At 35.9% G+C, this 71141-nt stretch overlaps 6 protein-coding genes across 19 annotated transcripts in view; 5 read left to right on the forward strand and 1 right to left on the reverse strand.

Annotated features, from left to right (window-relative positions):
• The first annotated feature begins 5105 nt into the window (after nt 1–5105).
• Nucleotides 5106–20683, forward strand: gapdhs (glyceraldehyde-3-phosphate dehydrogenase, spermatogenic). The gene is made up of 11 exons (XM_081388272.1): nt 5106–5360; nt 15270–15329; nt 16001–16097; nt 17071–17177; nt 17650–17740; nt 17833–17951; nt 18092–18173; nt 19236–19387; nt 19465–19627; nt 19737–19834; nt 20277–20683. Exons 2-11 carry the CDS (start codon nt 15301–15303, stop codon nt 20344–20346), a joined length of 1008 nt encoding a protein of 335 aa, XP_081244398.1. The 5' UTR covers nt 5106–5360; nt 15270–15300; the 3' UTR covers nt 20347–20683.
• Nucleotides 20684–22342: 1659 nt separating this feature from the next.
• tmem147 (transmembrane protein 147) lies at nt 22343–29426 on the forward strand. The gene is made up of 8 exons (XM_081389195.1): nt 22343–22541; nt 22912–23012; nt 23383–23452; nt 23531–23596; nt 25151–25287; nt 25461–25545; nt 25734–25855; nt 28698–29426. Exons 2-8 carry the CDS (start codon nt 22936–22938, stop codon nt 28816–28818), a joined length of 678 nt encoding a protein of 225 aa, XP_081245321.1. The 5' UTR covers nt 22343–22541; nt 22912–22935; the 3' UTR covers nt 28819–29426.
• Nucleotides 29245–36998, forward strand: sult2st3 (sulfotransferase family 2, cytosolic sulfotransferase 3). 2 transcript variants are annotated; one of them, XM_081389194.1, is made up of 7 exons: nt 29245–29426; nt 33555–33629; nt 34092–34300; nt 34899–35025; nt 35419–35513; nt 35594–35774; nt 35898–36074. In XM_081389194.1, the coding sequence occupies exons 3-7, from the start codon at nt 34103–34105 to the stop codon at nt 36011–36013; spliced, it is 717 nt and encodes a 238-aa protein (XP_081245320.1). In that variant the 5' UTR covers nt 29245–29426; nt 33555–33629; nt 34092–34102; the 3' UTR covers nt 36014–36074. The 2 variants fall into 2 exon arrangements, with proteins under 2 accessions (XP_081245320.1, XP_081245319.1); XM_081389193.1 differs by having other exon boundaries at nt 29295–29426; nt 33417–33629; nt 35898–36998.
• Nucleotides 36999–49864: 12866 nt separating this feature from the next.
• On the forward strand, nt 49865–63343 carry ncam3 (neural cell adhesion molecule 3). Of its 5 annotated transcripts, XM_081389496.1 has the most exons (16): nt 49865–50067; nt 51155–51226; nt 51890–52087; nt 52183–52320; nt 53698–53841; nt 53933–54050; nt 54825–54979; nt 55702–55835; nt 56128–56245; nt 56515–56682; nt 56768–56887; nt 58553–58680; nt 58823–58988; nt 59076–59271; nt 60344–60469; nt 62205–63336. In XM_081389496.1, exons 1-16 carry the CDS (start codon nt 50016–50018, stop codon nt 62242–62244), a joined length of 2073 nt encoding a protein of 690 aa, XP_081245622.1. In that variant the 5' UTR covers nt 49865–50015; the 3' UTR covers nt 62245–63336. The 5 variants fall into 5 exon arrangements, with proteins under 5 accessions (XP_081245622.1, XP_081245624.1, XP_081245625.1 ...); XM_081389498.1 differs by lacking the exon at nt 56768–56887 and having other exon boundaries at nt 62205–63343; XM_081389499.1 differs by lacking the exon at nt 60344–60469 and having other exon boundaries at nt 62205–63332.
• cd22 (cd22 molecule) lies at nt 62320–67994 on the reverse strand. Its single transcript, XM_081389501.1, has 8 exons — nt 67390–67994; nt 66445–66813; nt 66006–66266; nt 64817–65086; nt 64474–64567; nt 64042–64081; nt 63628–63749; nt 62320–63434 (listed from the first exon to the last, which is right to left on the reverse strand). Exons 1-8 carry the CDS (start codon nt 67427–67429, stop codon nt 63374–63376), a joined length of 1257 nt encoding a protein of 418 aa, XP_081245627.1. The 5' UTR covers nt 67430–67994; the 3' UTR covers nt 62320–63373.
• Nucleotides 67995–68377: 383 nt separating this feature from the next.
• The window catches only part of rbm42 (RNA binding motif protein 42), an 8669-nt gene continuing 5905 nt past the window's right edge, over nt 68378–71141 (forward strand). Inside the window, exons 1-6 of one of the 9 annotated variants that reach the window (XM_081389511.1) lie at nt 69273–69464; nt 69706–69857; nt 69965–70032; nt 70153–70276; nt 70597–70663; nt 70751–70819. In XM_081389511.1, the coding sequence (XP_081245637.1) occupies nt 69786–69857; nt 69965–70032; nt 70153–70276; nt 70597–70663; nt 70751–70819 (400 nt within the window). In that variant the 5' untranslated portion in view covers nt 69273–69464; nt 69706–69785. Of the gene's footprint in view, nt 69858–69964; nt 70033–70152; nt 70277–70596; nt 70664–70750; nt 70820–71141 lie in introns of all 9 variants that reach the window. The other 8 variants (XM_081389514.1, XM_081389513.1, XM_081389510.1 and 5 more) reach the window with 8 other exon arrangements.

Here is a 71141-nt window from a genome sequence, read left to right on the forward strand (position 1 = left end):
TAAGCCTTGTCTTTTTCTATCAGTTTGATCGAGAAAAAAAAAGGCATAGATCCAGTTCATTTGTAGTACACTGACAACATAGTTTTATATAATTAGGTAATAATTAGGTTCATAAATATAAAAAGACCTTAAGATAAATACTTCTGGACTTACAAAATTTTGAGCTGCAAATGATAACTCATTTGAAATTGACCTATGTTGACCATATGTTGCAATGTTTTCAGACATAATGACTTGCTTTTATTAGGTATTGCATTTGGATATGTATTGGACATCATCAAAATCTTCTTTCTATTAGTAGAACAGTTTAGATTTATTTATTTTTTGTTTAAAATGTTGAATCTAGCTCAACTAACTGGGAAACAGTATCTAACTGATCCATTGATCTCATTCTCTCATCTCTTTGTGTGTGTGTGTGTGTGTGTGTGTGTGTGTGTGTGTGTGTGTGTGTGTGTGTGTGTGTGTGTGTGTGTGTGTGTGTGTGTGTGTGTGTGTGTGTGTGTGTGTGTGTGTGACTCTTCCCAAAGTATTTGGATCTTGTTTTCTTTGTAATGTCTTTCAGATCCAAATAAAAGTATTCAAATGTGTGTGTGTGTGTGTGTGTGTGTGTGTGTGTGTGTGTGTGTGTGTGTGTGTGTGTGTGTGTGTGTGTGTGTGTGTGTGTGTGTGTGTGTGTGTGTGTGTGTGTGTGTGTGTGTGTGTGTGTGTGTGACTCTTCCCAAAGTATTTGGATCTTGTTTTCTTTGTAATGTCTTTCAGATCCAAATAAAAGTATTCAAATGTGTGTGTGTGTGTGTGTGTGTGTGTGTGTTAGAGAGAGAGAGAGAGAGAGAGAGAGAGAGAGAGAGAGAGAGAGAGAGAGAGAGTGTCTATTTTACACTCTTGATAGTTCAGAGTTTAAGCCTTTCATTGCTGTGTGGTTTTGCCTGATCATTACAAGACCTATGTCATTGGTGACTTTCAAATGAGTGTGAAGTTATCATTTGCAGCTCAAAATTATGACATGAAATTAATCTAAATTTAAATGATCTCATGGATGTGGCTATTGTGGTTCATGGTCATAGTTGCACCAGCTCGCTACAGTAAATGTGGGATATTCAAATGTTTTTCACATAGTTACTTTAGATTTACCCGCTTAAAATGCACATTGCCCACCATGCACAGTTGTCCTAAAGCCACCGGGGTGGTGGTGGCACTGGGGCTTGGGCCTGTCATCGCTGCTTGCAGCTATATTTATTATCTTGGTTTTAGTTATTTTATTATTTTGGCCAGTTAATCTAGTTGTATAAACTTTTAAAAACAGATTTGAAGGTAGCAAAATCTAGTGGAAATGCTATAATGCACACCAATCACTGATGTTTAAAAACTCTGTGATATGTTTTGTGATTATTATTTTTTTACGGCCAGTTTAAATCAAATATTCAGTAATATATTTGGTTTCACATTTTATTCTTAGTTGTTCACTGTTAGAGTTGCTTTTGTGTTTTCTTATTGTGTTTATATTCTGACCTGTGGAGAACTTTGATTTGATTTTATGCATGTCATTTAAGAAAGGTTCTATATCAAGATTTGTAATATTATTGTAATTTACTTTCACAGACTCGGGATGCTAACACGTTTGGACACCAACCAATAGCAAGCAGAAACTCCAGAATGTCTCGCATCCTTAACCATGTCGGTGTTGCTATTGGCCTCCTCTTCTGGTTGATCGTTGTCATCTATGTCATTCTTGTTGTTGTCGCAGTTACAAACCTCCGTAACTATAGACCATAAGTGTAAGAAATATTATGGTAGGACAAAAGAAAGTTACAAACATGAACACATCATTTTTTGAATACACAGGCATTTGGTGGTCTGCTTTTAAATGTTAGTATTGCTCAAGTTATTGGTATGAGAGCTGTAAGACTCCAAATGTGTCAGGAGCTCCATCTATAGGGCCAGAGAGGAATGATTCATAGATTTCATGCAACTCATCTGCCTTATTATTATTTACATTATTAAAACACATGCTTTTTTAAAGTTTATTATTGTATTTTTAAAACAATGAAAGCTTTGACTGTAAATGTATCATCAGATATAACATTTGTTAACATTAACATCTTTATGTTATATCATAAAACTTTGGTAATCAATAATAAATGTAACATTATGAGTCTGATGTCGTATTTTATCAAACTTTAAAAAGTACAAAGATAATCAGTAAGTTTTCCACACTTACATGTCTTTAGTTCAGTTTTATATTCTTCTTCCACTTCTTGTTCTTATTACAATTATAACCTTTTTTAATCCAAGGGTGGCAGTCTTTACAATAAAAGTGCATCTGTCTGTCTCTCAGACTGTCTGTAAGTATAAAATACTTTAATATTAACCAAATATTTGTTCACAAAAAGCAGAATGCACAAGTTAAGGTACCAACATTTCAAACAATAGCTTTGGCCTACAAAGTCGGCTACGGTGTTAAATACAGCCACATGGGCTCAGGAGTACTTTGGAGTACGTTTACACTTAACACTGTCTGACGGTGACGCTGCATCAAAAAATGCAACTTGAATCTCTGTTACACAAGGAGAAAGCTATACATCTGTTCAACGCAGAGATGCTGCCAAGTTCTCTGGGCCCGAGCTCATCTTTCTTTTTTTTTGATTGGCTGATAAGTGGCAGGCTTGACTAAGAATTCCAGGGGAGGCGCGCTTGATTCCTGCCGAACAGTAAAAAAGTCCCAGCGGTTTTGAATGATAGGCTATACAAAAAAAATATGCTAATGTTCTTACCTTTGCCTCACTGATAGCTTGCAGTTGAATTGTATTGCACTGGAAGCCTCCTAAATCTCACTGAGGGTTATGACTGTTCATGTTTGTGTCCACCCTTAGTACTGTAGTTGTAAAAAAAGAAAAAAGGAATGTATACATTTATTAATATTGTTGAACTTTTTTTTATATAAAAATACAATTAAGCTGGTTGGTGAAAACATTGGAAATATTTTATTTGTTCTTTTGTCAGTTAAATAAAGGTTAAAGTGACAAATCGCAGATTCTTGATTTTATTTCGTCTTACAAAATGCACCAACTTTTCTGGAAATGGGGTTGTACATAATGTATAATTATTAACGTGTAGGCCTATATTTATTCATTCTTTTAAAAATTATGATTAGTTTAATTATTATAAACGCAAATAGCCAGTGTAAACCACATTAATATGTATTGTATTAATAAAACGTCTATGAAACAACAGCAAAGCTGGCATGGAGGTAAGGTTATGAAGGCTATAATTAGGCCTACAATGTAAACAATAATACAGCTATTACTTTTTTCTAAAGTAAGCTACAATTAGGGTAAAATAGCCTCTTTTTTTCTAACTTTGACAAAAATAGTGATTTAATGTATTTTATAATGTTAAAATATCACGAAATATTCATCACAAAAGCTGTTTTAGGAGCAGTTAGCCAATTCCAGAAAAATGAATGGATCTCTATGGACCTCTGCTGGACAGATATGGTAATTACACTTTTTCTAAAACTAGGTATTTTTTAAATTAAAATTAAAAAAGTTTTTAATTTAATATTTTAAATTAAAAACTCTCGTGGAGACAACAGCAAATAAACAGGCAAGGCATCAACAAAATGCAGATTTGACAATGAAAAAGATAAAAAAGGCATTGTTCTTAAATAAATAATAGGCTATGTGTTACAGGATCAAAAATATTTCATAGCTTCTACAGTTTGTTTAGAATTTTTTACAAGGTTCAAGGAGGATAATAACATACGAAATTCATTTTTTAAACAGTTTACATTTGGCAATTGTTTTTTTCCACTTATTTTTGTGAAAGTGGTATTTAAAGGGTAAAATAGCCTATGACGTTTTTTCTGCGACAGCTTCAGGCTAGCTCTCTGATGCACGGTGTAGGCTACTATTTGGTTCCCTCCATGCTGATAGTGCACTCAACTCATCCACCATGGATTAGTGAATGAGTGCGCGATTTCAGACACAACAACATAAAGTCATCATCCTTAAGTGATTCAAACCTGTAATAATCCATCCAACTGTATTTCCTTTTGTAACAAGTTCACATGTTCACCACACGAGGTCGCCATGACGTTCGTTCTAATTTGAAAAATAACGCAAATTGCGTTCTCTTTCAACCATAAAAAAGACCAAACGCGCAAGTAAGCAAATAAGGAGCACCATTTTTTGTTTAGTTTGTATGTTTAATTTGATATGTTTCAGTTGTATAGACACCCCGCCCATCGTCCCTCTCTCTGCAGCACGCGCCGACTCTCACGTATCTATCTGCATCATGATCTGCATCCGCTCGCCGCCATTGTCAAGGTCACGTGTTACTGCGTGGCGTGCGTGCGGAATTCCACACTTTCCTCATCCTGACGTTACATTCATGCAAGCTCATTTCTGATTTTTCATAGTGACTACGAACGTTCGCCATAATATCCAATAGGAGGCAATGAGGTTTATGTTAAACAAATTTATCCCAAATGCACGCCATGTGAGCACTTTTTTTTTTTTTTTCGTTTTTTTGATAATTAAATTAAAACAAACTGGATGTCTTTTTTGTCAACTTAGTCAAAGTATGTGATTTTTTCCTTGGCACGACTGTAAGCAGAGTGAAACAGAATTTCTATCTATCTATCTATCTATCTATCTATCTATCTATCTATCTATCTATCTATCTATCTATCTATCTATCTATCCTTCCTTAGTATCTAAAAGTTCAAGTTCACATTTATTTCTATAGCACATTTAAAACAACCTTGGTTGACCAAATTGCTGTAGGCCAGTCATATCATAAGATATGAAAATGATTTAACCAAACATAAACGTACATTTAATTTAGCAATGCTTTGAAAGTATGAATCAACAAGTTATTACACAAGTTGTTATTATTACTGAGCATAATGTAGCCTATGATCTTTAATACTGCGTCTGTTGTCCTTCCTTTTATTAAGCTTTCAGAATTCAGCTTTCAGAGGGGAAAACGTCAATTAAAGTAACATCGTCTGATGGTCAGATAATACAGTTCTGCACGGAGCGTATGCGTATGCATTTTTTAGTTTTATTTCGCATTTTGGAAGTCTATCAGATCTATACATCTCCGAATTGCGCATGTTTCAGGCATGCTATAAGTATCCGCTGTATGCCCTTGTATAGTATCGTCTTACCCAGTCTCCCATTAGCATTTCCATAGCATTCGTGATAGATGGCTCGTATACGGTTCTTTAAAATTATTATACGAACACGGCGTGACGTCAGGTTGCCATGGTAACCACCCCCGATGGCACGTGTCTGGTATAAAATGGTGCGGCATTACGCGGAAACTGAGCAGAAGCCGCAGCAGCATCACTGAAGGAGGTGAGTTCTTCCTCATAGGTCTACACCCTTATTAGGTCGAATTATTTGATTGTGAAATGTCTTAAACTTATTAAACTTTTTCAAGATGACGTTTAGATTTTCAGGATGTTGTTTACTGCGTTTGGGAAAGCGGTTACATAATCCTTCAGTTTCTGCGTGATGCACGGATATAGGGAGGCCTTAGGCGTGGTGCATTCATACATTTTATCCGACATTATGCACATATTCCAGAATTTTATTACAAAATATAAAAAATAAATGTCATTCATATGAAATTTTAGGATCTTTAGTAGCAAATAAATGTTGAGAAATGACGTACCTTGCGCTCGCGATGGTCTCATTGCGTCATATCTTTCCAGAATGTACCATCTGCTAAAGATGCTGCGAAATAGGGGGAGGAAATCATTTAATTCGTTTTTCTTCTTCTCGAAACGCGACTGTGTCGTTCGAGCGCATTTTTGCCATTGTATTGTCTTATTTGAGTCAAGAGTTAGTTATATTTATTCAACATACTGATATTAACAAATAATGAATGAAGATGGAAACGCACTCCCCCTTTTTTTGAACATAAAAGTAACTGTTTGCGCTCTAATGCATATAAAAGCAGATAAACAGAAATTATGTCCGACCCAAAGGACATCACTCGCATCATGAAGGTTACATGAGCCGTCAAGGTCAAATATGATATGACGCATGTCTTTCTCAAAACAGTGGCGTTGTGAATGCTTTACGAGAATATAAATATGCCAGGGCTTTTACCAGTATTTTAATGTAAATTTGCACAGGACACAGTTGGCACGGTGAGAATCATGGGAGATTGTCTCCCTCATGTACGTGACTGGAGTCGTGTTTCGATGCTGCAGTGGCGAACATGACTCAGATCTGAAAACCTATCATGAGTAAAACTGAACTTCACTATTGGCTTTTATAGTCATTTCCTGCACATGCTCTGATGAATAAAACACATAAAACCAGCCTCCGGTGGTTTGCTAGTTTTAGCTGGTTTAAGGTGGTTTCCCAGCTGTTAAACCAACCAATAGACCCATCTGAACAGGTTTAGGCTGGTTTAAGATGTGTTTCAGTAAGTTATGCATTTTATTCACTATTATGCTGTGATAATTTATCATAAATTATGTTACTCATAATGCTCGTGCTATTTGAAGATTGAGTCCTCCATCCCTCCTTATTGACCTTCTGCAGTCTGACTCTGCAGTTGCCATTGGCAACAAGAAGGGCCTTCAGCTGACAATTTATTTGTCACTTATAGTGGATGTTGCCTTATACCAGGCAAATTTGGGTGTTAATACTATGATGTGAAAAAGAAGCCTATATAAATTTAACTGGGCATTTGATGGCCCATTGCGTTGATTTATTCATCATGACATCTTAAGTGGCATTGATGTTCACTGGTTTGACACTTGTGTCTGCCTCATCAAAATTGTCCAGATGGCGCACAACTCAGACTAATGTACAATGAGCAATGATTTAACAATAAAATCTTGATTTGTGCATTGTCATACAATGAATAGTCTAAAATAGTTTTAGAAAATATTTAATATTACAGGAATGCGCTACAGTACACAGTCATGCAGACTGTGCATTGGTTGTTTTTTTCCTCGAGGGTTTTACAGGCTCTAATTAGCACTTTTGGAGTTTACTGTAAAAATACCATTCCCTTCTCAAACATGTCCTAAAACAGAGCCAAGAAGGGGAACAGTGGGTTGCAGTGTGGGATAATTTAATTTTCTTACATCATACCAATTGCTACTAAAGCCAAATGTGACAACTGGCACACAAATAATGGCCCTAATGTTAGACATTTATGTTCTAGACTAGTTAAAGTGCTTATCTGTTCTCTGAAAACATGTTTTCCTCTACTGCTATTGTCTGGCTGGAATGACACAGCACTTCCTCAGGATGCCTTATAGGCACACCACCAGTAATACAATACTTCTCTACTCAATATCTTAATATTGGTCATTTTAATAATAAAAACGAGGGTCTAAAACCCTTTTCTTTTGTCATTAGTTGTTTGCTATTTTTCCCGAAATGGCATTTTGAAGTTCCTGTTTCATTATGTGCCACACAGCATTAGAATTTTCAACTTAAATGACTGTATGTGTGTCCCAGAAAAACTGTCCTGGTTTACACTCGTCCCCGTGTCCTTGTTCTGTCACTCGGGGTGTTTTTGGTCAGAGAAAATGACAACATGCTGGGTCAGATTAAATGCTGTCCTCTTGTTTCTAAAAGAGAAGGTGTGGCAGTGTGGTTAGCCAAGACGTGCTTCATACTGCATCCGGAGATTGAGCAATCCTGTCAAATAGAGCAAAATTAATACAGAGAGAGACTAAAACAACATAATAAAAGACACTTATAAAAACGATACAGTCAATATTGTAATATAATCACAGTAATGACTATAAACAATTATTCAGTTAAATAAGGTAGTTTATTGTTGGCCTTTTATGGTAGGCAAGAGCATTATGGGTACTTTAGATCTACACCATGAATTCAGCAATTAAACACATTTTTAAACAAAAATGTTTTAACTGATTTACGGCTTCTACAAAAGCTAATGCCTTTGCTTAAAGTCGTAATGTTACAGAAGTAGGGACAGATCTTTTCCTCCATATTGTGACATTGAAACAAATTATTGAAAGAGAAAAAAATGTAGGGCGGGTTTGCAGTCGATTGCAAGAAAGGGGTGGGGTTTAAGTGGACTAAATGATTGGAGAAGTCCGGCATACATTACCAGAAAGTTTGTTTCACCGAAAGATCGAGTTGTGATATTTTGATTAAAAATGACAAAGTAATTTATTTTTTTTTTTAAACATGATAAATCATTCCCAATAAAGGTGCATTTACAGGGGGGCGTCGACGCTTGATGGAGGGCGTGTCTGAAGCGTGGTGCTGACGCAACTGTCATAGTGACAACAGCCAATGACATTACTTTTCCGGTGTTGCATGAACGCAATTGGCTAGCGTCTGCACTAAGGTATTTGCATAGGCGTTCTAATTGGCTGACGCCTGTGTTGACGCCAGTGATGCGACGCAACTGAATCCACAATTCAGTTTGGCCACTCACGACGTCGCCCGTTCAAAGTAAATAAGAAACGTTAAAGGGATACTCCACCGTCTTTTCATATTAAACTATGTTATTCCCTTAACTAAGACGAGTTGATACATACCTCTCTCGTCTCAGTGCGTGCACTCAATCGCTCTGGCGCGCGGCGAAACTTTGTTCACTCAGTTCATTCAATATGGGCCAAGCAGAGAAGCTACCAAACACCTCCACGTTTTCCCTATTTAAATACAGTTAGAAAATGTGGAGGTGTTTGGTAGCTTCTCTGCTTGGCCCATATTGAATGAACTGAGTGAACAAAGTTTCGCCGCGCGCAAGAGCAATTGAGTGCACGCACTGAGACGAGAGAGGTATGTATCAACTCGTCTTAGTTAAGGGAATAACATAGTTTAATATGAAAAGACGGTGGAGTGTTCCTTTAACGCAGATGCTCTGTGCGAATTCTCAGTTAGATCAATAACATCCATTTAGAAAAGAGATAGGGTGAATTTCCATTTCATGCCAACTTGTATCTCGAACTTATAGAAGGTCTGTCTAATTAGGCCTGTCACGATAACAAATTTTGCTGGACGATAAATAGTCCAAGAAATTATCGCGATAAACGATAATATTGTCGTTCTGAGACCATTTTCATTTCATATAATTATAATGGCATAATAATGCAGGTACACCTTTTCAACGATCTATAAACTTTTATTTCTAAAGAATATTAAACATTGAAAACGGAAAACATTTTAAATATCCCAAAAAATGAACAAAACAACCAAAAACAATGAAAGCAATGGACTCTTAGTGTCTGTTAACAAAATAAATGTCTGTTAATAAATAAAATGAAACAAAATTGCACTTCAAAAAATATTAAACATTAGGCTTTAGACATTATTAAATAGTGATACATTCCATAACAGGCAAAACTGACAGTTAGGACCTTTGTAAACAAATAAAAAAAAGCCTCAACAAGCCATATCGCACAATTTTGCACTGTTACTCCTGTTACTTTGTCCTCCTGTTACTTTGTCAAGTGATTGTGTACTGTCGGGAAGACGGAGACGCACTTTATTGCGTGCATGCTACGCACTGAAAATACTTGGTTAGGATTAGGGGTGAGGAGTGCGTGCGTATTACACGCCATAAAGAGCGTATCATATGCACGCAAAAACTATTTTTGGCGTATAAATGGCACGAGAAATAACATTCGTGGTATAGATACGCATTTTCATGTGATCGGGCTCGCTGTCGCAACTCACAACTAGCGTCTTCTCTCTCTCCCGGCAGTAGCCGCAAACACTCCCGCCGGCGCTTTCCCATACAAAGACCATGTGACTGACAAGCGCCGCGGCGCCGCCTTCTCACACAAAGACCATGCAACTGACAACAAGAGGGTTCACTCCTCCTATACGCTAAAGAACCGAGCGAGAGTGGTCATCCAGTCTCTTTGGTAGAGAGAGAGAGACGAGGAAAACAAACAAGCATGCAAATGGAATTATCGCGGCCGGAAAAATTATCGAGCTCATTTTTTTTTATCGTGCGATTAATCGACTTATCGACTATCGCGACAGGCCTATGTCTAATAGATTTATACATTTTTCAATGTTGAAAATGAATGGGATATTTACTTGACTGTTGCAGTCTGGTGATGATGTGTGATCACAGGTGTTTGCATAGGGTATTATTTATCCAATCATATTATGGAGCCAGAATGAATAATAATTAGAAAATTCGCATTTAATGTTTAGCGTCATGTTACACATGATATGCACGTGACGTGACAGCGTTGGTAAGACTGAGAGACTCTGAACAGAACAGTGGGGGAATTGAATTTAGGGTCAGTTCAGAGGTGGGTGTGTCATTTGATCCAGGTCTAATTGGAGACAGCAGGCTTTTGGCAGGAAACCAGTTTCCATCATTGACTCTGTTCCACTGTTCTTTTTGTCATTCAAGTTTTCTAAGAAGACAAAAGAGGGTTATACTCATCTATTGACAAAAATGCATAGTGACACAATTTGCTGTGAATCAAATGAATCACACAACCAATCACCAAAATCAATCACTAAAATCAAAAATCCAAAGAAAAGAAGTCAGAGAAGAGGAAGGGAAACCAAAGATGCCGACATGGACATTGTTTTCAGGCACTGAATGACCTTGTCAACGTCATGTGATCAGTCTCTGGAATTTCATCAGATCATTTGACTTTCATTCATTTATTGATGATTTATTTGCTTGACCTCCATGCATGGGTCTAAAAGATTCATTTCTAAAATAAGCAAAGGCCACTTTGTCAAATAGTATTTGCAAAAAGATAAATCATTACTGCACCAGCAGTACTTGCATACTAAATGCACCATTTTAACTTGAGGCTGAATCTGCTAGTCGGTCTGACGTTTTTAGTGCAGTGCATCCTGGGAGTCCTTAACCGCATTGAATAGGGGACTTGGATTAGGATTACTCAGGCCGGTCAGGTGCAGTACATAGTTCACACACACATGGGCAGATTAGGAGATTACAGGGATGTCTTCAGTTTCGCACAGCCAGATGCAAGGACGCTCTGTCTTTATGCATGCTATGATAGACTAACTGAGCTTCCTTCTTTCATCATCACTAACATCAGCACATTTCCTGAATATGTAACATTGCCATTGTATTGTAGCTAGTACTTTTCCTATTTGTATTGCTGTAGATGAAGTAGAGACTATAATACACTGAAAAATTAAATAAATGCTAAAATAGTTTGAAGAATAATTGTATATTTTTTAAAAAAAAAATTATGCAAGCTTTTAAGACTGACATTTACAAGGACATTGGCATCAAAATAAGTCACCCTATTTCTAGATAGACATCAGCCCTTGTCTCATTTCACAGTGCCCTTGAGTAGTTTGAGACAAATGACCTGATTTCATCCAGTCTGGTGATGTGGGGCGTTGGTTGTGGTGCATTAGCTCACATTTGAGTTTAGGGTCAGTGCTCATCTTGTACAGCCTGCATTACACAAACAAGTACAAATCAAAAAGCAACTGATTCCTAATTCAAAGGGTGTTTTACTCTAACTGAACTGAGTTTGATCCATCTGAGTGAGATGGTTTCAGGCAGTTGGCCAGATGTTCACTTTGGGTTGATCGATCAAGGTGTCACTTTGATTGGTTGCTATATTCTGAGCCTGAGGGGAATTTTTCAGTTTTCATGGAAAATGCCATTGCCGTTGGGAAATGAATTGCTACGTGCTCGATAGTGAATGACTTTCCCATGCACTTCTTCTCTATAAAAGCTGCTGCTGTAGTGTCCATCTCAAGCTCATAACCTCATAATCTCATGGACATTTGTCCCTTTGGATTTAGCAATGAAACTTTACATGCACGGAACAGCATTTGTATTATTTTTCCGCATTCATGCTATGAAAAAACGTAAATTTTCCAACTTATGCAATTTAGGAAGGATTGATTTTATATCCATTGCAAACCGTAACAGAGTTCATGTGAACCATATCCCAGACTGTATTTTCAAGCAGACCGTGAAGGTCATTTGTGGCCATTTCAATGGTGCACAGAGACAGAAATCAGAAGGGTAGATGAGGTCAAAATCAGTGGTGTCTATGGAAAACCTGTTCATTTGTCTCATTAATGACAGTGTGCATGGTTGTGCACTACTTGTCTTGATGAAAGTATAAACATGTGGACTCAAAACAAACCATAGCTCACTAAAACCCAACAGATCAGACATTTTACATCAGCTATCCACATCTATGGGCTTTTAGAGAGCTATATTTTGTCGTGAGTACTCGAATACAGTAGACATAAATCTTAAAATGTCAAACAAAGTGTAATACCAAATGCATTTCTTTGGAGTTATTTTGTAAACAGGCATATAGTGTTTAAAATACAGCAATAAAGTAAGTCATTAAGGTGTTACTTTACGTCTAGCTGTAAAAACAGTGACGGCAGAAATCAACTTATTCTAAACATTTCTAAAGTAAAGACGTTAAAGATTTAGATTTCCAGTTTGTGTGAAAACGCACAACTAAATAAACTGAAAGTCACTTATTTTTTTTCTGCATTTCAATTTGTTAACTTTTTTCTTTTTCATTGTATTTTAAATGAGTGAGTCACATCAAATGCAAATATATCCATTCCCTGTTGCGTTTAACTCCTCCTCATCCCTTTTTGCTTAACAGTCATTATCCATATATGGCATGATGTAAAAATATTTGGTTCTGGTCCAGTTGTCAGGCTCAGATTACATAAGATCTGTCCTCACACACCATGCCATGCTTTTCACTCTAATAATAGAGAAAACTGCAAAGGATGTCAGGCATGTGACAACTTGCTGCATTTTGAAACCCACAGTGAAGATTGTTTGGCAATGCATGTGCATTCCCCCTTCCACCGCACTGCCAATATCAGCAGATTTCTGAACTTCCTGTGTGCATATGAGGAAGTTTAAAGGATAACTGTTGCCAAAATGCAACCTAGGGTCTTTTTGTTAATCTACCTGAGGCAAACTTTCGTTTAAAAGCATAATTAGAATGGAAATGCCAATTTTAAGTTTGACCATATTTTCGTTTTCGGTCAAATTGCCTTTTGAATGGGAATGCACAGGCTTGGGAGGGTTACTTTAAAACTGTATTCCGTTACAGTTACAAATTACATCATAAAAAAAGTATTCAGTAACGTAATCCAAGTACTATAATATGAAAGTAATGTAACTGATTACTTTTGGATTACTTCAAGGTCACGTATATAAATTAAGTCAAGCAAGAAGGAATATTATTAAAAAAATAAAAATATATTTTTTTATTTATTAAGAATTTGGTGCAGTGTACAATATTTGCAAAATATACACACAGGCCTGAATATATATTTATGTAAAGGGATATACAGACATATAGTGGCTAATGTATGGTATTACAGATTATTTTGTTTTATTTTTAACTAATTTTTAACTAAAAAATAAAAACACAACATTTAAATTTTTTACACAATCTACATATTAGTTTATTTTAAAATAGGCCTACATGTTGACTAAAGTCGTGATCTTTCTTAATTTGCCTGACTGAACTTGGGGCGTTGGCAGTGGGAGTTCCCCTATGTTACAGCGAACATCCCGTTACACGAGAAAAGACATTTTGGGTACTAAAAAATATACTCTCCTAATTTCTACAAAATAGCAGCGGGATTTCCATGAATTAAAAGCGATTTTACCCGCAGGCAGCATCCGTTTCTACTAGCAGCAGTGATTCAATCTGCGTCTGAGGAGATTGTTGAAAGCTGTTATTTGCGCATGCACCAGCGTGTGGCACACGTGAGTCATCACTGGCAACAGAACCAGGAACTACTGTATAATCAAGCAGCGCTTAATATAGTGTTATTATGCCAAAATACTTATTTAGTTAGTTTTAAATGAAACCATTGTAATCCTGAAAGTATTCCCCCTTTTTTCAAAATGTAACTATAATCTGATTACTACGTTTTTTGACGTAACTGTAACGGATTACAGTTACTGGATTTTTGTATCCTGATTACATAACGCCGTTACATGTATTCCGTTACTCCCCAACCTTGGAAATGCATGGGGCACTTCTATGATAGCATCAAAAATCGCTATTTTTAAAACACTAAGAAGGCTCGACACAACATGAAACTTTGCTCGAAGTAACACCAGGGGCTCTACACGTGAACTCGAGCATTGAGAATATTTTTTGTGTACACAGAGTTTACTGAAAAGAAAGATTTTTAAACAACTCACTGTAGCTGTGTCCGCCGGCATTTTGACAGTCAAAAATAGTCGATCTCCGAATGTGAATGAACTGACTCTGAATTTTAGTATTGCTTCTTATATGAGCATCCTTTTTCAAATACAAGGTCAATATTGATTTTCACTAACGACAAAACAACAAATTATCCGTTAATTTATATGGAACTAAGCTTTAGGAGCTTTCCATTTTTACTCTCCTCCCTGTTTCGTTGCATTTGGAGATCGACTATTTTTGACTGTCAAAATGCCGGCATTTCCATTACATTCTAATTATGCTTTTAAACCAAAGTTTGCCTCGGGTAGATTAACAAAAAGACCCTAGGTTGCATTTTGGCAACAGTTATCCTTTAAGGACAAATTGTAGAGTGCATGACTTGCCACCCCTTGTTCTGCATGGAAAAAGGAGAATAAAAGACATGTCAAAACACAATGGACCTTCTGCTCCAGCGGGCTAATAAAGTATGCAGGTCCAGTGAGCACGAGGTTTGGAAATTTCCCAGACAGAATGCCAATGGACCCGAAAACAATACAAACTTGAGAACAGTTCAAGCCTCCACCCACCATCCAGAACACCACACTGGCTCAGAGAAAGTTCGTGAATCCCACAAGCGTGTTTAGACAGACCACTAAGCTGCTAGTAAGGGTGGGCGGTACACTCCTAAAATGAAGATACAATATGCAAACAGTTTGTCACTGGGACAGTACCCTAAAAAGGTCATCTTTGTACCTTTTTTCCCCTACTACTTTTAAGGCACTAATATGCATATTTTAGTCATAAGGTACAAAGTTTTACAATAGATGATTAAAATCTTTTATTAAGGAAATAAAATAAAAATTCCAAGTAAATCAAAATCAGAGTAATGCTATAAATCATGAAATAGTTAAATTAGTTCAAGTTATTATTTTATTAAAATACTGTATTTACAAATTAAATTTATCTGTGGAAGTTGATGGGCACAAATCACAAGATGAGACTATTCAAAACGAATGTCAATTCAGTACCAAAACAGCCTGACAGATAAGTGCAAAGTTGATGCTGTTGTTCTAAAAGCCTCCTTTGTTTTTGTCTTCTCTTATTTCAGGTTCAAAACCACAATCCACACTCTTGCAATAATGTCTGAGCTTTGCGTTGGAATCAATGGGTAAGTTCACTGATCTGATCTGTCGTGACATTTGAAGGCTTTAACATATGACATTCAACATGACAAAATATTAAGCAATAAATGCAAAATTTTGATTGCATTATAATAAAAATACTTGGAATTTTCTTAATACAATAAAGTATTCATAAAAGTCATACTATTGGGAATTTTTCTGTTGTATGAAAAAACTACTTTCACAACTTTTACGAACCTCATTGGCACTTCACTTGGGACACTGCTTTAAGGCCGGAGACAGCGAGGAAGCTCACTAGGTTTTGGAACAGAGCAAATCATTTCATAAACAGAGATTGAAAAAATGCACAGAGAGAGCGAGAGCAAATGGCCTGATTCAGAATGATTACAAGGACAGGATTACCCAGGATGAGCTTAAAGTCTCCATCCACTCAAGCGCACACACACACACACATCTGCTGTATAGTCATGCTGGCAACTGACAAACATGAATTATTCCTCTTACCTTTCATATGTTTATATATTTAAATAAAGCCATGTAGATATTCCCTTGTTTCTTCTAATGAATTGCACAGTGGAATGTTCCATCATGTTTCCTGCGGACAGACAGATGCAGAAGAATCTGTGAAAAAAACAGATACAAGACAGATTGTGTGATTATGAAACATCGTAAATAACTCTGCTCTCTGTTTGTGTAGATTTGGCCGCATTGGCCGTCTGGTCCTCAGGGCCTGTCTGCAGAAGGGAATTAAAGTCACCGCCATCAACGACCCCTTCATTGACCTGCAGTACATGGTGAGATTCGCTGAAGCACAAAAGAAAAGGCATTGTGTAAAGCATCAGCCAAGTTAAACGAACATCTAAACCTGCATGTAGTGTTTTTAGAGTGAGATTTTAGATGCTTTCAAACATGTAGCTTTTGCTGTAAATTTAATGGGATTTTTCAGCATCTATTCTTAAAGCTACCATGAAATTGGACTTGGGTCAATTTTTTGAAGAATATACCTGGTCTTATTGTGCACATTCTATTGGTGCACAACACTTCAAAGAAAAAATATGTAATGTATAAAAATATCATAATTGATCAAATAATTTCTACCTCTGAAATGACTTTCGGAAGATGTCACAAACCCCTCTTATTTTTTTACCCATTTTCATGATCCAGTCAATTCCCAGTAGACAAAATTAATTCCCAAAATGCATTTTTCCTGTTGTATATCCGGTTAAACATGGAAATACTACAGATTACAATGTACACCATTCAAATGTTTGGGGTCAGTAAGATTATCTTTTAAGAATTTCATACTTTTATTCAGCAAGGATGCATTAAATTGATCAAAAGTGACAATAGAGACATTTATAATGTTGCAAAAGATTTATATTTAAAATTAATGCTGTTCTTTTTAACTTTCTGTTCATCAAAGAATCCTGAAAAATAAAAATAAAAATCATGGTTTCTATAAATATTAACCAGCAACTGTTTTCAACACTGATAATAATAATAAGAAATGTTTCTTGAACAGCAAATCATCACATAAGAATGATTTCTGAAGGATCATGTGACACTGAAGACTGGAGTAATGATGCTGAAAGCACTAGAGTGTATTAGCAAAAATATGTAAATAATAATGTAAAAAAGTGAATACACATTTTAGGTTATGCTTAGCTCAAAAATAAATTTGAATGAAATGAATCATAGTATATTATACGACTATAATATCTTCAACGACTTCAAAAGTCAAGAAAATGAATAAATCTTTCCCTACAGGTCTACATGTTCAAGTATGACTCCACTCACGGCCGTTACAAGGGAGAAGTGCACCATGAGGATGGAAAACTGATCGTTGATGGTCACTCCATCTCTGTGTTCCAGTGGTAAGTTTTATTAGTCTTATATATATCATAGTCGCCCTTCAGGAATGTAAGGATATAACTACAACCTTGACACATAGACAGCAAATATGTTGAAGTTCAGAGTAAATACTGTCATATTAGGAAACTTAGGCAATGTACATCATCCTGCCCACAGTATATACTGCATACTGGATACTATTAAAAAAATATTATTAACCAATAAAAGTTTCAAATATTGCATGTTTAATTCATTGCAATTATTTTGCATTTTTAATCCAATTTTAAACAAAATTTGCAGTAAATATGGTATTCACACTGGAAGTAGTGCATTGTGGGATATAGTACTGTTTTGGCAACTCGGAACTCGTGCTTATTTTATGCATACAAAAAAAATGTTATCCATACTGCAGAAATAGTACAAGGAGCATGATAGTATGCTATTTCTAGCATATCCTGTAGTGTTGTGCTAATTCTCTGTCTTATTTGCACTTAGCATGAAGCCTGCTGAGATCCCATGGGGTGATGCTGGTGCCCTGTATGTAGTTGAGTCTACCGGAGTCTTCCTCAGCATTGAGAAGGCCTCAGTAAGTCTGCCTTTCTGCAAGATCTGGAATGATAATATGTAGCATCAAATGTTATTATAATACTGATATTTTCTGAAATTCGTTCCCCATAGCTTCACATCCAGGGCGGCGCCAAACGCGTGGTTGTGTCCGCCCCATCACCTGATGCTCCCATGTTTGTGATGGGAGTCAACCAAGACAAGTATGACCCCTCCAGTATGACCATTGTCAGGTGAGCAAACTAAGTACTATGCATGTAAATGAGTTATTTAATGCATGAATGTTTAAGTTAATGACCTCATTTCTGTTTTGATGCAACATTAGCAAATAACAAAAGTAACAAGTGTGTTTTTCTCGTTGAAAACATCACAGCAATGCATCCTGCACCACTAACTGCTTGGCTCCCCTGGCTAAAGTTATTAATGACAACTTTGGTATTGAGGAGGCCCTCATGGTAAGTTGATGCCTGGCATGACACGAGTCCTTATTTGAGTTGACATGAAACAGAAGTTGTGATAGTCTTTTCTTCCCTTTTGTGACTTCTATAATCGAGTGAAACGCCATTTTGAATTTGATCTTGATTTTGTCCATCTGGAATGGATGGATCATTGGATGGTTGTGGTTTGCTATTGGTTGATCTCATGTGAGTGACAGGTTGTCCCTGAGAAGAGATGTCGCTGCAAGAGGGAGGGGAATTTATTCTGATTAAAGATTATGAGGGGATATGAATACAACCAAATAAAAATGTGCATGGACAAAACATTTATAATAAATAAATACTGCAATATTCCATAAAAAAAAAATAGGCTGCATGAAAAATTGGCAAAAACTAATTTTGCATCTATTATGACACTGATTTCTATTATGACACTTTAGTGCTGCTTAGAAATTAAGTCAAGATATCAGTGCTTACGGACAACATAATGTGTAAAATTCACATTTTGACTTGAAGCCCTGCCTATTCACTTTAAATGTACTTAAAACTTAGCCATTTGTGGTTTAATAATCGCACTAGGACATATCAGGATTTTATTTTGCTTAGTTGTTCAGCGTTAGTGTATTTACTCATTATTTCCATTCAGAAGTTTGGGATCAGTGTTTTTGTTTTTGCATTAAATTGATCAAAAATGACAGTAAAGGCACTTATAATGTTACAAAAGATTTCGATTTTCAGCACAACTGCTTTTAACATTAATAATAATAGGAAATGTTTCTTGACCAGCAAATCATCATATCAGAATGATTTCTGAAGGACACTGAAGACTGGAGTAATGATGCTGAAAATTCAGCTTTGCCTTCACAGGAATAATTTACATTTTAAAATATATTAGAATAGAAAACATTTATTTTAAATTGTAATGATATTTTACAATATTACTGTTTTTACTGTGTTTTTAATCAAATAAATGCAGCCTTGTTGAGCATAAGAAGAAAAATCTCACTGACCCCAAACTTTTGAGTAGTAGTGTAAGTGTATGCGTCTTTCTCATTGTTTCTTTTCTTTACCTCTTCACAGACCACAGTCCATGCCTACACCGCCACACAGAAGACTGTGGATGGGCCCTCTGCCAAGGCCTGGCGCGATGGACGTGGTGCCCACCAGAACATCATCCCTGCTTCTACTGGCGCTGCCAAGGCTGTGGGCAAAGTCATTCCTGAGCTTAACGGGTCAGTAGTTCAAGAAAGATCAATTGATTGAGTTTGATATCGATTGGAGAAGTTTACCTTCTCTCTTTATTTTGTAGCAAACTGACCGGTATGGCGTTCCGTGTGCCAGTCGCCGATGTGTCCGTTGTTGACCTCACCTGCCGCCTCACAAGGCCCGCCAGCTACGCTGCCATCAAGGAGTCTGTCAAGAAGGCCGCTCATGGACCAATGAAGGGAATTCTGGGATACACAGAGGATTCAGTAAGTGTTAACAGAAAAAATATTTTAGAATCCCACAACTCGCATGCATATTTTCACATATAATGGACAGAAATGGGTGTTTTGTTCATTCATTTTTGTTTTCTTTTAGGTTGTCTCTGCCGACTTCGTTGGTGACACTCACTCTTCAATCTTTGATGCTGGTGCCGGCATCTCCCTCAATGACAACTTTGTCAAACTTATCTCCTGGTAAGCCCAAAAACAATATAGCTTAAAATAGATGTAGCTAGGGTTGGGCATAAGCTATATATTGTAAAATACTTTTACAGTGTTTTTTTATAGATACATTAAAGTAAAAAAGAATTACCTTTTATTCATTAATTTTATGCATTCTGTGAAAAACATGCCTTGACCTTGACTATTTTACAGTATTTAATTTTTACAATGACTGCTAGGTCTAAATTATCATTATTATTTTTATTATTATTATTATTTGAAGTTGTTTCAGAGAAAACACAGTATAAAAATACTGAGGTAAATTTATTGTCAAATGGCAGAAACATAATGAGATTTTTTTAAGATTGCTATTCAAAGCTATTTTTATGAAGTTATAACTTAAGTGTAGCTGTGTTATATTCCAGTCAGCAGAAAAAGCAGTGCTCTAATATTCTTTTGTCTTTCTTTCTTGCAGGTATGACAATGAATATGGCTACAGCCACCGTGTTGCTGACCTGTTAGTGTACATGCACTCCAAAGAGTAACTCGCCATGTTTTGCGACAGCAGAAAGGCCCTACCATTCCTTCTTCTCAACACACTCGATTCATAGCTGAAGCCATAGTTGACACGCCTTTGCATTCCTGTTCCCACCTACGAGACTTTTCGTCTCTGTAGACGTCTGTGTGTGCGTGTTAGTTTCTTTTGACAGTATTTGTGTCAGTGTCGCTCCACAGGCATTGCTGTAGTTGTTGCCATTTTGGGTGTAATCACGTTGTGTTGGTGTAAAGAGAATAACTGATAAAAATGTTACATGAGGCTACTGTAATGCAGTTTAAAAAGAAACTAATTAAACTGTTTGAAAAAACAAATATGTTCCAGTCATTTTGTCTCTTATATGGTGTACTTATTTCCATCAGGGTAATAGTTTGCTGTATCATAATTGATGCATGAATGCCTCTAATTTATCAACATGTTGAAAACCTGTTGCGCACAATCTTCTACATCTGATTGATAGTTCATACTTTTTAGCAAGTAAAAGTCCTTTTTGTATAATTCTAAAAACGTCACCCTCCAGGATGTGGTACGTGTTATTTTGCTGTGAAATCTTACTATTAATTAAATGTAACAATAACTTTTATATTGTTAGTAATATGCCAAGATGAACACTTACTGGACTGAAACAAATTAGCAGTACTTTATTATCCATTTATATATATATATATATATATATATATATATATAATCAAGTCAAATATGATACAGCATGCTTTTGATTAACGTTTATTTGTTCATCTCTCAATCATCATTGTATTTTATTGAATTATATGCTTTGCCTTCCACAATAAACACGACAGAGCTTTTATCATAAAACATTTAAATATCAACTTAATTAGACATTATTGGGGAGATTTGTAATGTAAATCAATGAGATATAGTATACTGTAAGACTACTTAAAATGCAGTGTATATATCACTTGTATACAGGGCTTGACATTAACTTTTTTTGCTCACTAGCCTAATGTCAAGCCCTGTATACAAATGATATACAGTGCATTTTAAGTTGTCTATACTATATCTCATTGATTTACATTACTATATGAATTTCTTATTGTTTTGCCATATAGCAACTGTGCCAAATTGCATATTTGTTTGGGGTTCTAAATGAAAGTGGTGTCCCTCGATTATGAGCTCCATATTCTCACTATATCATACTATATGAGCCTTAAAAACCTGATACATATTATATAAAGCATAAAACACTTTTTTACGCAATTCTTTTAAAATATTTAAAATACTAATAGCCTATTTTAAAAATAAAAACGCTATAACTGTTTTCTGTGAAATCGTCCTCCAGGGGCCGCGTGCATGACGCCTCAGAGAGATGAATCTCTGTAGACTACAAATGTAACTAAACAACATATGGAATAAAGGAATAAAGCCTAAAATATAAAACATGCAATAAAGCCTAACATATACAATTAAATAGGCAGACACTAACACGTTCCCTTTTACTCCTCCACAAATATATATATATATATATATATATATATATATATATATATATATATATATATATATATATATATATATATATATATATATATATATATATTAGCTGATTTGGGGGAATCAAAACAACAATTGACTAAATAAATTGTGAATTTTAGTTATTTAATCGTTTGGTGTTCAGTCATGTTAACATAATTCGTAATTATATCCCGTCCTTTTTCTCCTCTTGTGAACGAGATTGTTTCACGATCTGAAGAACGCATGGGAAATATATCTGAATGAACACTGTTCGTGTTCGTTGTAGTGATGGACGATTTCAAAACACTGCTTCATCAAGCTTCAAAACCTTTACGAATCTTTTGTTTTGGTGAAACCTCCAAAACATTTTGTATCTCCAGAGAAAGTCTTGTTGGTAACTTATCTCTCGAAAGCCCTGGGTGTGCTACAGGATATCCAGACTTTAAACTGTATGGTGTCAGAGAAATTCACTAAAATATAATGTCCAGTACAGTGGACAAATGTCTATTCCTGTGTCCCAGGAGGATATTGAATGAAACCTAGCCATTTTAATAGTTCTGTGTCACGCAAGTTGCTATTTTGTTTAATTTGCTGTAGAATGAGTAGCGGAACTACAGTAAGATAGAGAGCGCATCCACTCGGACTTTTAACAGTGATGCACAGGAGGATTATTTGACCTGCGCCTGTCATTCTAAAATTGCGATTTTGTTGGTAAGAAAATCTAATAATCTTTTTACTGATTAATGGCAGAATTATTAAATCAGCTCTAGAAACAAATACTTTTATAAAAAGTTTTACTGTAATTATATTTCGAGTATTTTCTCACGATATGTGCACGCTGTCTGATGACGATACATAGTAACGTTAGATGTGGAGCTTTAACATGTTGACGTTTTAATACACCATTTAATCGATGTAATATATCTATAACTTTATATATATATATACTGTAATTTGTGTAGATACAATTATTAACTTGTTACACCAGGAATATTCGCCTTATTAACACATTTCATAAACGTTTATTTAACTTAGTCCTGATTTGGAATAAATCTGATGTTTTTTTTCCCCATGTTAACAGGAACTGAGGAGGAAAATCTCTACCATGACGCTCTTTCATTTCGGAAACTGTTTTTCCTTGGCCTATTTTCCATATTTCATTACTTACAAATGCAGTGGATTGTAAGTATTTAAACGTTTTGTTTTTTTTCGTTTGTGGAGTAAAATATATATATATGTTGATGGAATTGTATAGAAATTATCGCCTCAATATTGGTGCTACAGTATGTATTATTTAAGACGTGATGTTTGTTTTATATGCTGAAGTAAGTGTACAGTGTAATCTTCTTATGTCATGTGCCATATGCCAAACTAATGTGTTCAATATGAGACTTCCTTGTTCCTTCCACATGTTTGTAAATGTAACATTGTGATTCTTCTTACTGTACAATCATCCAACTGTTTTCAGCTGTTGATGATGGATGCTTCAAAGATCAAAACATTTCTTTCTAGATGTGATCACTGTTCTAATCTTCACACTTTTTTTTGGCAGATCGGAATATAATGCATTTTGGAGATGTGTCCAAGCAGGTGCTACTTACCTCTTCGTGCAGCTGTGCAAGGTGATTGAGTCTATTGGTCCTCACAAAGATGATTCGTAAAAGTGAATGTCATCTGTAAATCTGTGATATCGCTTTCAGATGATGTTTCTTGCCACATTTTTCCCAACCTGGGAGGGAGGAGCTGGCGTGTATGATTTTGTTGGGGTAAGCTGTCTCTGAGCTGAATTTCACACTCTTCATTCATTTTGAAGATTTTCATTATGCATTTTTCTACAGACAATTATTAGTATAAACAGAGGGCTTTGAATCGAAATATCCCAAATTCTAGAGATAGTTCATTTAAACAAAAAAATAAGATTATTTTTAAGAAATAATCGATCACTGTCAGTCCATATAATGCAACTGAATGGCTGCCGCTTAGTTGGCGCTTGAAAAACCACACACAGCGATAGTGACGGTAATTAATACGACCCTAGTGGGTAGATCAATGTTGTGAAACGATAGGTGTGTGCAAGAAAATTACTCATTACATACATTACTTTAGGTCTACTGTCGTACACTCTTCATGAACACTCTTCATGAGAAGGATTTTGTGACGTGAAGTACGAGCGAGAAGTTACGCAGAAGCACAGAGGACCTAGACCGGAAGCAATGATTTATAGTTAAAAAAATAATAGTATTTTCACATCTATTGTTTCCCTTCTCAAGCATTTGATTCATCCACTGGGGTCGTATGGATTACCGCCACGATCGCTGTGTGTGTTTTTTTTTAAGTGTCATCCGAGTGGCAGCCATTCAGTGGCATTAGGTATATGGATACATAGAGATTGATTTTTTTCCTAAAAATGTTCGTTTGTCTTTATCTGAAGAAAGAAAGCCATATGCATCAGGAATGACAATAGCTATGTTTCCATCCACCTATTTTTATGCACATTTTGGGAAATCGCATAAAAAAATGCTGGATGGAAACACTAAGATGTGCTTAAATTCTTAAAATGCACATTTATGCACTCATTTGAGTCGGATACATTTTTATATCCGATAAGAAAACATGGGCATAATCTACGATGGAAACACATTTACCGAATAAATTCAAAAAAGACATGTATAACTGGACCAACCAGCAGACCGATCTCTTGCACAGCGTCTGAAATGCTGATTTGGTCATTCTGAAATGCCTGAGCAAATTGGTTCGGTATAATAACTGGCTTATACTTATAGAAAGCATGTTAACGTTAACTATATACAGTGGCTTCTCCTACTGCATCAACGTATCGCCAGTTTATTAGGAACTGATGATTTTGTTCTCTTCGACTCTTATTCGCAAATGTTTTGTGCAATATGCCAATTTTGGCATAGGTTAAATTCGCAACTTTGGATGGAAACCTAGCTATTGAGGTTGAGTAAATGAGAAAATGTTAATTTTTGGGTGAACTATCCCTGTAAGGCAGAGGTCTTCAACCCTTCTCCTAGGGACCCGCTGTCGTGCAAAGTTTAGCTCCAACCCTGATCAAAAACTCCTGAACTAGCAAATCAAGCTTTTCAGGATCGCTTGGAAATTATGTAGCAGGTTGGAAATAAACCTTGCAGGACAGTGGTTCTCCAGGAACAGTGTTAAAGACCTCTGCTTTAAGGCTTTGCTTTCGCGATTTGTTCATGTGTTGTTGTTTCAGCCCTGCTGACAGTACAAATAATCCATGTTTATCATATAGTCATCAGACTTCTTTAACTCCATTCATTTTGTGCTGTTAACCCCAGGAGTTCATGAAGGCCACAGTGGACATGGCCGATCTTCTAGGTCTTCATCTGGTTATGTCTAAGAATGCTGGGAAGGGCGAGTATAAGATCATGGTGGCAGCTATGGGCTGGGCCACAGCGGAGCTCATCATGTCAAGGTATTCTGATCATCCTGACAGAGATCTTGACCATTTTTCACCTGCACAAACCAATAGAAATTCATGTAAATGTTTTAGTTGTGCATTTTTGTTTAGTTATAATACATGAGATTGTAGTCCCAGGTTATAGAAATGATCAGTACTGTAAAGAACTGTCTGGCTGTTCTAAACAGATGTATACCGTTATGGGTGGGAGCTCGTGGTATTGAGTTTGACTGGAAATACATCCAGATGAGCTTTGATTCAAACATCAGTCTGGTAAGATATGTGCTTGCTTTGTTTTTGTTTGCTTGCATCACAAAGTCTGCATCGCACTTTTTTTTTATTGTAACAGATTCTCTTCTTATTGTTCTGTAATATTGTAACATTAAATGTGATTTTTGTCAGTTTTACTCGATCATGTTTCTTTATCCTATCCCTGAACTTGTTTGTTTTAATCATATCAGGTACATTATATTGCCATGGCGGCAGTAGTATGGATGTTCACTCGATACGACCTTCCCAAAAGCTTCCGTCTCCCTGTCACCGTCCTGCTGGGATTGTGTGTTTATAAGGGATTTCTAATGGAGTGAGTATCGCAGTCATACATTTATTTTTGGCACAGTTTCTAAACTAAGGTATTATAACAGAGCTGTCATACATCAGCATTTCATCAGTACTTCTTAGTTTTTGTACGGAGTATTTTTAATGTGGCAAGTTTCTAGTAAACAGGGTTTAGATAAATATTTTAAGTGGATAATATTAGTGCTTATTTTTCCAAATTTAATCAGTGTGCTGTACATTAAAATTTTACAATACTTAATTTCATAATGAATAGTTCCAAGCAATACAGATTCACAATATCAGTTATAAAATCCATTTTTGGTCATAACGTATAAAGTGATTCTCAGTAATTTTCAAAAGTTAGTCTTTTTTAAAATTAGGGATTTGCGCTAACGAACACAATGCAAAATCTGAGGAAAAATTAAATGATTTTGTTTTCCACTCCAGATATAAACATTTCAAAATAATATATTCATTTTAAAATGTAACATTAACATGACTGTAATTTAAACGTAGCTTTTGTAAATATATAGAGCAAAACATTAAATGCGCCAAAATAAATAATCAGATAGTCTCGCAAATCCCTATTTAAAACTTACATTAATCTACAAAGATCAAAGCTGAGTCAAATTGATATTATTTAATAATAGTTTTTTATTTTGTGTTTGTATTTGATGTTAATTTATCTTAAAAGGTGCTTATTTTATGTTAGAGTTTCTGATGCATTTGTTTGTTCTTCCTCCAGATGGCACTGTTGGCATAATTTTGATTTAATTTGCTGTAGTTACTGGCTGTTTGGAATTAAATACTAGCTTTCTACTTACTGAATACTGCACAGTATGCCATGTACACTGCCTACTGTTTTCTAAAAATAGTGTCTGAAACAGAACACATTGCAGAGCAAAACAATAGTAGCCTATGCTGTATTATTGTAATATGACTTTCTCATTTTGCATGTGAGCATCATGCAGTTATTTCACATTTTCAATTTTGTTTGAAAATATAAAAGTAGTTATGTTTATGACATTAAAAATGTCAAGTAGAGTGATCTGCATTTTGGGATACAGTATTAGTGTAGTACCGGTATTTTCATATTACCTTTTTGGAAAATATTTTTTTCGTTATATGTCATGTAGTGTGTAATATAGCTGTTTGTGAATGTAAAAGGTCTGAAAAATAGTGCCTGATAATGAGTTATTGTCTCCCAAAAGAAAGAACCGATTCTGAATTGCCTGAAACGTGTCGTCAGTGACTTCAGTCTCACTTCCTGCACAAACCTACGTAGGTTTGTAACAAATTTGCATAATGCCAGCCTATGGTCTTCATTGGCTACTCGCGAACAACATCTACTTTGACCCATCCTCAAACACTGTAGTTGTAGCTGAGACTGGAAGAGTTTTGTTCATGTTGTCGAAACGTTGAGAAGACGTTGTTTTCTGTGCTGAGAAAGCAAATCCACTTTACTTGCACTTCAAAAAAAAGTGAAGACTTGGCCTCAAACTGATATGGTAAAACCAACACCGTTGTTACTGTTTGTATCACTGTGTATCAAGTGCTGAGGAAGACTCCAGAGCTGAAATTCAGATATGGTTATAGGTGTTCAATTTCAGACATGGGCTGTAAACACTAGACCATGCAAAACAGACTGGGCCATCTGACCAATCAGAGCAGAGTAGGCTCTCCTAAAGGAGGGGTTTAGCGAGACCGAATCCTTCATTGAACCGTTTCAGACACTGTGAGAAAAGAGGTGATTTGCAATGTATATTTTAAAAAAAATTAAAGTGTTTTTAACCCCGGATGCATGTAAACATATTGTAGGAGACCTCTAAAACAACATGAGGAACTTTTAAAATGGCATCATAGGGACACTTAAAGGGGTCATATAATGCCATTTTTGTACAAGCTAATATGATTATTTAGGGTATAAATTAAAAGTTTGTAATATACTTTAATTAAAAATTCCCATTAGTATTGTAAGAAAACACTCATTTTACCTGGTCAAAAACAGCTCTGTTTTCAGCACGCCATTTAAGTGCATGTGTCTTTAAATGATAATGAGCTTTGCTCACCCCGCCCCTCTGTGTTTTGTGCTAAACCGTTTCTAACACAATAACGCATTGTTCATTATAAACATGGGATTATGAATTATATTGAGAACGTCGTACATAGAAAACATGTCATAATGTACCTGAGTGTAAAAATAGCCGCATTCAGATTAATATAAATATTAATATAAAGGTTAATAAAACGTTACACTCACTTCTTCTGGAGGTGCAGCAGGAACACGAATAGTTGGTACCGATCCTATTTTCAGGAACAGCTTCTTAGCAAAACCAGCTTTACTGACCCTCGTTTGTAAAGCAGTCTGGTGTGTGAAATGATTCGCAAACATGAAAGCATGGAGTTGATCGTGGGGAATCCCCGCGAGGGAATCCCCGCATCAATGCTTTGGGAATATTCCACCAAAACATCAAAATGACTGCTGTGTTCCTTATTACACCCAAGAACAGAACGCCACAATCGCTTAGATGCCATTCTTCTCCAGCATATCAATGCACTATTATGATGGACAGCTCGCTCACGAGGGCGAGGGCGGGTCTGTCAATCACAATCGTGGGAGGGGCGTCGATTTTGTGACGTCACAAAATCGAACGGCTTGATTTCAGAGAGGGTAAAACATACAAGGAGATTAAAAAAAAAACACTGGATGGATTTTTATCATTTTATGATGGTTGTGTACAGGCACTGCCAACACACATTTCAGTACAATCAGCTTGAAAAAGTGCATGTCCCATTATATGACCCCTTTAAAAATCTTGTTATACTCTGTTGTGAGGCTTTACTCCACGTTTGTGTCTCTCCTCCAGGCTGTTCGTGCATGTCTTCCTCCTGGGCAGCTGGACGGCTCTCCTCGTGAAGGCCTTGCTCACCGGTGCCATCTCCCTCTGTTCACTCTTCCTGTTCGTCACACTCGTTCACAGCAACTGATCGCTTTGTGTACTGTACAGTGCCACCACACACACGGGGCATTTCAAGTATTTAAAGAGCAACTCCACATTCCTACATTGAACTTTTGTATCTGCCTCAAAGAGACTGTGATAGTATAACTTTTATTAGTGAACATGTTTTTACATAACTCAATTAACTAAATAAACATATGCTTTCAATACGAAGGAATGCTTGGACGATTTTGGGAAAGAAACCTGTTATGGTGAAACTTACCTTCTTAATCACAAACTAATTTATAAATAAAGACCAGATGGGACAAAAATACATTGCCGTTTTTGTATGATTGAATTTAGTTATCATAAAATATCAAGTATGAAATATTCTCTGAGCAAACCAAACCCAGCATTGATAAAGAACTAAATATGTTAAAGGTGCTGTATGTAGGATTCAGCGACCTCTTGCGGTGATGTTTCAGATTGCAACCAATAAGTTTACAAGCGCGTGCTCTTGCCATTGCGCGTGTTGACCGTGCTCGAATTTATGAGCGAGCACTGTGCATAGACAGTATATAAACGGCACTGTGGGTACCTTCCAGACTGAGACGCAACACACCGGAGAAAGCATCACACAACATGCTGGAAACTCAGGTAAACTCCCACTGCAACGTTACAATAATAGGCTACTTTTATCAGCTTGACGTTGAACTAATGCTCCATGCTCGTACCATATGTATGGAACCCTATCAACCGTGCCGAATTCTGTCACTGCAAGCACCACTTCACATTTTCTTCTGGAAATGTACATTCTAGGTTTGTAGATAAGGTTTCTCCATGATTCAAATGCCTTGCCGATGTTGATCCGTGTTTTTTACCCGAAGTTCATCCGATTCACGTCTGGCCTTACGAGCTTCAGCAGAAATTTTTTTTTTGTTTGTTTTTTATCAATATGTGGAGTTTGTGTTGGAGTCTGTGTTGTGCTGTGTCGTTCTTCGTACGTTGCTTATTACATCCGAGATCAAATGACACATCCAAGATGATATCATCGTGCGAATCATGATCTGGCTAACTCGGTTCTTCGAACCCACTTGCCGGATATGATTAGTATCGCTGGATTGAGTTATCTGAGATAATTGCGCGTTCATGCGCTGGTTAAAAGGGGATATGTATCGATAGTAGAAACATTGATCAGCAACGCTGCTCAGCGTGGCCAAAGAGCGCGCACAGTTTTACTCAGCAGAGCAAGAACTAATAGTCGAAGTTTATTCGGAATTTTAATGTTTAATCAAAACGCCAGGAACACCTCAAAGTCTGCAAAAGCCAGGAGAGAGGGCTGGCAAAAAGTAGCAGACAATTTAAATCCGTTAGAAGTGGCCATGTTAGATGTTTTTATCACTTATTAGTCTATATTTTTGTATTTTAATAATTGCATAATTACTTTGTTCATTGTAATGTCAGTCACCACAACATGGGAACAAATAAAAGTGAAGTACAAAAATATTCTACATAATGGTAATTTTTGGTTATATTATCGTCTCTTTTATAAAAGGCACTGTTAAAATGGTGTTCTGTTTATAAAAGCAACCAAGAAAAAGGCTGAGAAAAAAATAGAAAAGATCTTAGTAGCCTACACTGTAAAATAATTTTTGCTGCATTAAATTAAGGCTATATAGTCATTTCAACTGTTAAATCTTGAGTAATGATGAATTGCTTTGACTTGTGAAAGTGAAAACTGATAAACTTATGTTAATGTAAAAATATTTTGCCATGAGTTATTGATCACATTTTCCCCAGTGTAGTTCATTGTAATGACATTGTGTTTTCCTCTTTTGTGCACTTTTACACAATACACCAACACTTGTATCTGTTCCCAAGAAAGTGGTGGCTGAAATATGTGCAGTAAGTGGACATTTTCTAACTTTCCAAAGGAAAGAAAGTATAAGACTTTGTAATGTCCATTTGTTTCCATTGCACTGGACAGTGAATAAAGCCTCTCAGATAACTGTCATATGGAGGAACTAGCCTAACCTGCAAGTGCATAAATAACTTTACTTCATTTTATACTTGTATGCTTTATGGCTTCAATATAAGTTGCAGGATTCCACATCTACAGAAAGGCCTGCAGAAGAGTCTGCACAGACAGAGGAGACATAGGCCTACAGGTGGGCAGTGTGTAGCCAACTTTTCCTTTTTATTTGTTGCATGAGGCATGTGTCTAATATCTCTTGTTGCAGGCACTTGACCACTGGCTTTTCCTTACAAAGAACAATTGAAATAAAACTCAAGGAACTAAGCATATTTGTCTTTTATTAAACATTTAATGAAAAGTGTTTTTTTTTTTTTTGGGCAATGTTGTGTAATATGGCACATGCAACAATGTCACAGGCCCTGTCAGGTGTGCAACCCCTCAGACTTTTCAGACACTGAAATCTTCCCTTTAGTTAGCCAAAGTTCATTTCATTGTGTGCCCTTGTTCTGGCAAGAGCTGCATTGTAACTGGTTTGGGTCAGGGACACCTGTCTGCAAGCAGGAACATGTCATAATCACCTATGAAAAAATACAGTTCTGTTAGGATCAGCATAAGTGTATGTAATACAGTGAGCTTGATATTTAATTGTGGAATTTTCCTTACCACTTTCAAATAATGTGGATAAATGTGAATCTCTGAAAATTCTCAAGTCATGCACAGATCCTGGCCATTTTGCTTTCACATTTGTGATATGGAAGATTTTAGTCAACTGCCTTTTTTTATTTGATATAATAAGAGGCTCGGTCGGGAGCGCGCGTGCAGGTGACGTGACGTCACTTGATTTTGCGGTAAATCCGACCCGGCACCTTCACATAAAAATAAGAATACTTGCTTTCCGAGGTAATCGCAAAACCTGCAAAGTGGATCATTTTAATGTGAGATTACAACCCCTTCACACACATGCAATAAAAAAAGGATTCATTTTAGTAGAAAAGTTACATACAGCACCTTTAAAGCATTGACTACAAAAATGTTAATTGGTACATTTGACAATGAAGTATGATTTAACTTTAAATAACTACAATGAACAATACTTCTACAGCATTTATTATTAGTTTTCGTCAATCTCAACATTTCCTAATACATTGGGTTTAACTATGGGTTTTGATGAATCATAAAAAAAATCATAATCATAATGTACAGGGGAGTGGCTTAGTACACAGTTTTTGATTTATCTCTGCTGAAAAATCCTACTGATGATGTTCATAGCCATAGATAGAACTGACTTCTTGACCAGTATAAGGTGTATTTTGGACACGTGCATGTTGGTTTTAGGTTGTAACACATAGATACCGTCAGGATTTTATATACTAGTCTGCTATACTTATTTACCATAATTACACATTCAGTTCTATTGGGGAAATGAAGTGAAATATCCAATAGATTTGTTAAGTTTTTGTATTTTTCAATCTCCAGAACTGCCTGCTAATTGATTAAAAATCCTTTAAAAGGATTATAGTGATACATGATACAAAAGACTATAGTGGATACATGCAATCAAGTGCATTTAAACCTGTGCATTCTCTTCATTTTGTCGTCATAGAAAGTGTATTATGGTAACTTGAACTTGTTGTCCCCCATAGGTGGGCGGAGCCTTCTTATCGACTATCTAGCAAGTTAGTCTACCTGCAACAATAACAGTCACATACCAACAAACCAGTTCTGTCGGTTTAAAATCAAGGAGCAGTTTTTTTTTTTCTCCATAAGCACACCTGAGTGCGATTTGTGAAAAGAATTGAATAAACGGGTCTTGGATTACGGGTCACTGTCTCACATGTATTACATTACCGGTACAGTAGAGACTCTTTATCAGACTGATGACTCAATGCTGCTGATAAACAATCAAACTCTCTCTAGTCTCACATGCATTCATCTAGCAGGGCAGGTTTTCAGCTTTCTTCTAAATCTTCGTATGATCTTTCTTTCAAACAATGTTTATATTGAACTTTTTTCAAACTGCCTTTTAAAGTTTTCGCCCTTCAAACTCTTTGAAACATTCTTTGATTCTTTTGATTTTAAAGAGCCATTCAAACACTTTTGATTTGTCCTTCAACGATTTGTTACATAAAGGTTTTCCCTCTTCCTTTTGAACTCTTTTGGACTCTTTCATTTTTTCTTTTGAACTTTATTTCTCAAATTTTCTTTCTTACTCTCTTCTAATGTTTTATACTTTCTACATTTAAAAATAAAATAAAAATCTTACGGTGTTTTATAATATTTTTTTAAAATGCAGTGTATTTTCCTGAAGTAGCCTTCACAAATACCTATGCATAGGAATCATAAAGTGTATATAAATAACGATTTGATTGCATGTACCATGGTTTGTTTGTTTGCTTGTTATTTCTGTCCTTATAAAAGACTTCGCAGCTATCTTTTATCCCTTCAGTTTTGTGCACAATAAAATCCTCCTTTGTATGTGTACTTGGACCCAAGTAACCTTTCCCCCAAACGCTCCTGTGAATTTCAGCAGCAAATATACGGCTCCCTGTTGAGTTAATGAATGCTCTCACCGTCAAACTCTCTCTCGCTCTCTCTCTCTCTCTCTCTCTCTTTCTCTCTCACACACTCTCTCTCACTCTCTCTCTTGTTCACTCTCTCTCCTCCCTTCCAAGCACAAGTGAATTTGAATTCACAGAGAACACGGTGAACAAAACATCCTTGTTTTCCAAAGTCCGGTCAGCAGAGGATGGCGGACAGCGATTTGTATCGGCTTTACCATGGTCTCATGCTGCCTACGATTGCTCACACAGATGAAAGTCTCAACTACCTCCAGAATTTTCAAGTTAAAGATGACGATGTCTTTGCTGTAACCTATCCAAAATCTGGTAAGTTCAACTCTGTTTTCAATGCATAATGTTTATTTCTCCTCTTATGCATTCAGCAACACGTCTTAATCTACTTGCACAGTTGGCTAAACAAATCAACATCTTAAAATTGTGCAGCAGTTAAACCATGCAGAAACCACAAAGAGCAATCATGAGTTTGATTCCTTGTGAACTGATAAAATGTTTCCTTTGAATGCAATGCAATTTGCTTTGGATGACAGTGTCTGCATTGTGATCCTCCTCAGACTGCAAATCACTCCACTAACTCTATTATAAGCATTCAGATTTAAATACTGAACATCAGGCTAATGCATTCTCTTGTGCAAATGTTATGGAGAGATATTTTGAGAAATTCAGCGTAATGCGTGATGATGATGTGTTTCCTAAATCAAATGCAAGTATAAATGTAACATGCATGAAGGCGATCAGTGCATCCTCATTAACCCCTGCCTGTTTTTTCAGGTACCACATGGATGCAGGAAATTCTTCCCCCGCTCCTGAATGGAGGAGACCTGACCTCAGTGCAAACCATCCCCAACTGGGAGAGGGTTCCATGGCTGGAGGAAAACCGAGCTCCACTGGTCCTCGATAAATTCCCTTCACCGCGAGCCATCGTTTCCCACATGCCTTGTCATTTGATGCCTCCCTCCTTTTTCAACTCCAAGGCCAAGGTATAGAATATAAATAAATAATAAATATTTTTTTAGCTTTCTGATGATACTAGTCTTTTTGTTTTTGTAACCATTTGTGAATTTTGAGATGAAAATAAAAGGTAATATCTGTGCATGCATGGATGTGATATTTAGCATTCACCAAACATGATCACTACACTGCTCATCACAATAGTGTTTATAAACATCATATATTATTTCTGTGCTATAATGTGCATTGTTCTCCCATATAGTCTAAACTAAAAATTATCAGACCTAAGAGTCAACCCCAAAACTTATCTTATAAACCTAATCAATCCCCATAATTGTGATTAGAAATGAATAACACAACAGTTAAACTTATTATCAAATCTATTATCACAGAGTGTTTTATTATTGTTATCCTTGACAGCAATTGCGTGTGTTATGACGCAAAATGACCTTGTCTGCATTGGTTTCACTGTATAATTCTCAGTACATTATGGCATCATAAGGAATCAGTGGCAATATCCTTGCATTTTTGCACAGTGTGTGTTTTGGGTGATTTCATCTCCAGAAACATGTCCGGCCAGTCAGTCAGTTGCATGTGTCTAATTGTGATATCTGTCTTTCCTCTTAGGTAATCTACGTTGCTCGGAATCCTAAAGATGTTCTAGTCTCATCTTTCCACTTTCATAAAATGGCAACTTTCCTTGAAGACCCTGGAACATTTGAAGAATTCACAGACAAATTCCTGTCAGGAAAAGGTGAGAGATTCAAATATACTCAATATACATATTTGAGCTCGTTAATAAAAAAAAAAAAAAAAAAAAAAAAAAAAATGTCATTTATTCCTGTGATGCCAAGCTGAATTTTCAGCATCATTACTCCAGTCTTCAGTGTCACATGATCTAAAATGCTGATTTGCTGCACAAGAAACATTTCTGATTATTTCAATGTTGAAAACAGTTCTATCCTGATTATTATTGACTAGTTCTTGAACTTTGGTGTGTTTTGATATATTGATGTTGCCGCTTTAAAATCACTATTGAAGCATATTTATTGCAGTATTTTACAGTACAGTATCACACATCAGACAGTATGAATGAATGGAGTGTGTCATAAATATTGCAATGATTGATTTGCAATTGCTTGCACAGTTCTTTTCGGGAAGTGGACTGACCATGTGAAAAGTTGGCGAAACCCTGAGCTTGGGGACAGAATTCTGTACATCACCTATGAAGAAATGCTTCAGGTAAAGTGAAGGGAAAGTAATACTCGTTCAGGTATCAGAGAGAATGAGTGACTTGCAGTTCTTTCTTTTTGTAATTAAAGGACCTCCGTGAAATCGTGGAGCGGATTTTAAAGTTCCTCGGTCGGGAGCTCAGCGCAGACGCTCTGGATCGTGTGGTCAATAACGGCACTTTCAAAAATATGAAAACAAACAACATGTCAAACTACTCTCTGGTGCCAGATGTCGTTTTGGACAAGAAGAAGTCAAACTTCCTCAGAAAAGGTGCAAGCATTTAAACAGTACTGACACATTTTAAAACACTGTACAGTTTTAATAATAAACATACATGCTCAGTTGGTTCATCCCATTTATGTTTTTGACTGAAACCATTCTGCTTATTTAAAGGTATCGCTGGAGACTGGAAGAATCACTTCAGCCCTGAACTTGATGCCAAATTCACAGCTGTAATTCAGGAGGAAATGAAAGGAAGTAACATCAGATTCCCATGGGATGAGAATTGAGCGAATCTTTTGTAATAGCATCTCAGTGCACATCAAAATAAACAGTCATAGTTGCAATGTGTGATGGTTTACTTGACTTGGTTTCTAAGTTGTTTATTCGAGTTTAAGGTTTCATTCCCCATCAGGCAGCACAGCGTGAAAGAGTTATTGCTGCAACGTCCTCTGGTGTCCTGAAGATCTGTTGGGATTGCTTAAGATGATAAGATGGTAAAGTCTATGACAGTTAAACCAGTGTTGGTTTTTACAACATAACGGCGGCGAGGATGCAACATCCTGACGTCTGTTTGCATTGCTTTGTGTCACTGGGTGAAGTTGCAAGCACTAACACAGTGAAATGTAGTCAATTGCATTTACATTTAATTCATGTATTGCTGCAAAATAATGAGATTTATCTTTGAGAAGGACTGTTTTTTTTACAGTGAAATATCACTTGATAATCAGAGTATCCCAAAATCTATTTCCTGTTGGATTTGCACCAAGCATAAGAAATGTTTCCATATACTTTCATATAATTATTCACAATCAAAAAGTATATATATACACTACCATTAATTTTATTTCAATTGGTAAGATTTTTAAAGTTTTTAAAATAAGTCTCTTCTGCTCACTAAGGCTGCAGTTATTTGAGCCAAAAAACAGTAATGTGCGGGGGAAAATACAGTTTAAAATTTGAATATTTTTTTTAAATGTAATTCATTGCTGTGATAAATTAGCAGGCAGTTCAGTGTCACATGAACCTTCAGAAATCATTCTAATATGCTGATTTTCTTATTATTATTATTATCAATGTTGAAAACAGTTGTGCTGCTTAATATTTGTGGGGGGATAGGCTATATATATATATTCAGGATTCTTTGATGAACAAAGTTAAAAAGAACAGCATTTATTTGAAATAGAAATCTTTTGTAACATTATAAATGTCTTTACTGTCGCTTTTGATCGAATTGAATTGATCCTTTCTGAATAATAAATTATAAAATTCTTTAAAATTTATCTTCCTGACCCCAAACATAAAAAGTGTACATTGTAATCTGACATATTTACATGTTTATATACAACAGGAAAACTGCATTTTGGGACTTAATTCTGTCATGGGAAAAAAAAAATTATAAAGAGGGGTTTGTGACATCTTTCAGAAGCAGAAATTATTTTATCAATATATTAGAATTTTTATAAATTCATGATATATATATATATATATATATATATATATATATATATATATATATATATATATATATATATATATATATATATATTATTTATTTTTTTTACCAATAAATTGTGCTTGATAAGACCAGGAATATTCTTAAAAAAAATAAAAAAGTCCAATTTCATGGTAGATGCTGAAAAATCCCATTAAATTCACAGCAAAAGCTGCGTGTTTGAAAGCATCTAAAATCTCACTCTAAAAACACTACATGCAGGTTTATTTGTTTGTTTAACTTGGCTGATGCTTTACACAATGCCGATCATTTGTGCTTCAGCAAATCTCACCATGTACTGCAGGTCAATGAAGGGGTCGTTGATGGCGGTGACAATGTTGAAAATGCTGAAAACAGTCCAAAAAATTATTTGATGAATCGAAAGTTCAAAAGAACAGCATTTATCTGAAATAGACAGCTTTTATAACATTATACACTACCATTCAAAAGTTTGGGGTCAGTAAGAATTGTTTTAATTTTTCAGCAAGGATGCATTAAATTGATCAAAGTGACAGTAAAGACTTAAATATATAATTTTATAAATGTATAATGTTACAAAACTTTCTTTTGAAGCTTGCTATCTTTGAGAAGGACTGTATTTATCACTTGAGTTTATCAGTGTCCCAACATCTGTTTCCTGCTGGTTTTGTTTCAATATACCTTCATATAATCATTCCCAATAAAAATAGCTTAAATGATCTAAGTTTATATGCAGTTTAATGCATATAAAAACAAAAGTGGCACAATTAACCTCTTGACTTGTCAATGTATTTCTGTTAATAAGGTTTCTTTGGCTTCCTTGGAAGTCAGTGGGGTACATCAACTGTTAATGTGTAAAAATATATTCTTTTGTGTTCCAACAGAAGAAAGAAATCCATACAGGTTTGAAACAACTTGAGAGTGAGTAAATGATGACAGAATTTTCATTTTGAAATGAACTAATCCTTTAAATATCTGCATTTACCCGAAGGACAGAAAAAAATCTGTTACCAGTGTTTCTCTTGGACAGCAGTGAAATTAAACGGAAAGAAAATGGAGGATATTTTTCAGCGCAACTGACAACTGTAATAAAACAATTATCCACTCAAGGCCGTGTTTACCAGTTATCATTTTATTGCAACCTGGCTTATTGCTTTATTCTTCAATCACCACCTCCAGAGATTGAGCTGCTTTATGCTTGAATAGTTTTACTTTCAACAAAATGGACTCATTGTAAACAAACACATTCATTTAATTCAGTTCCAGAATATTCAAATGAAGCTTGTGACGTACTGTGATTGGTTGTCAGATTCGGCGCACGTAAACTGGCATTGACATTAATGTGAAAGCGCTCAGATTGCACTTGCGTTGTTGTGTACGTGCTGACTAGTGTATGTGATGTGAAACCAGTAAAGCGTAGGCCTAGTTCTTCTCCTCTGAGGGCATTTCACCCCAGGGCCTGTGCCGTACGTGACTGCGCTGGGGTCCGCTGCAGACTCCCTCTTTACCGATAACGCTAATGAACTTCCTGTGATTTCCTGTAATTGGGGCACTTTGGGCGGGACACACGTGTGAGCGTAGGCATCGTCCAGGCGTGTCGAGGGCATTTTTCAGGCATATAGGCAATCACGGTGACATTGTTGCTTCCTGATTGGGCAGAGGAACCATATATCCTCACGTATTGTCTGCGCTAGACAGCTGGCGTATTGACGGTCGCCGCAGTGCGCATGTGCATCGAACACAGATAAACGATCAGCTGACATCATTAGGACAGGATGGACACTGGAACAGACGGATATCAAAGTGTCTCCTCTCAGATTGTCCCTGGAAAGCCCTACATTGGCATGGTGGGTGTCCATGGGCGTGGATGACAGCGACTCTCTCGACTCTCTCAAGAACAAAGGGTCAGCTTTTATTTGGACTAGTGTCCACACTCCAGGGATGTAGAGAGATAAAGAAAGGCAGGGCTGTCTGACATAAGCAGTGCTCTTTAAATCTTTAAGTCTCGCAAAGGAATTTATTTCCTTTGATTCTGTCATTCTGTTCTCATCCATGGCTGAATATTTACTTGAAACAGTCTCCTTTAGAACATTTACATCCAGTCCTGTTTTTTCTTACCCATTATTATTGCTATTTCCCACATTTTAGATTAAGAGTGAAGTCATAAAAACTGTCAAATAACACAAATGGAAGAATGGAAATTATATAGTGGCCAGAAATATATTCAGTGGTGGAAAGAGTAAATTGTACTTAAGTAAACGTTTTGCTACTTAAGTAATAATTTACTTGAGTAGGCTACAAGTAGAAGTAGGCCTACTGAAAAATAATATGACTCAAGTAAGAGTAAATAAGTAGTTTGCTTAATTATTTTTCTATTTTTACCCAAAATGGGGAGATGATAGCGATATGGAGCGCTAAACACTCTCATATCTGTTTCATTCATACTGGAAGCCCAGTACGGGTTCATCCCCCGCGCACAAAGTCCACAAGTGAGATTCATAGAAGTATTAAACTTATGACATTTCAGGAAATGCCTCATATATGGATATAATAACATGCAAATAAGAGACGTTTTGACCGATGAAACATGAAGACAAACAGATGATAGCGATAATATATCTGTGTTCATCAATCTATCACAGGTATTTTCATAAGAATGATGTATGTCTTTATAGGGATAGTTCACCCAAAAATAAAAATTAGCTCTTGATTTACTCACCCTCAAGTCATCCTAGGTGTCTATGACATTCTTCTTTCAGACGAATTCAATCAGAGTTATATATATAAAAAAATGGGTAACACTTTAGAATAATGGTCCGTCATTAATAAGTAATTATGCAGGAAGTAATGCAGGACTAATGAGTAGCACTACATTAACACTTCAGCTACTATATGGAAACACGCTTAACTAATCAGTAAGTAATTTTAGGAGATAGTTCATTATTATGTAATCAATAATTACTTAATGAGGTAAGCCTCATTAATAACTATTAACAAACTGACTAATTATTAAGAATATTATATAGTGTGTCTGAGATGTAATCAGTCATCATTTTTACTCTGAATGTAGTCATAAAATGCATCACTAATTACTCAAGTGTTACTCTGCAGGAACTACTAGTGATCTGGACCATTATTTTAAAGTAAAAAAGATGTTTTTCACCTTAAAATAATGGTCCAGATCACTAGTAGTTCCTGCATAGTGACACTAACGTCTCAGACACGTTAATGTTGTGATTAATAGTTAATTAGTTATTCTTTATAATTTGTCATAATTACCTATTAATTCTTAATGATGCCAATATCCTAATAAGGAACTATCTTAGTCCTAAATTCGATATTACTTACTGATTAGTTTGTTTCCATATTAGTTAATAGTAGTAGCTGAAGTGTTAATGTAGTGCTACTCATTAGTCCTGCATAGTTACTTATTAATGACGGACCATTATTCTAAAGTGTTACCAAAAAATGTCCTGGTTCTTCCAAGCTTTATAATAGCAGTGAATGGCTGGAGAAAATTTGAAACCCAAAAAAGTGCATCCATCCATGATAAAAGTGCTCCACTTTTACTCCAGGAGGTTAATAAAGGCCTTCCATGCGTTTGTGTAAGGAAAATACCTATATTTAAAACTTTATAATCACTAGCTTCCGCCTGATGGCCGTATGCATTGATTTAGGGTGGAAGACTAACCCCTGACCCGACGCACAACGTAATATGACGAACGTGGAAGCTCAGAGGAAAGAGCTAAAACCCTGGTCGCGAATTAGCAATTTTGAAGAGAAATGTCGGAGGATTTCTGTATAATAAAAGAGGAGCTTCAGTTTGTTTAGGTGTCTAAGCTTACGATACTCCTACATCCTACGTCACACATGCGCCACGGGTTACTCTTGTGGCGCAAGTCGAATTCTAATATTCTTCTTCTTTTGTCTTCTTTTTATTATTATCACTTATTAAAACTTAGCTTTTTTTATTATTTATAATTTTATAGGTAAGTACAATTTGTCTACTAGTGAAATTGTTTTACTCGTGCATGCATCAAAGGGTAAACCAAAACCAATCCTTTTTTAGGCTTAACAAACCTACACAAACTTTTAGGGCTTTTTTATTTTTGGAAATAATAATAATGATAACAAAAACATGCTGCAGTTATACATTTGAAAACAAAGCACAGAGAGATTGGCCGAGTGTTATTTCTGCGTTGTTGTTTGTGTGTTGTTATCTGGGTCAGCATGTGTCATAGTGCTGTATTTCCTGATCAAGCCATTTAAGTTTATTTTTCTTTGCTATTCCGAGATCTTTCTGCCTGGACATGTGGGTGGCCTTTTTAAGAAACCAATACATTGCATTGTGGGTATGTAATTAGCCCTTGTTTTTTCCATTATGCTCGTCCTTTAAATAAATGCTTATGCGAGTCCACAGTATACCAGCACAGAGGACTCACCATGCAGGTCTCAGGTATTTGCCAGTATTTACAGTAAGCCATTTTAGCTCCAGACTTTTAACTTTTAACTGCAGAGGCACAATAAGTTGGTGCTTTGTGCAATTATTCACTTCGACTGACAACGCAAAATGTCTCGGTCTCTGACAATTTAGGGATAAGTGGGCGCTGCTCTGTGCTATCAGTAATGATGCAGATGTATTGCATTTGGTTTATTAGAAGGTTGCATCATCATGCAGTGAATTCAGATTGACTTCTGGGAAGGGCAAAAACATCACAGACTATTGCAGACCAACACAGACCTCGTGATCAATAGCCAGTCCCCTCAGTGACAGCAGTCTCTTATGTAAAAGACAGCTGTGAAGGTCATGTTTATAAAGTTGAGGAAACATCCTCTCATAGCCAAGTGACATGGCATTCAAACTCAATATTTCACAACTCAGCACATTTCATGATGTTATACGTGTACTCCCTGAGGTCAAATGTTTAGTTAGCTAAGAAACTTTATTTCAGCTGTTATTTATAGACTTTCAGTGGGTCAAAGGTTTACATACACTTGTCATCCATCCATCATCTCATCATCATCCATCCATCTATCTCATCATCCATCCATATATATAGGATGGATGAAAAATTTACATGCCAGTAAATTTTTGACCCAATTCTAGTAAAGTGAATTAAATCTGCCTCTAACTATTGTTTAAAGATGATTTCTGATGTGAACAATTTAGATTCCCTATACTTACCAAAATAAATGTTTGGGAACATAGAGTGTGTGAAAAGACACAGTTTGAATATATTTTGCCCTCAACTGGTAGGTATATTTTGATTCGATGGGAGATTTATTTAAAAAATGTATTGCGTTACAAATGACTAAAATTTGTTATTTACAGGAATCTATTGTTATATTATTAAAGTAATGTAGTGAGATTACCCTTAGTTTTTTGGATGACCTCATGTTCGTCATGTATGCAAGTGACCAAAAGAGAAAGCCAGAAGTAAAAAAAAAATCTATATACTGTATGTTTTTTGCCAATAAAACCAACAAAATCACAGTTTATAGTAGAAAGATAAAACAACGGGTTTTTTTCCACACAGTTGAGTTCTTTTCTAAGAACTGGCAACCGAGACATTTTTGACACTTTTGACATTCCCCCCTCAGAAAATATTCTATTTAAGAACTGCATTAAATTTCTGCCAGCAAACCATTAATAATAAAGGCGCTGAACTATTATTAGCAACATCACAACCAGTCTGCCACATCTTATTGTTAGCTCTGTATTTACACTTCTGCAGCAATCATTTGGCCTGTTTATTTACTGGTGCTGAAATGCTGTTGGCTTCCTGCTATTGTCTGAATGATTATCTTCACCTGAGTGATAAGATGAGTCTTTACATTAAATCACATGCTCTGTGTGGACACCCCACCTTTGTTTTGACTACACACACAGTACACACTAATGCTCATACAGTATTGCAGGAGCAGCTTCAGTGACACTGACGTCAGAGGAACAATAGCTTTATTCTAAAAACTTAAAGGGTTAGTTCACCCAAAAATGAAAATGAGCCCATGATTTACTCACCCTGAAGCCATCCTAGGTGTATTTGACATTCTTTCAGAAGAATACAATCGGAGTTATATAAAAAAAATGTCCTGGCTCTTCCAAGCTTGATAATGGGAGTGAATGTCTTTGGAAGTCCATCAAAGCGCATCTATTCATGATTAAAGTGCCCCACACTGCTCTGGGGGTTAATAAAGGCCTTCTGAAGTGAAGCGATGAGTTCGTGTAAGAAAAATATCCATATTTAATACTTTATCGACTAAAATAACTAGCTTCCGGCAGACGGCCGTACGCATCGACTTACGCCAAGAGTAACCCGGCCTTGAACTTGACGCACAATGAAATGACGAACATGGCCGTCTGCCAGAAGCTAGTTATTTTAGTCGATAAAGTGTTAAATGTGGATATTTTTCTTACACGAACTTCACTTTGTGTAAGTTCACTTCAGAAGGCCTCAAAACTATTTTTATCATAGTGCAAGTTAAAGTTTACAGTGAACTTTTGTGCTCCCAGCTTCAAGCCAGATATTTTGTCCTTGACTGTCTGCTGTATGTCAGTAGTACACTGTTGTAAAAGAGAGGACACCTTCCTTCCTCTAATACACAAATGGCACGTACTAGGAATCTATATATAGCTGCCTTGTCTATTTTCAATTACAAAGTGTATTCTTGTATTCAATTGTATTCAAACAAATGGAGTACTGTGCATATGTTTGAATCTTTAGGATACTATTAATGTCATTTAATAATGCCATTTAATAATGCCGTTACTTTTTGCCATCATTTACTCAACCCTCATGTCAAGGAGAAAATTTGAAGAATGTCAAAGCTGCTCTCATTGAGTATTGAAGAAATGACTTTTAGGAGCTGATGGATGGATGGATAGATTTGTAAATTTGTACATAATATTTTGGACTTTAGTTTATTTAATATTTTAAAATGTTGATCAGATAAAATAATAAAGCCTACATTTCTGAACTACGGTTTCCCGTAGAAACCTATGGGATTTCTAGAAAATGATTGTCTATAAGAAACCTGCAAGTTCAGTCAGTTGGAAATGATATAATACACTAAGGTAGAACAGCTTGACAGGTTGAGGATGAATTACATTTAGAAAATTTGATTTCAAGTCAGGGATGTTGTCAATCCAACATAATTAAATAATCAATACCATCCCTTTTATGACATCTACCCACTGTCTTTATGGAATCAGCATGTCTGCACGTGTAACTTTGTCCAGATATCGCAGGAGTTTGCCTGACATCTGTCCGCTCTTCCTGAAGCATCTGTTCACGCCCAGCAAAGCTGTCTCAGACAATAACCTGAGCGCCTTGCGTGCGTGTTTGCATGTTGCTTGCTCTTACTAGCGTGTTTTTATTATATGTCAGCACTACGCTACTGGCTCCAGACTAACACCCCATTGTCTCTGCAACTATTGTTTGTTTACTAGGCTGAGAGAAGGACAAAGACGGGAACAGATGCTGGTCTACACTTCTGGGAGCTGGCGTCGTGTGGCATCCCTAAACCGGTGGGTGTTGGCTCATTGTTTTGAGGTTCTTAAAAGGGAAGCTCCTTTACTCTGGAGATTTGGCAAACGCTTAGGACATGTTCTGAACATCTTCCGAGCTTCAATGGGATCCTGTTCTGATCGAAGAGACATTATAAAGACCTAAAATGCACAAGAGAAGGATTGAAAAAAAGACGGCCAACAACTCCTTTTCATCTCCCAGTGCCCAGCTTCGAAAGCACATGCTCCCTCATAATGAAAGAAAATGAGTGGGGCCGATTATCACGCTGATATGAGGTCCTAAATGGGTGGACTACGTTCCCAGAGGCCCAGAGGACCTTTGCATGAGACCATGCATTGCCTCTGATTGACCTGCTATCAAGCATCGAAGTGCTGGGAAGCCGTGCTTGCCAGTTGCCCTCATTGCTGATAAGGTCAGAGGTGTGGAGGTCTCTCAGAGAGAACAGGAGTGGCACAGATCTCGCAGTTGGTGGCAAACCAGATTACATTGGGGCTGAGAGATTACATTTGTTGCTGCTGAGAGTATTAGGAATGGGTTTTCAAGGAATAGATCAGCCAAAAATGAAAACGTTTTATGTTAAGCATAATGTCCCAGCTGCTTTTTATATTGCTGAGTTTCAAAAAGAGCAAATAAAGCACCATAAAAGTAGTTCATATGACTTGTGCACTATATTCAATTCAATTCAGTTCATTTGTATAGCGCTTTTCACAATACGTATAGTTTCAAAGCAGCTTTACAGGAAATGCTTGTTTCAATGATTCAACGATTTAGGCACTATTCTGTTACTATTCAGAGATGAATGTGTGAAAGTTGTCCATATTTTGTATCAAATGTTTCAAAATCATAAGGATAAAAAATACAATAAAAGGAAAATATCTGATAGTTTTGTATGTCGATCCTCCATATTCCAAGTCCTAGAATAATACAATATAAGTAGGCCTATAATATTTTGTTAGTTGACTATTCCAGGTCAGGATGCTATTACACTATAAGCTATAGGATAATATTTGATAGTTTTGTATGTCGATCCATTATATTCCAAATCATAAGGATGATATTACAATATAAGGATATTTGATAGTTTGTATTTTGATCCACTATATTTCAAATCATAAGGATAAAATCACAATTTAAGGATAATATCTGATAGTGTTGTATGTCGATCCACTTTATTCCAAATGATCTGAAGCCATAACTCTGAAACTGAATTATTTTAGTATCATATTAGGCTAAAGTTTTTATTAATACTTTGAATTCATTTTTAATTTTATATATTCTGTGTTATTTTTAAAGTTTTAGTAATTTTGTTGTGCATTTTTGTCATTATTATTAGTTCTTAAATATGTCTAAACAGTTTTTATCAAGTTCAAGTTATGCTAAATTTAAAAAAGTATTTTTAAGTAAGTTTTTTTTACAGTTTTGGGGCCATTTTACACGAAACCTTTTTCAACTAAAACGAAAAACTTTTTTTGCGTTTTGGTCGTTCATTTACATGAAAACAGCGTTTTGGGGCCTGAAAATGCAAACCTTTGAAAAGTGCAAGTTTTAGAAAAAATGTGTAAGACTGCATTTGTGTAATTTCTTCCCGTTATGTTATGTGCACATCATGGACACACCTAGACAAAACAAGAACTAGACTACAATACAAAAACTTGAATACGTGAAAAGGTGACGTCATGCGCGTGCGTGTTCTTTACAAAGTAAACAAAGTTCGCGGATGAACGGGGATTGTTTTGACAATGTTGTCGTCTACGTGAAAAACGCATAGAAATTTTAGCTTTTTAGCATTAACTTTTAGTTAACTATAATAACCCTGGTGTGAAAAACAGACTGAAATGATCTTATTCACTGATATTCTTCCACACAAAATCTCCATTGTAAAGCAATCTGTATTTTAACTACTACTTTATTTTGGATGATCCCAAAACGGCCAATTTCCAGGATATTCACACTCAGGGGGATGAGGCTTTTTATTTGGAACGATAAGGATTCAATTTTCTCTACCTTTGACTTTGAAGATAAGGTCTTGCATCATGCAGGCTTGAATGCTCTGTGCAGTGATTGATGTTGTTTTTATTTTATTCCCAGTTAAATAAACCATTACCACCAGATAAACCCATTTAGATGGTAACCTACTCGCTGCCAAAAAGCTGACGTGCCCAACAGAGGAGCATTATAAAACTTCCTATATAGGTCATAGAGTAATTTGAGTAATTGAAGATGTGTATACACAGAGAAGTAGACGTGTTTATATTCACATCAATGGATATTCCATGTCAACCTTTAGAGAGCGTTCTGATTAATATGACAATTGCTCTGGCCTTGAAATCAAATCACAAGAACAGCAGAGCTTATAGGCAATAAACCTGTCACTACAGGACTCTTATCAGTCAATTTATCCTTGTACACCAACACTTTCCTTATACCTGTTCAAGGAGGGTTATACTTTTATCAGTATATGGATGATTCCATGACCTTTGTGATGATAATGTACACAAACTAATAAAGCCTCTTTAATTTTGTCAGCCTTTCACAGAATAATCCGACAAAATAGTTCATGTTTTGTATTAAAAATCAGCAAAAATTTCAGTCGTGATATGTGTGGGCGCATCCCATGGGGCAGAAACAACAGCTATTGTTTTCTGCACGCAAACATGCTGAGCTCTAATTTATTAGAGCAGGTGAGTCAAACTACTGACGTGAATTGTTCTGGAAAAGACAAAAATAACCTTTTGTTTGTTTATAAAACATCTCTTCTGCTGATTACACTACTACGATACGTGACTGTAATCATCGCATCCTTTAGGAAGACGTGTTTGGATGAAGACTTTCATCAGTGTAACGCATTGTATCCCACTCACTGAATCTCATTTTTGGTTTGTTTTAACACTACTTTTTTGGTCCACCAATAATTCTATTTGTGTTATTTCATACTGTCATATCATGACATTGCATCCAGTAGACTAGATTTAGATTTTATTATACACTTATCTAATAAGCAAAATATGACAGAATTAAAAAAAATCACAAAAAATATCTAATTTAAAAGTGTTTTGTAATAAATGTTTAGAGAAAACACATCTGTGTAATTGGAGTATTAGTTACCTTTAGTTAGTCCTTTCCCATGTGACATCTATGAGGCAAAAATTTTAGGCCTATAAAAGTCGAAATTCTGACATAAAAATTCATTATGACATAAAAAGTCACAATTACAACTTAAAAGTCATTATGATATAATTATAATTTCTATAGCTATATAATCTAATTTCTACTTTTCAATCTCATATTAACTGACTTAGTACCCTTTGTCATAAATTTGACTTTTTATGTGAGAATTTCAACTTTGTCATAATTACGACAAAAAAAAAAGATTACTTAATTAAATATCCTAATTATGATATTAAAAAGTCGAAATCAATTAAGTAGCATAATAAGTTGGAACTTTTTATGTAGGCCTAGGCTAATTATGACTTAAGTCACAATTTCGACATTGGATAAATAGGACTTAGGCCTATGTCATATGTCAGTATGTCATTTCGACTTTTTATGTCATCATAATTATGATTTACAAACATGATTTTTGTTTCTTGTGTGGTGAAATTTTAGGTTTAGATTGTCCTATTGCAACGAGCGTGTTTTCTTTTTTCTTTTTTTTAAGTCAAAACATTGGCGTTTTCTCTCACGATTATGGAAGCTTGTTTCCGTCAATAATGAATGAATAATAATAATTGCGACTTTTTATCCCACAATTCTGACTTTTTTCTCACAATTGCGAGATATGAAGTCAGAGTTGTGAGAAATAAAGTCGCAATTCTGAGAAACAAAGTCGCAATTGCGAGATATAAAGTCGCAATTCTGAGAAATAAAGTCGCAATTGCGAGATATAAAGTCGCAATTCTGAGAAATTAAGTCGCAATTGTGAGATATAAAGTCGCAATTCTGAGAAATAAAGTCGCAATTGGGAGATATAAAGTCAGAATTGCATGATATAAAGTCGCAATTGCGTGTTATAAAGTCAGAATTGTGAGATATAAACTATTCGGAGGTAAAAAAAAAAAAAAAAAAAAAAGTCCGTCTTTTTTCCCCTTAGAATTGGACTTTATATCTCACAATTCTGAGAAAATATGTCAGAATTGCGAGATATAAACTCGCAATTATGTGTTATAAAGTCAGACTTGCGTGATAAAGTCGCAATTGCGAGAAAAAAAGTCAGAATTCTGACTTTATAACACGCAATTCTGACTTTATAACATGCAATTGCGACTTTATTTCACGCAATTCTGACTTTATCTCGCAATTCTGAGAAATAAATAGTCAGAATTGCGAGATGTAAACTCGCAATTGTGAGATAAAAAGTCGCAATTATCTTTTAAAATGTTTTATTTTGTGGCGGAAACAAGCTTCCATACTGGCACGTGACTAGATTTTATGTGCGCGAGTTTTAAGTATTACAGTCTATGGACTTTACAGTCTAAATAAAAGCCATAGTAAACTCCGTAGTGGAGTTCGTGCGGAGTGGTTACGTTTGGAGTACAGAGTCGCTCCACTCCACTCATATTCGGAACTCCAGACCTGTTTTCAGTCTCTTATTTGTTTGGCTATTAAGATAGCATTAAGTTTGATGCTAAACGCGCGACTTGTTTTATACTGTCTATGCTTATTTCAGTAAAATTGACGTTTATCTGCTTGTTTATAGAAATGTATAAAAGCAATATTACACTTGCAATGTTGCTGTTAGTACTAAATATCAGCCCGTGGTTAATTCCCTACAACATCAAACCTGCATATCATAAACCATCAAACGCTAAGGTAACATTTTTAATGTAACAAATTAAAATTATGTATATAGCCTATTTATTTGTTTGTTTATCATAGATTATTTGATATTTAAAGCATAATAATTATGACCAATTATAAAAAAGTTCTCAAGTTATTTGGTAACGTGTGTGCACATGTTTTTCTTTATCTTCCACATGTTTTGAATCATCTTCAATGAAATGCAAGATAGTGTGATAAAATATCTCCCTTCATCGAGTGTCAGGGGACAGCAGGGCTCGTTTCATCCGGTGCGCAGGAGGGCAGGGGAGGGGAGGGGAGGGCCGCTGGCGTCTGGCGTCTCCGCATCCCTGCGCTCCATCATCTGAATGAAGCATCGGGAGGAGGGAGTTTTGGGGTCAGATCCTCCAGATAACCAGGTTCCTGTCTGTCTCTGTCATTGCATATAAATCATGAAGGATACGCTGACTGTCAGACTCCAAGAGAACTGCGCAGGAAGAGAAGACTGCAACCATGATTTTACTCAGACTGTGTGGACTTCTTCTTATAAGCTCAAGACTAATAGGTGAGCCGGGATTTACTTTCCTAACCTTTAAGTTTAATTCAATATCTCTGTTTCATATTTACTTGCTTTTTAGATACAGTGGGGTCCAAACATGTGGGAACCTATTTATATATTAATTAAAGCAAATATTAATATTACAGTTTTTATTTTTCATGTTTTTTGCTGACAATGTCATGGTAACGCTTTACAATAAGGTTTAATTAGTTATCATTAGTTTACTACTTTAGTTCAAATTAATTAAGAATGAACAAGAATGAACAGCATTTATTAATCTATATTAATGCTAATTTGAACATTTACTAATACATTATTCAAATCAAAAGTTGTGTTTGTTAACATTATTTAATGCACTGTGAACTAACAGAAAAAACAATGAACAGCTGGATATTTATTAACTAACATTAACAAAGATTCATGTTTTGTTCATTATAGTTCATGTCAGTTAATACATAAACTAATGTTAAATAATGAATCTTCATTGTTAAGTGTTACCAATATCATTTGTATTGAAAATGTTAGATTAAATCAGAAAATATTAGCGTTTTCAGAAATTTGTTTAGCTAGCTATTTATCCTGTTTGTTGATTAATTTATTAATTTGTCTTTAACATTTTTTTTTTAATTGATGTCATTTCTCTTGCCGTGAAAATTGCCTCAGACGCTGCCACAGTATTAAAAATGGATTACTCAATCTACATTTAACACAATTATTTCAACAATTACAGATCAGTCAATATAAATAATATGCAGTGATAAATGTGCTTACACTTTCTCTTGTGAAGGAGAGATAATGTTTCCCTTTGAAAAGAAAACCATTACATTGTTGCTCTGTTCTTTGTAGCTGGTTGTCTTTGATCACTTATACAGGAAGAAATATTGCTTTGTAGGGGAAGCCGGTCATTTCCAATGTCCACTTACTCTTTTCCTCGTAAGCTGTCCAATATTAGAAGCAGAGCTATTTGTGGTTGTGACGCAGTAAAACAGTGCTTTGGCTTGAACATTTTTTTCTGTGGTTTCACTGATAAAACTCATGTACAGTGTAAAAATGATTGTTCATGATTTGTGGAATGTGTTTCTTTTCATTTTAGATGCTAAATTAGACATCATCGCTAGTGACCCAGATGTGGAGGTGGGAAGCAAAGTTCTGCTCTTGTGCAAAGGTCGGTGCGTTTAGTTGTAGAAACTGACTATCGGACACAAAGAATGGCCCCAAATTATATCTGGACACACTTAGAAATGTCTTAATAACTAACAAAATATCAAACTCATATACAAAAAAATGATGCTGTTTGGGGAGCTTGAACTAAGCTGCGCTCAAGATGATTTTTATTGAATGTAGATCAGTTCTTCTCAAGTGTCAACAATATTTTTTTAATTTTGTTTTCATTCATTATTTTTTTTGCTCTAAAATAAATGGCACTTAGTTTGATGTTTTGTTATCCCTGTAAAAAAAAAAAAGTTGCTGCCTTAAATTTTTAAGTACAATCAACTTGGATGTTTTAGTCATTTCAACTTAAATTACATTAAATTGACTTTAAAAAATGAGTTGAATCTTGTATAACTTGTATAAAAAAATGAAAATCGCTGTCACATGTTGTCATAACTTATTGATCATATTGTCAAATTCGTTACAGTGTATGTAATGCACTGACATTAATACATTTTCATATGTCCAAATATTTTGGGGGCCTCTGTATATCACATAACAGTCTGTACCAGTCAAAACATTTTTAATATCACAGAGATACAATGTTACTGTCATAAAATAACCAAGAAGATGTTATTTTCTATTCTTTTCTGTCTTTCAATATGCTGTGGTTCAGTTGATTCAGAGGGAGATTTCACTTGGTTGAAAGATAATGAAGACGTTGATGAAGAGCGCCATGAAGTCTTGAAAAATGATGAGTCCTCGAGTTCCCTGACCTTGAACAACATTGAGTTAGGTGACAGTGGAACCTATACCTGTGTGTTTGAAAATGATCAAGGCAGAAAGAAAATGGACTACCAGCTTCATGTCTACCGTAGGTTCACTGAAGACTCATAATGTTCCGTTATTTTTCCATCAAGCGCTGATTCTCCATAATGATTCTCATGTGAAATTCTGTCCTATAATCAGAAACACCGGACTTTGGAAACACACGGACATACCATGAATTTCTGGTGAACGAGACTGTGTCCATTCCCTGCTCCGTCTCTGGGAAGCCCAAGGTGGAGGTCTACTGGTATCGGAACGATCGCATCGTGAATGATGACGGTAGGGGTGGTGGCCATGCTGCAGGTTCTTCCAATCATTTATGTGGTATGGGGGTCTCCTCACCTTCCTAGCTCTCAGTGATGCCTGTAGTTGGCAGAATGGCAGGATGGCGATGGTGGACGAGTCATGATGGGGTGGGAGGGGCCTGCATTCGTTTTCTGACCGATTTGCAACCAAATCGAGAGATGTTTCTCGCTAGTTTTCGGGGAAACATCGGTGAACAGTTTGGTTTGTTGGTGGGTATGATGCCGTAAGAAACAGCTCTGAAACATTCAGTCTTGCCCCATTTCAAGTAAACGCCACCATTGACAACCATAGAGGAACAATTCACCCTAAAATGGAAAGTCAGTCATTATTTGCTCACCTCACATTTCTCCTTTGGTGTTTGTTTGGACGTCTTCTTGCATGTTTTGCGACATATTCAAAGTGAAAAGTACAGTGAGTGTCGCTAACAGCACATTTAGTTTGAATCAAAACCAGATCAATGTGAAACATTGAAGCCATACATATGGATATGCTCTGTAGTAAGATCATGCACTGTGATAAAAGTGTTTGAGGTCTTAAACGGATGGTTCAAAATTCTGTCATTAATTACTCACATCGTCCCAAACCCGTAAGACTTTCGATCATCTTCGGAACACAAATGAAGATATTTTTGATGAAATCTGAGAGCTTTCTGTCCCTCCATTGACAGCTACGCAACCGAAGCGTCAAAAAGTTCATAAAGAGATTGTAAAACTGATCCATATTAATTGAGCGGTTTAGTCCAAATTTTCTGAAGAGACTTGATCGCTTTATATGATGAACAGATTGAATTTAGGCTTTTATTTACATATAAACATTCATCAACGCACAGATCAGTTGTGGTAAACAGAAGCTCAAGCATGTGTTCTTGCATTAATGGAGCTACGTAGTTGCGTAGCTGTCAATGGAGGGATCAGAAAGCTCTCAGATTTCATCAAAAAGATCTTCATTTGTGTTCTTAAGATGACTGAAAGCCTTAAGGGTTTGGAATGACATGAGGGTGAGTAATTAATGACATAAGATTAATTTTTGTGTAAACTGTCCCTTTAACTGTAATCATAATTTGTGTGAACACTGAACGGGAACAAAAGTTGTTGGTGTTTTACAGCCTCTAGTGAAACTGCAGTGAATTAATATCGATAGGGATGTTTTTTGAGTTTTGCAAAAATGTACTGTAGGCAGAGGCATATGTGAGGTACGTTGCAAAATAATGACAGATTTTTCATTTTGGGTGAGCTGGCCTTTTAAGAGTGTGCGTGTGGGCTTTTAAAGGCTTCGCCTCATAATTCTAAAGTAGTAAGATTGCATCTTTGACACTGATCATGCTCTACCATCCTTCTTCTCTTTGTACAGGCCGAGGTCATCTCAAAATCCTGAGTGATAGATCCCTGCAGATTGTGAGAATTCAGCCAGAAGACCATGGCACCTACACATGTGAAGGCAAGATCAAGGGACGCCCCATAAAAAGGGAACTCCAAGTCTCTGTTGTTGTTAATGGTGAGGACGTAGAGGAACTGATCATGTTTGTTCTTAGTGTGGCCAGGGTGAATATGTCCTCTAAAATATCTTTAAATATCCCATTCTCCAGAGCCACCGACCGTTCTGATTCATCGGGAGAGAACGAGTGTGTTTGCCGGACCCAATACCAGTGTGTCTATAGTCTGCCTGGTCAAAGGAGTGCCCACTCCAAATATTTCATGGATACTGTATGTACATCAAGAGATAATGCTATCATTTTTCTTTCACGCTTACCTATCATCCGTAGTCTCAGTCTTTCTATATTTGTCAATCTACTTTTGAAATCAAAAGTTTGTCGACGATATGTGAAAATAATCCATCTATACTACTTCTTAAGGCTCCATTTCAAAACCTAGTGAGCTACTGTACCTCCATAGGCAGCATTAATCACAGCTAACAAAAATATGTTTGCTTACGTTCCTAACGTTGATAACATAATGTTAAGTTATGAAAAAATGTTCTTGAGTGTGTTCTAAAGATTTAAAACATCCAATTTTTTTTAAATGTCTAAAAAAAAATCTTGGTTGTACGAACGTCACTGGAGCCCCTAAATGGACATGGTGATAGAAAAAATATAATATGAGAGAAAAAAAATTTTCAATGCTTTTGCGTTTCCCTGAGAAACTTTGCTCAAAAGTTTTGCATAATTAACTATGTTTTGATATAAACTTTTGTATTCAGTCTAGTAAAAAAATACTGTTTTACCCATAAGCATTGCTAACGTGTTGTTAGTTTAGCAGCATGCTGATGTCAAACTCTATTTAAATCAAGGCAAGGCAGCTCACTAGGTTTTGGAACAGAGCCTGTATGTGTTTATTCATATTTTTAGTCTCAGACTGTTTTTGTATATTTGGAGCTTCCTTTTGTCTCTTAGTTGTTAGTCGTCCTCCCATGAGTATATTTGTGTTGTATCAATGAACAATAGTGGCAAAAAGACTGAGTTTCTGTATCTTTCCCCTCAGCCCTTCCACCTTTGACGACTCCCGTTACAAATACAACACTGATAAGAGTCAGCTCACCATCTCTGCAGTGACCAGGAGCGATTTTGGAGAATATATGTGCATGGCTAGCAATAAGATCGGGGAAAACAGTGACACGTTTATTCTGGATGTCTCAGGTGAGACAAGACCCTCTTAGAAGACTCAAAACTTTGAATAAAGTGATGTGTTTGTACTTGGCTGAATGCATCGAATCTGCATAATATTTTTTTAATCAATACCAAAGCTCAACATGATATTAATTGTCACTATTTACGATCTTGATGAATTTTTCAGGTCTGTATGGCCAGTATGCTCTGTCAATTAGCCCAATCATGTTGTAAAATGATAAAGTATGGCCTTTTTGGATGGTGACACCCATTTTTTATGATCCAATTCCCGATGGATAAAATCAAGACCTGCGTCATATTTTCAGTCAAAATATCCTGTTGACTTTATACATCAAATGGGTTATGAATGGGTTGTGAATGTTGAACTGTAGCAAATTTATCTGCTTATGGCTCAACTGTTTTTTTTTTCTCTGCTTTATTTCCTTTTTTTATTTATTTTATCTAGCCAAAGATTTATTCCAAGGAAACCTTTTTTTCTCCCATGAAGTCAGATGTTTACTATAGTTGCAAACACAGATACGGGGAATGTGATCCCATGCAAGCATCACATTGACACTTTCCAATAGGCCAGACCTAAACAAAACTATTGTAGTATAATGGAAATATTAAAATAGATTTTTATACACAAATGCATATCTGCAGGGGTTGGCTCATGTATTTGGTTATTTTATGGTTTAGCTTTCGAAGATTAATTTCATTTCATTTTTGCTTGTTCTATTGATAATTTTCAGAGCGTCCAACTATAACATTGGATCCAAGCAAGCTGACCATTATTCCAGGAGTAACTGGATCTGTGCTCTGCAATGCCACAGGACATCCAACTCCAGATGTACAGTGGGTCAAGAAGGCTACCCAACAAAAAATGGTGAGGAACATCTAAATAGCTGCATTTCTATTGTTGTTTGCATTTGAAAAAAACTGAAATTATTAATTGGCTTTGGAAATATGTTTAATACAATCAAATACTGTCTTGAACCAGTGGGAATACATGGAAAATGGATTATAATTGGATTATAATTTTCTTTGATGGTGGTGACGACGAGGGGGGAATCTGTATCTACAGGAAGTGTGACCCACGTACAGTACTTTTCTCTTCGGTCTTAATTACTGCTTCCTGTCTCTTATTTTCTTTCCTGTTTGCATGCACGTGTGGGTAGACGAGTGTGGAGGGATCTGAGCTGATTCTTGAAAATGTAGAGCCCTCTGATGGTGGCTTATACTCCTGCATAGCCAGCAACACGGCGGGCACAGCCATTGAGGACTTCCAGCTGATAAGTAAGGCTCTTTTAGTGGCTTCAGGAATTTGAACTCCAAGAACAAGTCTGTCTTCACCATACATGTGTATATATATATATATATATAACATACTGATAAGATCATTTATCCTATGCATCCTTGATGATTACACAGTTTTTTGTCATCATGCATAACATTTGATAATGGTGAAGTTAAGAAACTTTGGTTTGTTTATATATATTTATTTCGGCATAAACTTTATATATTGCTTCTTCTCATTAATAACTTCTCTCCCTCTCTCTCACAAGCCTGGCCTGGGACACCCGCTCAGTTCAGTGTGTCCTCAGGGTCCTCATCTTCTGTCCTCATCCAGAGGGTCTCAGTGCTGGATGGAGGGTCCTCTATTACCCAGTACATCCTTCAGTGGAAGAAACCGTCCGAAGAAACCTGGAGTCAAAGTGTCGTCAAGCCCACAAGTAAATAAGTGACTATGAGAAGTGTGGTTTATATTTTGATACTTTTTTAAACTTGAATATGTGATGAAAAAACTTACATTTGTAGATCCCCTGGTGTTCAAGGGCCTTGAGCCGTACACAGAGTACTCAGTTCGTTTCGCGGTCAAAAACTCGCATTACCAGGGGAACTTCTCCACAGAACGCACGATCGTCACACAGTCCCAACGTGAGTATCAGCAGGATTCTCTCCTGTCTGTTCACTTCATCTGCTGCTTATCCACCATTTTTGATGTTGATAGCTATTATGAATTTTATATGAAATGAGATTTCGCTCAAAATCAGTGCAGAAAATGTTAAAACATCTGCAGATTAATTGGTCTACAGTCCCAACATCAGTTTTTAATAATGATAAGAAATTTTATTGCAGTTGATTTCATGTCATGCTGTCATTCTTGTCATGCATAAATGCCTGTTTGCTCATCACATATGTTCATGATTTGCTTTCGCTGCCCATTCTTTCTCATTCCTGCTTGATGATGACCATTCTCCATGCATTACGACCTGCTCCTGGTTCCGGGGCCCGTCCATTGCCTTATTCTGACCTTCCTTTGTAGATGGTAAATCAAAATTTTGAATGCATACATCTCCAGTTGATAGGCTAAAACACAAGCCTAATTGTTTACTGTGATATAGAAGTGTGAAAATGAGTTTACCTGCATGGTTTCAATGCTGAAGAAAGTGGAAAAAAGAAAAAATTGCTACTTCAGGTTTCCTTCAGCATGAAATCAATGTTGGTCGGCTGAACTCATACATCTATACTGTAGTGAATGATTTTGGAGCTTATCCACTGGATTGTCAATTACTTAAGTGTGACATACCCTAATAACTTAATATAAATAATATTCACATTGAACTTAATGTTTTGTTTATTTGCCCATGACTAGTTTGTGAAAATGTTATAATCATTTCCTTTAAACGTAACAAAAACAGTGTGAGAGTTTGTAAGCTTGATTCATTACTGTGAATCAGTTCACATTTCAGTTCAGTGGTTCAAAACACTGATTCAGTGATTCATTCTTCACGCTAGTCTTCCTTGTGTTTATTAAGTGAATTAGTATCTAAAACATGCATTTTTTTAACTAGATTTTTTACTGTATTTTAGTTATTATTAAATTAAACATTTTGAATAATTTAAGAAATTAGCTGTTTAAGAGCAAATTCATAAATATCAATATATACACTACTGTTCAAAAGTTTGGGGTCATTAGGATTTTTTAAAAAGAAATTAAGACTTTTATTCAGCTGCATTAGAATGCATTAAATTGATCAGAAGTGACTGCAAAAACATTTATAACGTAACTACTATTGATTTCTTTTTCAATTAAATACTCTTCTTTTGAACTTTCTATTCACCAAAGAATCCTGAACAATTGTATCACTGTTTCCACAAAATATAAAGCAGCAAAAACCCTTTTTTAACATTGATAATGAAATAATTCTTGCACAATTAATCAGCATATTAGAATGATTTCTGAAGGATCATGTGACACTGAATAATGATAATAAAAATTCAGCTTTAGATCACAGGAATAAATTACATTTTAAAATATAATGAAATAGAAATCGGTTATTTTAAATAATAATAATATTTCACAATATTACTGTTTTACTGTATTTTTGATCAAATAAATGCAGCCTTGGTGAGCATAAGAGACTTACAAAAACATTTAAAAAAAAATCTTACCAACCCCAAACTTTAGAATGTTAGTGTACATCAAATATTGTCAAAATAAAGTTGAAAATATCATGATGAAAATCCACCCAGCCCTAAGATCAACCCATTACACTGTTTCTTTGTTCTCATCTGATGTTTCTTCTTTCCCTCATTTAGGGGAACCCGACAGCCCCGTTCTTTCTCTGAACGAGAAGTTGTTGGAGAAGAACTCCGTCTCCATCCCCATTAAACAGCTGAAAGACGGAGGCTCTCCCATCCTACACTACGTTGTACGCTACAAAGGGGTCAGTCCGAATCACTTATCGTATCTTTAATGTTTTTTTTATTAAATATGTGAAGTACAAGCCTTATATCAGTGTAAAATGTGCCATTTCACATTTCATTTCTTTATACAATAAAATTATTTTATCTTATCATTTCGAATAGAACAAGGAGAATGAGGAATGGACTGAAAGTGAAATTCCTGGAAACTCCAGCAGAATCCAGCTCCGTGATCTCCAGTACAACGCTGAATATCAAATGGAAGTTTATGCAGTAAACCACAACGGCTCCTCCAACTCTGCCAAAGTTAACTTCACCGTCCCACAACCTGGTAGGATTGATTAGAGCGAGCCAAATCTTATGCTTAAATGCAAACTCTTTAGTGAAATCAACTGATTCCCCTTTCTTTCTCTTGCAGTCAGTCAGCCGATGCTAGGGAAAGGTGGTGTGGTGGGAATAGTAATGTTCATCTTCTTGCTGCTGATGGTATCAGTAGATGCTTTCTGTTGCTACACCAACCACTGCGGTCTGCTTAATTTCCTCGCTCGTAAGCTATTTGGACACAAAATGCCAGAGTCTAAAGGGATGGATGAAGAGGCGAATAATTCATCTGGGTAAGATAACTTCTTCCTTCGATGTTTGTGTTGCAGAGATGCGTATTGTTCTTTTCTACCCTAGTTTTCCTACAAAGAGCCATTGTTTGCACATAATGTTAGGTCATGGTGATTGCATATAGTTCTTTAAAGGAATAGTTCACCCCAAAATGATGTCTCTCGATTTCAAAAGACAATTTTATACAAGAAAAGTGGATGCAAAACAAAGGACAAATAGCACCATAAAATTATAAAGTTAATCTACAAGACTTTTACACTATATCCTAAGTCTTCTGAATTTATATGATAGCTTAGTGTGAGGAAAAGTCCTTACATCATTTTCATTTTTGGGTGAACTATTCCTGTATGTACAGTATATATACGCCAAGATGTGCAAAAATTGGCCGAAAAGTATAAATAATTAAAATAAAAAATAAAAAATAATTCAATTCTAATTGTATTACTCACTGTTATGGAATTTTATGTCATGATGGCAAAAATAACTGAAGCTGATTATAACTGAAATGATGATAACACACAGCATTATGGTTGACATAATTAAGGTTATATAAAGTGTAATGTAATAAGACAAACTAACAATGAAGAATAAAATATTTTTGCAGTCTTTTCAAATCTTGGTTAATGTTAAATGATATATAGCCTACTTCTCTTTTTGAATAAATAAATAAATAAATAAATAATAAAAATAAAATGTTTTTATTAATGAATTTTTAACAATACCTTAATAATGTATTTTGAAGTAACAAAAGGTTAATAAATGCTATAAAAAAATATTATTTTTGAATATTTTAAATGCACACACACATACTGTGTTTATATATATATATATATATATATATATATATATAAACAAAATGGTTAACACTTAATATTAAGTCATTTATATACATTTATAAGTGTCCCTTATTTATTATTATATTTTGACATGAGTCAATGAATCTTCCAGTGTTTTTTAAACAGTGTTTTTCATCTATAAGTCCAATTTTTGAGGTTTGCATTTAGACAGATCTACTGTTTGCTGTGTGTGATTTCACCGCTCTAAGCTTCAGTCCTCATGTGTCCTTTGATACAGAGACATGAAGCTGAGCGGTCTAACGCTTCCACGAGGCAGCATCCCAAAGCTTCAGGCACCCAATGGGGCAGTGAATGGCGTTCATTCAGAGGTCACGTGTGACAAAGCGCCTCTTACCAAATTCGAGTAGGTGCCAACCTCAAAGGGCTGAATGCTGCTTGGCATCAAAGCTGTCATTCACAAAAAATGGCATGTGGGTTTTTGTGTTATGCACCCAAACTTAAAGGACTAATTCACCCAAAAATTACCATTTTGTCATCATTTACTCATCCTCAAGCTGTATTTGACTTACTTTAGGAGATGTTAGTCAAAATGTCTGAGCTTATGTCTTCCTTTAGGGTATGTTAACGCGACAGTGATATGCTAAAAATGCAAAAGGTTTTCCTTTGCTTTTTTGCGTACAGACAACAACATTGTAAAATGATCCTCATTTACACGGATCCACGAAAATGACTAAAAATGCTGTACTCTGCTGCCAGGCCAGTAGTTGGCGATGTCACTTTGTAAAGAAACACTACGGGCCCTATTTTAACGATCTGAAACGCAAGTATCAAACGCGAAACTCAAGTAACTTTTTGGGCGGGTCTTGGGCGCTGTGGCTATTATACCGGCGGGATAAATGACTCTTGTGCCCGACGCAAATCTAAAATGGGTTGGTCTGAAGTCGCTTCATTATTCATAGGTGTGGTTTGGGCGTAACGTGAAATAAACCAATCAGAGCTTCATCTCACATTCCCTTTAAGAGCAAGCACGCTTGTTCCATGGCGGATTGCTATTATAACGGCGGATTTGCCAGACGCACGGCAGGAGCGGTTCACAGCCGAGGAGAGCAACGTTCTCGTCAGGGCCGTAAAACACAGAGAAGTGACATTGTATGTGGATGGGAGAAACCCACCCAAATTAGCTTGGGTTAAACAGGCGTATAATAATTTGGGTAAATGTGTAAGCTAGATTTATGCCTATTTTTCACATCATCATGGACACAACAATGTTTTCCCTCGTGTGTTAATATTTTTCATTGTAATAATGTATGGTTTTCTAAAAATGAGAACTGCTGCGTCTGTGTGTGAATGAGAGAATCAAAGTGTTTGCGCGTTGTGCACACGCTACATTGATTATGGCCAAGCATGCACCCTTAAAATAGCATATGAATAACATGCGCAACGTGCCACTGACTTTAGAGGTTTTTCCTGGTCAGTGGCGGAATTGTTTTCTAAACCTGCAAAATAGCATGAAGGAACGTTTGCACCGGAACACGCCGCCTCTTTTCGCTGCACCGCCCCAGGGAGCGCAAATTCATCCCCTAGTTTACCGTCGTGCGTCTGTGGAGGGAAAAGTCCGCTGTGCGCGGGAGCAGAATAGGAATGACACATGCGTCGTGTACAAAGTCAATTGCGCTGGGTGCAAGATAGGGCCCTACGTGTCTTTAGAATGAACATGTAATATGCATGCGCATGATGTCACCGGTTTCACAAATTGGCATTTTTGTAGTTTACAAAGAGACGATAATGGTATTGTTTTCAAAAACTTGCTCTTTGAAACCCGTTTTTAAAACTTTCATTTTCATTTTAGTTAGAAATGGTGTCGTTTGCACAGATCCAAAAAACATAAAATACTAAACAATGAGTAAATGATCACAGAATTTTCTTTTTTTGGAGAACTATTCCTTAGAGCCATGATATAACTTACTCATAGTGCCATTTTTCAACCCATGTCCCACAAGTTTTATTCTTTTCTCTATTATCAATTCCCCCTGAAAAAAAAATAAAACAATTCAGCTGCCTAATTAACCCAGAAAGCAGCTTTTTATTCTGTATCATTTGCACTGTAGAAATAATGATATATTCCCTCTTTTTTGTAGGAAGAAAGCAGAATCTGATGATCCAACAGGAGAGGCGTAGAAGAAGAGATTATACAGGAGACAATTTAAATTCACAGAGTGAAGAAATTTAACACAAATCTCGAGACATCCGATTGTGAGCTTAAGGGTGAAGTGTGTCTTTATTCTTTTTTGTGTGTTAAAATGCTATACATAATCCATTTGTAGTCCATGAAGGTTTAAACACTATGGCTCTGTGGTGCTATGAAAACATTGCTGTGTTTGTTTGAGCATCTCAACGGGCCCAACATAGCAAGAACGGCTCAACCAATAGTGTGAGATTTGGGCGGGACTATCTGTTGGTCCGACCAATGACAGATGGGGGAGTTTTCAAAAAAGATGAAAAAAATTTGAGCACAGAAATGGCACGCTTGACCTTAAAGTGATGTAGTCTGGAACAAATATATAAACATCATGAAGACGACTGTTATTTGCAGGAACACGTTCGAGATTTAGATTATACTTGTTATTAAATGTAGGATGTTGAAGGCATTATCAGTGTGATCTAGCACAGTAGATACTGTACATGACAAATGCTGCTTGAGCTGAATGTATGTTCAGTAGTGAGCAGATAAATGCAGAATGCAGCTAAGTATAATATGATGTTGATGTTTTGAAGAATAAAGTGAATGTCATAATGGGAGCATAATATTTCGCAGACGCATCACTAGTGTTAATTTATTGCGCATTTAACCTATGCTTTTAGTTTGTATAAAATCTTTATTAAAGGAGTTTAAAGGGTTTGGATGAGTAAACAGTATTTTAATTTTTTTTTGTGAACAATAATAAAAATGAACCATTTCAATATAGATATAACTTTGCATTTTATTTTTTTAAGTGTTATTTCCAAATCATATATTGTTACATAAATACACTGTGTATGTTTTTTTTTTGGGTCAAGTGACGTTAATCGTGGATGTAAATACAGATGCATGCATAAAGATGTACATATAGATTTATTAATGATTTTTTTACCTTCACTGTACATTGTATATATCATTTCTTTAATGCTTTTATACTCATTCTAATGTTTGAACCTATGGTGATTTTGTACTCAATGTAAATGCATTCACAACTATTTCTTTTAAATAAAAAGAGAGAATTATTGACAACACCTGCTTACTAAAGCTCATTATTCATAGTGCTGAGATTCAGTCACTCTTTAGAAGGCTGTAGATCACGGCGTAACCCTCTGGAGTGTTGGAACGTGGTCTAAAAAAAAACAATAAAAAAAGTATTAGACAGTTTTTGTATTAAAATTATACATATATATTATAAACCCCACTTGCTGTTTCAGCAGGGAATATGTCAACACAGCCAATTCAAGGGGGTTTATATTAATTCCACAGATTTCCCTCCACAAACAATCATCATCAGGTTGGTGATGAGACATTTTATTCATTACCTTTCTGAGTTTGATGAAGGAAGCTTTAGATCCGCATATATCAGGTTGGTATGGCTTTCTTCAGACTCGTGTGATTGTCTCAGGTTCTCATAGATATCCTCTGTGACAGTGACTGCTGGTGTCTGATCAAATATAAAACCGTAGATATTTATTCATTTTGATAGTCCACTTTAGACATTCTTCGAACTATACATGCCAACTTACTCTCAGTAGAGTATTAGTAGACTGTCTGCTTTATATCCGTTTTATTTTGATGCTCCCCAACAGACATTCTACTGACTATAAATAACTTTTCAACTAGCCTACATGTTAAATTAAGACATTGGACTGTCGAAATAAAGTGTAACCATATTTACAAGTGCAAAGGCATCTTGCTTGTTTAAAATCAGATGCATTGTTCATGTGATTTAATACCTGTTCTGTGTGCAGCTTCTTTGGTGTAATCTGTTTCCTCCTGTAAATATGTGAACAGATTTGCAATTCAGCTTTACAATACATGATGTGTTTGCCTTCAAAATCCATACAATTAAGATAAGTAATTATAATTCAAGATGATCAGAATACCACATCCTAGTCACAAGATTAAGAAACAATGATTTACGTAAATCGGTTAGTATTAGCTGCTATTGTGCAAGACATTGCGTAAGACGATTGCATGCTTTACTGCCACGCCGATTAAGATAACCAGCTGTGCAAAACTGAATGCAGTAAATGATGATGGAAAGTGATGCTTGTGTAATATGTAGTGTAATTTCCACAAAGTACAAACTCATGCAACCAGTTCCCATTTAACACATATGAACAGCATGTTCTCTTAGAATTTCAACAAACTGTTTATCCACTCACCTTATAACAAGACCAAACAGGACTAACAGTACAGCTATTACAAAGAAAAGCACAGCTGTTGCAGTCAGCAAGAAATGGCGATTACTAGTAGGCACTATTGAAACAAACAAACAAAAAAAGGTTTGGGTAAACGGTCCACAAAGTCACAGCTTTTAACATTATTTTTTACTCAAAATTACATTTTGAAATGGAAAAAAAGTTTCTGGACACCCCTCGCATGATATTTTTTTAAAATATATAAATATCAGGCAGTATCCAGTATACTGCACAATATTTAGTAAGCATTAAGCTAGTATTTACTTCCAAACACAACCTAAGACCTGAATGAAATATTCCTTATTACCTTCGACTTTCAGTGTTATGATTGTAGAGTTTTGAGAACCCATGACATTTTTGGCTGTGCAGAAGTACTGTCCATCATCCGTCTGACTGGCAGCTTTGATGGAGAATTCACAATCAAATCCTATAGAAGAGATGTTTGCATCTCTGATCTTAAACCAAGTGCAGTTTGTCACTGCAGGATTGGCATTGCTCTTACAGATCAGAGTCAGTGAGTTTCCTTGTTCCATCTTTCCAGATGTCAAAATGGTTATTTCAACATTCTTGGGACTATCTGTGGGGAGAAGCAACAGGATCTGTATTTGTAAGAGAACTTTGAAATATTTGGTGCAGTTGAAATGAGATGTTGCCTAAAATATTGGTTATAAAAATATAAAATATAAAATATAGACACAATTATGGGTTAGTGAAATCTATCAGTTTCAACATTTTTATAAATCATTATATTTCTGGATGTGCCCGATTTTGGAGACTAAGCTACATTTGCAAACAGCAAAATATATTTAATCTTGCAATTTTTTTCTTTTTTTCTCAGAATTGTGAGATATAGACTTGTAATTGTGAAGAAAAAGTCAGAATTGTGAGATTAAAAATGTTATAGGTTATTTCATGCTGAAGGCCTAACATTATCTCCCCTATGAACTGCATATGTGAATATTCGGTAAATCGATTGTTTACATGAAATTCATGCTTTAATGGTAGGCTAATTGTCACACGTTTCATCAGTCCAGTCTGTCCGTTTAACGTTTAGCTTCAAATGGCGTCTTCGACGATGGTATTCTATAAGATAAAGACCAGATATTTTGCATTTTGATTCTTACGTCCAAAGGCTCAACAAGACAGTTTTTCCCTATTCCTCGCCCGTTTCCTTCCACTTTTTACTTGTTTTTCTGCCACCATAGTGAAGTGTGCACGAACTGCAGTGACGTAACTTGGACGTCTACTCCAGTTGGTCAATTGGAAATCATTTGTAACATTATCAATTTAATGTGTCATTGTTCAATAAAAGTAGCCTATTCGTTTCTTTGAAAACTAAATCTTACTGACCCCAACTTGTATGTTCGGAACATCTGCATCAGGAGTGTGTCTATGCCTTAAAATAGCCTAGGCTACTACTTAGGCAGCTTACTAGGTTTTTGAACAAACCAACCCAGGATGTGCTTTAAATAACCTTAGGTTAAATGCAAACTTACATCTCACATCAAGCAATATTTCATCTTCTGAAGTTATGCTGCTGTTCTTCAGACCACAGGAGTAGTTGCCAAAATCATTGTGAGAGACAGGAGAGATTTGGAGCACATTCTCAGTGGCTTGTGGAAGAAGCAGCTGGTTTTTATACCAGGCAAACGGCCCTTGTTGCGGGGTACAGGTTTCTGTGCTGCATCTCAATGTCACAGAGTCTCCTTCATAAATGTGTCCAGTCACCTTTTGCACTGTTACTCTGAAAGGTAGAACTGTTAAAAGTGGCGTAGATTAATGAAATGTAACCAGATACCGGTTTAAAAAATATTTAATGGTCACCAGTGCTAAACCAGCATCCGATACCATCCTGGTCTATGGTGGTGGACCGGCAGAATTTAGCTTGTGAAATTGGTTTTTATTTGTATTAAAAAAAATGGGTCTTTCATTTACCTGCTACATCAAGGAATATGCCACCCGATCCAGTAAACCTTCCAAGATGATTTGTTTCGAGGCGAAAGAAATATTTTCCTATGTCACTTTTGGAGACATTGTGTAATTGCAAGGAGCAGTTTTTGTATTGGTTTGAATACACTGTTCTGTCTTTGTACAGTTGGTCAATCTCTGACGCCATTGAGTGATAGACAAATATTCCCTCCTGTGATCCGTCTTGTTTCTGGTAATATTTTGGTTTGAACCATTTTGTTGTTTTAAGTGTGTTTAAATATGGATAATCAAATGAGCAGGTGAAATCCACAGATGATCTTTCGAAAACACACATGGAACGAGGTTTGTATGAAACTGACCATGAAGCCAAAACAGCTGAAACACACACACAAAAACACACATCAACATTGCTCTAATCATTGCTCCAGATGATTCTAACAGACAATAAATGAACAGATCTGACCAAAAAAATACAGTAGCAAACTCAGCAGTCAGCACACTTCCAAGGGAGCCACAAAATGATTTAAAATTGCTTTAAGCTAAAACAGCTAAAAATCAAGACATGTTTCATATTTTAGATTGTTCTTTCAACATATGCTATGTCTTTTTTTTTTTTAAGACCCAGTGTTTCATGGGCTTGGGAAATCTGTAGGCTATATATGATGATATTTTTCTTTTTCCAATAATTAGGCTACAAATAATTAAAACTAAAGTGAATTTTAGGGTTTTAGAACCAAAGAATTTACATTATATTTCCTGTCATTTATTAAGTGTTATCAGTATCTCCTAGTTTACGGAAATAAAAAAGTTTGAAAACAGCAGTTTTGACATTACAGAAGAAATATCTTAGCAAATTTTGTCTTGGAGTCAAAAAGATCGAGAATAGACAATTTAGTCAATAATATATATAAATATATATATTCAGAACTACTCAAATAAAACATAACTCACCTGATAGAGGCAGCTGCAGTAATATGCTGATGAAAAACATGTGTTGTCCCTTCAGAGGTTTTGCCTTAGAAATCACTTGCTTCTTTATTTCCCCACGACAGGCTTAATATACTTAAGCTTGCATCAATAAACGGATATCCTTGTCCCATGGTGAAAACGTCCTTAAAACAGTGCTTGTACTTTTATTCCATTATTTTATGCTTAAATGATAAAAAAAAAATACTGTTAGATTTAAAGCATGACTGGCAGGGCCTATGTTCATTATTCTTTCTTTAGTGAAACAGTTTCTGCATTTGATTTTTACAATTAAACTAAATTAAACAGGAACTCCAACAGGAAATGGCACGCTGATGATGCAATAATTCAATAAGCGTAGATGGAAGTCAAGTCAGTGAAAGTTATTCACAGTTTTGCCCACAATATTGTATTTTTTCTCTTTGAAAGGGGAGGAACCACGAACTGAGACGAGCATGGAATCCCCAGAAAACATTCCAGTGTGGGTGTGATAAGTATGATACCACTTTAGGGTGTTGTAGGCTATAATGCTCTGGTGAACGTTTATTGTGACAGCACATCTCATCATCATACTCTCACAGTTTTTGTGTAGCTCAAAGGTATGTTGTGGCGCTAGTCTATAGCGCCCTCTGCTGTCAAAGCAAAACAAACCTTATTCCATACCTGTCAACCCTCCCGTTTTTCCCGGGATTCTCCCGTATTTTACATTGCTTTCCCGCTATCATCCCGTTTAAATAATTTCCCGTATTTCTCCCGTATTTTTAATCTTTCTATAATTTCTTTTAAAAAAATCCCAAAGGGCGCAAACCAGTTAAGCGGAAATCCCGCCCTGCAGCTAATTTCATTGGTTAAGGTTACAATGACGGGTAGGTTTAGGGGTCAGTGTTTGGTGTAGGCAATCAGTACTGTGATTCACATGACCAATAAAATCTTTAGAATCGGCTGCAGGGCGGGATTTCCACTGAAGTAGTTTGGGGGAAAAAATCGCGCAAAGAACAGCAGCATCCGAGGATGGGTGAACATGAGAGAGATGGCATTAACACACGCAATTATGTCAAAATGTCCGTTTTGTCGAGTATCCTCATAAGAACAGTCTGAGCAGTCTATTAGTTAAAAAAAAAAAAAGTCGTAAATGAAAGTAAAGAGTTGTGAGAGAATGAGACGCGTGTGAGATCCGTCAGCGGCTGTTTTTAAAGAGACAGTAGCCAATAAAGCCAGTCAGTAAAGTTAATCAAAGAACAAAGGTTAAGGTAACAGAGAAAAGCACTCACTGCTCTTGACTAAAGATCTTTTTTTACTTTAATAAGGATTAATCTATGTACAATTTAAATTGTATGCAGTGCAAACTGTTTGATAACTTCAATTTCTGTATATTTTTCCTACCTGTTAGACAAATATTTAAAATATACTGTTTTATGTTTTTCTACATTAATTTGGAGATTAATTGTGAAATTATTACATTATAAAATGTAAGTTTTTTAATGGCAATTAATCGTGATTAATTAATGTAGTTAATTGTTGCAATTGATAAAAATAAAGAAAGAAACATGAATAAGTCCTATGTTTATTTTAATTGAATAGTATGTATGTATTTATTTATGTTAATATCTGCGCAATTAATGTCTATTTAGCCTGCCTCTAACAACCCCCCCCCCCCCCCCCCCGCGTTCAGATTTCCCGTATTTTGGTATCCAAATGTTGACAGGTATGCCTTATTCATTTCTCAAGATGTTCATCATTTAAACCCGAACAGTGAACTTAACTAAATTAAATTAGCTAAATTTCAATCAAATATTACTAAAAGATCAATATGCGAAGAGAAGTTTTAGTATGTAATCTCTTATTGTTATGGGAGTTGGAGCGATTTCGGACACAGCCATGATCTCATTTTCCTGCGCGCTGCGCCGAGGAAGGACCGATTGACTTGTGACGTAATTCCTCTGCGCCCAGACAAGCGGTGTCGTTGAGGAAAACAAATGATCCAGATCCGTTCATCTGTTGTATCATTTTATTCCTACATATTGACTTGAATTTCTACATAAGGGCGGATTTCACGGCGAGTATGTATTTAGTTGAGAATAGTTGACTTCAGCGGAGCTTTAAATGAAGTTTAATACAGTTTGGAGCTATAACTTAAAACATTTGGAATCTGAACATTATTGCTCAAACAATTACTAATTATTAATCGATTCAAACAATATTCTGCTGTATTCCTGTAAATTGGACAGCTAAGCGCAGTTTACCACAGATGCTTCTATTTATTCATGCTTCTTAAACTCTCTTATGTATTATCTTTACAAGAGATGCTGCACTGGTTGTGTCTCAAAACTTAGTGAGCTGCCTAGTTCGACTTTTTAGGGCGTGCAGCATGTTTGGAGTGCATGGGTTTGCATCTTTGTAAGCATCATAGCAGTTTGCAGAATTTTTGGGCATCAAAGGTGCAGTGGAAAAAGGTTTGTGATCCAAAAAATGCTAGACAGGCAGCTTGCTGTGTTTTGAGACACGACTATAATTTATTGATTTATTTACTGAGTTTTTTTTTTTTTTTTTTTTTTTGCAGAAGGCGCTCAGTATGGCGTTAAAATCTGGAGAAGAGCGCCTGAAGGAGATGGAGGCAGAGATGGCGCTGTGAGTTTTTCCACATTTCACTCATGTTCAGTTGTTCCAGCTGTTTATGTGTGTGTTTGGAGTGTGTAGAATAGAGCATTTCTGACTTCATGTATGCTGATGTTGTTGCTTCTCCTGTAGGTTTGAGCAGGAGGTGTTGGGAGGACCTGTGGCACCTACAGTGGTTGAAGCTGTTCCAGTCGCTCTGGCAATGCCAGCCGTACCCATTATCAGGCCCATTATCGGCACAAACACCTACAGACAGGTATTAATTACTGATAACTAAAAAAAACCCTAATATTTTACATTGTATATTTTTGTATGCTGGGGTGAGTGGGGTCCAAAAGACTAATTGTGGAAATGCTTTTGCATAATTGTTTTTTTTCTTCTGATTTTCTAATTTATTTAATTACAAATTACTTTATTACACTTTCTTATAATAAGTGAAACATGTAATTAAAAAATAAGACATTCATATATATATATATATATATATATTTTTTTTTTTAGTTAGTTATTTGTTTCCTAAAAACATTCATCAATTTTTCTAACTAATGTTTCTTCTTCTTTTTGTTTGTTTGTTAGGTCCAGCAGAGTTTGGATGCAAGAGCTGCCACTTTAGTTGGTCCGCCGCCTACATTTGTTGGTCCTGGTACAACTATTTCACACTCTTATTATACAGTTTAAGTAAAAGTCATATATTGAAAGCAACTGACAATCATCTGATATTTATTTGTAGCTATGCCGGCAGTAGCGCCTCCTCCAATGATGCGTCCAGCATTTGTACCGCATGTCTTACAGAGACCAGGTAATCAGGATTCCCATTGTTGTGTGTGTGTATTTATATTCGCAGGGGCTTGAGCATATATATATATATATATATATATATATATATATATATATATATATATATATAAAATGTACAGTATATACATGCAAATATTTCTTAAATATATACAGTACACACACATATATTATGTAAAAACAAACCTTTATTTTGGATGCGATTAATCGTTGCCCAGCACTAATATATATATATATATATATATATATATATATATATATATATATATATATATATATATATATATATATATATATATATATATATATATATATATATAAAAGGC

Source organism: Scardinius erythrophthalmus, assembly GCF_964197995.2.
Source record: "Scardinius erythrophthalmus genome assembly, chromosome: 16".
Lineage (NCBI taxonomy): Eukaryota > Metazoa > Chordata > Actinopteri > Cypriniformes > Leuciscidae > Scardinius > Scardinius erythrophthalmus.

Excerpts from the sequence above, each read along its gene's own strand:
- gapdhs (XM_081388272.1), top strand. The coding sequence starts at position 15,301 with ATGTCTGAGCTTTGCGTTGGAATCAATGG. Across the intron at positions 16,098-17,070 it reads TCATTGACCTGCAGTACATG|GTCTACATGTTCAAGTATGA; the intron begins GTGAGATTCGCT and ends CTTTCCCTACAG. Across the intron at positions 19,628-19,736 it reads TGGGATACACAGAGGATTCA|GTTGTCTCTGCCGACTTCGT; the intron begins GTAAGTGTTAAC and ends GTTTTCTTTTAG.
- tmem147 (XM_081389195.1), top strand. The coding sequence starts at position 22,936 with ATGACGCTCTTTCATTTCGGAAACTGTTTTTCCTTGGCCTATTTTCCA. Across the intron at positions 23,013-23,382 it reads ACTTACAAATGCAGTGGATT|ATCGGAATATAATGCATTTT; the intron begins GTAAGTATTTAA and ends TTTTTTTGGCAG. Across the intron at positions 23,597-25,150 it reads GCGTGTATGATTTTGTTGGG|GAGTTCATGAAGGCCACAGT; the intron begins GTAAGCTGTCTC and ends TGTTAACCCCAG.
- sult2st3 (XM_081389193.1), top strand. The coding sequence starts at position 33,491 with ATGGCGGACAGCGATTTGTATCGGCTTTACCATGGTCTCATGCTGCCT. Across the intron at positions 34,301-34,898 it reads TTTTCAACTCCAAGGCCAAG|GTAATCTACGTTGCTCGGAA; the intron begins GTATAGAATATA and ends CTTTCCTCTTAG. Across the intron at positions 35,775-35,897 it reads GTCAAACTTCCTCAGAAAAG|GTATCGCTGGAGACTGGAAG; the intron begins GTGCAAGCATTT and ends GCTTATTTAAAG.
- ncam3 (XM_081389496.1), top strand. The coding sequence starts at position 50,016 with ATGATTTTACTCAGACTGTGTGGACTTCTTCTTATAAGCTCAAGACTA. Across the intron at positions 50,068-51,154 it reads TATAAGCTCAAGACTAATAG|ATGCTAAATTAGACATCATC; the intron begins GTGAGCCGGGAT and ends TTTTCATTTTAG. Across the intron at positions 56,683-56,767 it reads AAGTGTCGTCAAGCCCACAA|ATCCCCTGGTGTTCAAGGGC; the intron begins GTAAATAAGTGA and ends TTACATTTGTAG.
- cd22 (XM_081389501.1), bottom strand. The coding sequence starts at position 67,429 with ATGTTTTTCATCAGCATATTACTGCAGCTGCCTCTATCAG. Across the intron at positions 66,814-67,389 it reads ACTGCAGCTGCCTCTATCAG|CTGTTTTGGCTTCATGGTCA; the intron begins GTGAGTTATGTT and ends TGTGTGTTTCAG. Across the intron at positions 63,435-63,627 it reads CCTTCATCAAACTCAGAAAG|ACCACGTTCCAACACTCCAG; the intron begins GTAATGAATAAA and ends GTTTTTTTTTAG.